Source organism: Eptesicus fuscus, chromosome 3 (genome assembly GCF_027574615.1).
Source record: "Eptesicus fuscus isolate TK198812 chromosome 3, DD_ASM_mEF_20220401, whole genome shotgun sequence".
Classification (NCBI taxonomy): Eukaryota; Metazoa; Chordata; class Mammalia; order Chiroptera; family Vespertilionidae; genus Eptesicus; species Eptesicus fuscus.
The window spans coordinates 107,929,880-107,990,827 of record NC_072475.1 but is presented as its reverse complement, the minus strand read 5'-3'; the positions used below and the strand labels follow the sequence as shown (position 1 = coordinate 107,990,827).

At 40.4% G+C, this 60,948-nt stretch overlaps 1 long non-coding RNA gene across 1 annotated transcript; it reads right to left on the bottom strand.

The window, feature by feature from the left end:
- Window positions 1–7,513: 7,513 nt before the first annotated feature.
- LOC129148072 (uncharacterized) lies at window positions 7,514–52,504 on the bottom strand. Its single transcript, XR_008555254.1, has 3 exons — window positions 52,355–52,504; window positions 50,500–50,652; window positions 7,514–7,599 (listed from the first exon to the last, which is right to left on the bottom strand). It is a non-coding gene; the product is annotated as an uncharacterized LOC129148072 (long non-coding RNA).
- Window positions 52,505–60,948: the final 8,444 nt, after the last annotated feature.

Here is a 60,948-nt window from a genome sequence, read left to right as displayed (position 1 = left end):
GATGTCTTTGGTAACCCAGTCATTGTTTAATAGCATGCTGTTTAGTCTCCATGTGTTTGATTTCTTTGGATTGTTTTTATTGTAGTTGATTTCCAGTTTTATGCTGCTGTGATCTGAGAAGATTCTTGATATGATTTCTATCTTCTTAAATTTGGAGAGACTTTGCCTATGTCCTAACATATGGTCTATCTTTGAAAATGACCCATGTGCACTTGAGAAGAATGTATATTCTGTGGCTTTGGGGTGAAATGTTCTGAAGATGTCGATTAATTCCATCTGGTCTAGTGAGTCACTTAGGATTGATGTTTCTTTGCTGATTTTTTGTTTAGAGGATTTGTCCAATGGTGATAGTGGGGTATTAAAGTCTCATACTCTGATTGTATTGCTGTCAATCTCTCCTTTGATATCTTCCAGGAGTTTTTTTTTTATGTATTTGGGTGCTCCTGTATTGGGTGCGTATATGTTTACAAGAGTTATTACTTCTTGTTGGATTGCTCCCTTTAGTATTATGAAGTGGCCTTCCCTATCTCTTGTTATGTCCTTCACTTTGAGATCTAATTTGTCAGATATAAGTATTGCTACCCCAGCTTTTTTTTCATTTCCATTTGCCTGGAAAACCTTTTTCCATCCCTTCATTCTCAGTATGTAGGTGTCTTTTTTTCTGAGGTGTGTTTCCTGTAGACAGCAGATATATGGGTTTTGTTTTCTTATCCAATCAGTTACCCTGTGTCTTTTGATTAGGGCATTCAATCCATTTACCTTTAAAGTTATTATTGATAGGTACTTATTTGTCACCATTTTTATTCTTTACCCCTGTGTTCCTTCTTTGCTTCCTATTTCTTTTTTTTTTTTTTTTTTTACAGCAGATCCTTTAGCATTTCTTGCATTGCTGGTTTGGTGGTGATAAACTCCCTTAGTCCTTTTTTGTTTGTGAAGCTCCTGATTTCACCTTCAATTTTGATTGATAGCCTTGCTGGGTACAGTATTCTTGGATTCAGAATTCCTTTGCATGACTTTGTATATTTCATTCCATTCCCTTCTGGCCTGATGAGTTTCTGTTGAGAAATCAGTTGCTAGTCTGATGGGGGTTCCTTTGTATGTAACTTTCTGTCTCTCTCTGGCCGCTTTTAAGATTCTTATTTTGTCGTTGGTGTTTGCCAATTTAATTATAATGTGCCTTGGTGTCGGTCTTTTGGGGTTCATTTTGCTTGGGACTTCTTGGATTTGTGTGGATATTTTCTTCCCTATATCAGGGAAGTTTTCTGTTATTATTTCTTCAAACAGGTTTTCTATTCCTTACTCAGTTTCCATTCCTTCTGGTACCCCTATTATTCAGATGTTGTTTTGTTTCATGTTGTCCCGAAGTTCCCTTAGGCTCTCCTCATGCTTTCTAATTTTTTTTTCTAGAAGCTGTTCTTTTTGGGTATTTTTTTCCATCTTGTCTTCTAGCTCACTTATGCGGTCCTCTGCTTCTTCTAGTCTACTCTTGATGCTTTCTATTGAGTTCTTTACAGCAGTGATGTCATTTCTCATTTCTTCTTGGTTCTTCTTTATTTCCTTTTGGTTCTTACTCATATTGTCGAATTTGTCTTCCATTCTTTTCAGCCACCTTATGACCATTTCTCTGAATTCTTTCTCTGATAAGTTGCTTGCCTCGAATTCGTTTTCTTCCTTTTCTGGTGATGCCTGCTTTTTTTTTCCTATGGGGGCTGTTTCTTTGACTCCCCATGGTCTCTCTTCTCCGGATGTCTGGTTATATAGTTCTCTCTCTCCTGCGTTGATTTAAAGGTACAAAATACAACACAACCAGGTACAACACACAAGGCACTGAACAGAATTGCATTCACGATATTAATAACCTGCAATAAAGCTGTCCCCCAGAGAAAGACAAACTAGGGGATAGGAAAGGAATAGGAAGAGTAAAAAGAAAGAACAAAAAAAGGAGTGTGAAAATGAACTTGGGAAAAGAGAAGAAAAAAAGAAAAGAAAAAAAAAAGCAAGAGAGACAAGAATGATACTAAAGAGAAAAGGGGAACAAACTATAAATATGGGGAGTAAACTCCAATAGAACAACCACTAATCCTAGCAAATGCCAGCTACACGAACCTGGAGATTAGTACAAACTACAACACCAACTAATATCAAGTGAGGCAAGGGAAAACAGAAGTAAAAAACAAACAAAAACAAAGCAAGCAAAAGAACCAAACAAACAAACAAACAAAAAAAAGAATAAGCAAAAAAATCTCATAAAAAAGCATACAAATTCAATCTAATCAACATTTAAGCAAACAACAACAAAAGGCCAGAGAGAAAAACAATTTTTTTATTTTTTTTTTTAGTTAAGGTAGCATAGAGAGAGGTGTGTATGGACTTGGAGCAGGGGGTTGGAAATTAGATATATAAGTAGGGTGAAATTTTAGCAGAGGGTAAACTGAAAGAGTAGGGAAAATCTAAAGCCAGAAAGGGTTAAGATAAACAGGAGACCAAAAGGGAAAAGGTTAGGAAGAGAGTGATGGCATAAAGTTAGCGTTGAGATAGGGCAAAACGATGTTAAAGGAAAGATGCAAATAGAATGTAGGACACTAATCCCAAAATAAAACAAAGAGAAAATTAAATGACACTTAAAAAAAAAAGTAAAATAATAGTAGTATAATGCTGATTGAAAATAAAAATGTAATAATTAAAAAGGTGAAAATTGAGTGAGGAAAAAAATTTAGTTTCTTAAGTAAAAGATGCAAAAAATGAAAATAAAAAATAAAACATTAAAATATAAAAAAATTAAAATAAAAAATTAAAATTAAATTAAAATAAAAAATAAGAAGAATAAAATGTGCAATAGTGGTGGTCATTCACTTCCTCTATTGTTCTGTTTGGTACGCCTGTTTCCCAGTCTGGGCTGTATTGCAGTTCCCTTCGTTCCACTGCTCCTCAGTGTTGTAAGCCAGTCCTTCTCTTGTTGCAGTGAAGAGTTCCTTTGAATCCACGTGTTTGCGTAGATTGAGGGCTGGTGTTCTGGTGCTCACAGCTCTTCAGTGTTCACCGTTGTTGCGGAAAGTCAGGCCTCCAATAACACCCTCCTTTCCTTGCAAGATGGTGAGTTTTCCTCCTCTTAGCCCGCAGCTCCAGGAGGGGACCCAGCCGCTGTGGGTGCTGCATGGTCAGGGGAACCCTGCCTAGCACTCCTCCACCTTCTCCTGGAGTTTTGCTGTCCCTTAGCTTGCCAACAGACACTCCCCGTGCGAATCTCAGCTGTTCTTACTCTCCGCCCTAGGACCAGGCTTAGAACACGTCTCTATCCAGCCGCCATTTTCTCAGTCCTCTCTCATGTTAATTGTTCTATACAGTTTCATTTAAAAATCTTTGTCACATGAAACAATTTTTTTTAAGATTATGGTGACCACTAGTATGGATTAGATTTAATATTTTAATAACAATCCTCAGTTTATCCTGGAATACCAGTGAAAGAGATTTCAAATTTTTCAAATTTCTCCTTTTTATTAAGCAAGAAATTTATTTTTTAAGAGTATTCCCATTAGCTAATTTGCACATACAGAGGGATCATGGGAAGCCTTCAGTAACTTTCTTAGAGGACTTATTTAAATTGCTTACAAAGACATTGGCTTATTTAAAGGAAGGGGGTTGGCCTTTGTTATTTCAAGATGGCGGACAGTAAGCCACGTGGCCATCATGGCAGCTACTCAATCTGTTCTTTCAAAACAAAGTAAAAAATCACATTACAGACAATCACTAGCTGTTTCTTTATTAGAATTACTAGAGGCCCGGTGCACGAAATTCGTGCACGGAGGGGGGGTTGTCCCTCAGCCCAGCCTGTACCCTCGCCAATATGGGACCCCTCAAGGGATGTCCGACTGCCCGTTTAGCTCGTTTGTGAGGGACATCCCCCTCACAATCCAGGACTGCTGGCTCCCAACTAAACGGGCAGTCGGACATCCCCCTCACAATCCAGGACTGCTGGCTCCCAACTACTTGCCTGCCTGCCTTTCTGATTGCCCCTAACCGCTTCTGCCTGCCAGCCTGATCACCCCCTAACCACTCCGCTGCCAGCCTGTTTGCCCCCAACTTCCCTCCTCTGTCGGCCTGGTCACCCCTAACTGCCCTCTCCAGCAGGGTTGATCACCTCCAACTGCCCTCCCTTGCAGGCTTGGTCCCTCTCAACTGCCCTCCCTTGCAGGCTGGGTGCCTCCCAACTGCCCTCCCCTGCTGGCCATCTTGTGGTGGCCATCTTGTGTCCACATGGGGGCAGGATCTTTGACCACATGGGGGCAGTGATATTGTGTGTTGCAGTGATGATCAATCTGCATAGTACTCTTTTATTAGATAGGATAGAGGCCTGGTACAGGGGTGGGGCCAGCAGGTTTGCCCTGAAGGGCGTCCCGGATCAAGTGGGGGTTCCCTTGGGGTGTGGGGAGGCCTGAGCGAGGGGCCTGTGATGGTTTGCAGGCCGGCCACGCCCCCTGGCAACGCAAGCAGAGGCCCTGGTATCTGGAATTTATTTTCCTTCTACAACTGAAACTTTGTAGCCTGGAGCGGAGCCAAGCCTGGGGCTCCCTCCGAGGCCTGGCAGCCATTTGTGTTGGGGTTATAATTGAAACTTTGTTGCCTTAAGCGGGTGGGCCCGGCCAGGGTGTTCGGAAAGCTTTGCTTCCCCTGTTGCCGGCAGCAACCCTGGCCTGCTTTCTCAAGCTCCGTTCTGCTGCCATTTGTTTGAATTTGTTTACCTTCTATAATTGAAACTTTGTAGCTTGAGTGGAGGCTTAGGCCTGGCCAGGGCAGGGGGAAAGCTTGGCTTCCTCTGTTACCTAGGAAACCTTGCTCTCTGTGGCTGTAGCCATCTTGGTTTGGGTTAATTTGCATGCTCACTCTGATTGGATGGTGGGCGTGTCTTGTGGGTGTGTTGGAGGTATGGTCAATTTGCATATTTGTCTATTATTAGATAGGATTTATAAAATATTGGCTTTTCATTTAGCTGAAAACCTTGATTATAATTTAATAAGTTAATTTTTGTAAGTAATTAAAGTAGGTATCTTTATTTAAAAAATAAAGCAAATTTACATCTGAATTCACAAGCCGAATATGTTGCCCCGCCTCTAGTTTAATTAAAAATGCAGGGGGCTACATAAAGTTAGGATTCAATTACTTATAAAAACATTGCCTTCTCATGTAACTTAATTTATATGAGACCTTGATTATATTTTAAAAAGTCTAATTTATAAAGTAACTTCAGTAGGTATCTTTAATTAAAAAAAGCAAACAAGCTTATTCAGTAAACTTATTTGATACTTTATTGGTCTGATCTAAAAGCATACTTTTGTCTTTCTTGAAATTCTACAGCTGTTGGAAATTTTGGCTATGTTTAAGAAATATTGTTTTTTCCCTTATTTTTACAGGTGAAAACTTTCAAAACATTTAAGTAAAAGATGCAAATATATAAATATTTATATATTTAATAAAATATATAAAATTTAATACATATATATGTAAAATATATTAATTAATTTTTATTTGATAAAGCTTTCCATGCGATTTTAAGTATCAATTGGTTTAATTAAAAAAAATATTTCTTTTAAGAGAGAACAGACTTTTGTAACATTTCGGGGCCCATGAAATGTCTTCAAAGCTATTCTCAAAACCTTGAAATACCTTGGAAAGATCAAACATATAATATATATATTTATATATATGGTTTAAAGATTATATACTTAAATTATCTTAAAGAATATCAATTACATTTAAACTGGATCATAGAATTAATCCTTTTTAAATCAGACCAACAAGTAACTTTTTTTTTGAATTCTTAATTATTTAAGAGAAAACACATTTTATTTTCTCAAAAACACATTTTACTATACTCTAGGCATTTAGTTACCACAATTATGTAAGTTCTCCCAATTCAATCTGAACCTTAAACTTTCAGAGTTTGTAAGTCAAATATTTAGCAATTCTTTATTAATAACCCTTTATATTTTTAAGAATAAATTTTAAAATCTAATAATTAACTTTAAACCATGTTTTTTTCTGCCTGGGAAACTGGGAAGCAAACTTGTAGGTCCTTAAAAAATGGCTACTGGTGGAAATTGGATTACCTGTTCTTCTGGGGGAGGGGCGTAGTATACCCCTTCCGCCATTAACAAAGGGTGTAGCTTTAACAACTTTTTCATGGCAAGGAAAGAGACCTTAAACTTTCAGAGCTTTAAATTTTAGGTAGAAAAATTAAATACTTAGCATTTCTCAAATCAATAATACTTTTACATTTTTAAGGATACATTTCAAATAAAATATAAGGCATATTCAATTAATAGATTAACTTATATCATCTAGACTTCATACTAGGCATACTTAGATCAACTTTTCAGAATTATCAATTTCAATACATTTAGATAATTTAAACTTATAATTTGATTTAGCAAACTTCCAAGTTCTTTTAAGTTTCCAGCCCATAGGCCTGGTGCAGCCTCTAAATTTCAAAATGGTCACAATTTTCCTGCTGGGGAAGTCAAGAGGTAAACTCTCAGCCATTCATATGTAAACTTCAATACAGTTGATCTAAAAGCATACTTTTGTCTTTGGGAAAGACATACTTTCCTTGGGAAACTAGCCTGTATTTCTTTCTCTGATTCATCTCCGCCATTTTTAAGGTCAAAACAGTCTCGGGTTTTTATTCTGTACACAGCAAAAGGTCAAGTTCAGCTCAAAACTATGCACACTCATTTTTAAACTGGCCCTTTCCCCTTACATGTGCACAGAAATCCCAGATGCATTTATGAATTTGTAAAAGCTTTAAGTCATTAGCTGGAAAATAAATAAAGATGGCGAAGATGAGGCGAAGAAGTGGCTTTCTTGGGGAGTGGCGTCCATATTGGATCACCACGTGTCTCTCCCTTCCCCCACATCCTACTTACTTCAGGGGAAGTTTCAGCAACAGATCTGGCCGAATTTCTTTTCATGCTTAAAAGACAGACAGATCTTAAATTTTTTCTTTATTTTTCGCTTTCCAAAATAATAACTAACACCCAATTTGGCCAAGATTTGAACTTCTCTTCGAATTCTTTTATAATTTTTAAACAAAGCATTGAGTAATCTCATTGCGGGAGAGCAGATAGCCTTGCCCTCTCCTGCCACCTTTGAATTCCTCCACACCAGAGGTGGCTTCAGCAGTGGAGTTTCATTTCTTATTACAGGTTTTAAATTCCAAATACAAACCAAGATTTTAATTTGAACAAGAAACCACATTCTTTAAGCATACAAACCAAAATTCTATAATAAAGTTTTCTTTATGTTTATAACCTAATTCTTCCCCATTAGCCTGGTTGAAAAAGACATTCCCACCCTACTTACAGATCGCGACTCTGCAGCTGGCCGTGGGCTTTTGAGTGCGGTGAACTTCCCTCACCTTTTTCCAGTGAATTTCCACACCTTTTCTCGGTGTATTTTTCCTCCTTCGCTCTAGGAGAAAAAAAATCATTTCCTCCAGAAGCACTGCGGGGGTGCCAGATGTGGAATCCCTTGTCACGTCCCGCGTGTTTCAGAATTCCCGTTCAGGTCCAGTTTCTGGAGAAGGCCGCAATCAAAATGAAGAGACTGGAAAAGAGTTAATTTGGAAAAATGGGGGGCCAGGAGGGAGTCCACCTCTAGGGGGAGGACTGCTCCCTGCTCTGGCCTTTTCCATCCCTTTTATTGGGGTTCTGAGATACACCCATATCCTTTAGGCAGGAAATTCCAATAATAGACTATCAGCAAAAATTTACATATAATTAACAGGTGAGAGTTGCTTTAATTACCAATGTCTCAACTAAACAATGAGTGAATGGCTCTGACCATTCAGAGCGATTAAGGTTGACCAGCATTCCAGATTCCCTTTTCACATTTAACTTCCAATGTCTCAATGTTCGGTTTCCAGCATCATATATGAAGTTGATTTTTTACTTAAAACTTTTTGTTCTTATATTTAGCTATGATTGCAGAATACCACATGAGTAGTAGAAATTAAATAAAGAATAATATTTTTCATTTCCAGAGTTAGTACAGAAAAAAGTTATCTAATAAGTTTATGGAATCCACTCTTTAATTGAAATCCTAAAATTATGAATTATCTATCTGGGATGAGGAGACAACAGTATCAACAGTATAGCTTTTTAAAGCCTCTTGTTAACCAAGACTAAACACTTCAGTATTAATTTCTAAACTCTGATTCTAGTTCTTATAATTTAAGTTTTTCACAGTATCAGGATCTATATGCTTATATGTTTGTGAAAATAATTATTTGCATGCACATACACATATGCACACAAATCTAAATAGCCACAAGTCAAAATTTGACACACATAAATCAACAAAAATCCAATTCCATTTTGATTATCTATGCTGACTAAAAGGAAACATGATAAAAATATGAACTAATACATGAAAAAGTCAATATGCTAATTCTGATTTCTCTCATTTTCAAATAAAAATTTGATGACAAATGGAATTAAGGCACTATCATTGTCATTGGAGACACACTACCAAGGACTTTGTATTGTTGTTGATGATATTCATATACTAGTGACCCAGGAGGCCAACAATGTAAACACCTACACCACTGCTATATATGCCAAAGACATATTCTATTTTGCATCCTTCTTCTAGGCACATCATTGCCCTCTCACTAAGATTTTCAGAGAATCCATATGTGCCATTCATTAGGAGTTAGTATATATAATAGTGATTCTAGCTTTCTCTAAAGTTTTTTCTCTCTTGTCATTCCTTAATGATAATTTTCTGTAGCCAGGCATATACAAATGTTAAATGAGAGAGGCCAAGAGAGTAGCTGTTTTTCGTATATCTATACTTTGCAAATATAATTACATATACCTGCATTTGAGAGACAAATAAAAGCCATTTTATTTGCTGATATTTAATGACAAAAGCCATAGTTTACCATCATATAGCCTCTTGCTAGGGCAGGCTGGGATGCCATCAGGCATCTTTCCAAGATACATCCCCTAAAAATGCTAGGATATGAGTTATTCTTGTAGAAAAAGAATAATTGTTACACCTAAAGCAAAATAGATCTTTTTGGAATGGATCAGGTTCAAGGACATTCCATAAAAAAGATTTTCCCATATAAATGGAAATAAAAACATTCCTTAAGCTATATTGCACCAGTATATGAGAGAATTTCAAGATTGTTTGTTTTACTTCTGAGGCATATTCTGGACCACCTGGGAAAATTAAACAATTCTAAAATTCTATTAGGCCATTAATCTAATCCTTCTCATAGGTAGGAGAAAGATACAACAAGCAGGACAAAAAAATTGATATGTTCTTTACCATCAGTCACAAAAGACAAGTAAGGAGAGTAAAGCAACACTCATTCATTGAGAATCTTAAGTAAACCCTTTGATCAGTGCACAATGCAAGTAGATGTGACTTCAGTGGGCAATTGATAGCATAGTCCCATTGACTACTAGACATTGGTCTTGTTTCTCACAATGAGCCACCTAGTACTAGTAGGTGCACTCCCTCTCTATTGCATTGTCTTGGATTGCAAATTATCTTGGCCTTGCTGGACATGTATTTTCCTGCAGATTAATATCAACATAGAACATGGTAGATCAAAGTTAACCTTAGACTTTAGTGTTGAAAGACTTTACTGATGATTAAAAACTCCAAGAGTACACAGGGAAACAATGAAAGGGGCCTCTCATCAAACATAAAAGATTGCAAGACCAAGTTGATTAGTCCTGTTCTCTCTAAAATTATTTCCACCAATTGGCTTGTGTAGATGAATACAGGGTTGAAAAAAAAGTATAATAAAAGACTGTGTAATTGTGTGTTAGGAAAAGGTGTTTCTTGTGAGACTCTCAGAAAGATCCAATATTAAGATTGACTTGAGGTGCTAAACTGCTCATCTCTCTTTGGCTCCTATTCTGCACAAAGATAGAAACAGTCAAATGATTATTTGCCTGACTAGTCTTTGTCTTGTTTCAATATACCCCTGTAGTTGTCACCTCAAAGGTCCACAACTCTAAAAAATGAGAGATAGATAGATGCTGGGTAATAAAATAGATAACCTGAAAGCTAGTTTTATCACCTATAAAATGGGGGCATTAATAAAAACTACATCATAAGGTTGTGACAAATAAATGAACTACTACAATGTAGAAAGTTTAGTACAGAGCCCAGGGAAAGCTCAATACATTTTAACATAATTATTTTAAGAATTGCAAGGTATGCTGCTTTGCACATACTTTAAGTGCCTCTTTTACTTTAAGTGCCATTTTCCTAATGCATTGATAAGAGTGTTATACTGTGTTAGAAAGAGCTCTTTCTAAAGATGCTTATGCATTGATAAAAGTATTATACTGTGTTAGAAAGAGCTCTAGACTAAAGGTATATAAAAGTTTATTGTGGTTCTGCCTTTCCAGGGACGGATTTTTATAGACCTGATACAAGTCACTTCATCAATACAGAATTCAGTTTCCTTGTCTGCATTATATAGCATAGGGCTCAACAGTTCTAAATTGCCTTCTTGACCTCTCACTTCATTTAATTCCTATGATCAAAATATACTATGTTGTTCATGCAGTCATAACACAAACTGAATAAATATATTCATCCATCTAGCTTTATAGATGAGAAAATTTGAACAAATATAGTTTCATGTTTTCTACACCTATCTACAATTTTTAAATGCTTAGTTATCATGTCTTTATACAAATGCTAAAGTTGCTAGCAATAGTACCCTCACCAGTATCACCCTTTTATACAATTAAATGCATATCTTTAATATATAGAAGTTGAATGCCACTTCACTTTGGATGTATGAATTGCAATTCTATTTTTTCATTATTCAGTCACTTCCCTTAACTAGTACTTTGTTATATTATCTATCTGACCAGAATAGATTGAGTATACCCTCAATTTTTTACTTTACAAATCTTAAATAATCTGAGTATACTAGTATGCTGTTGGTTGCCCGAAAGCCATCCGCCTTTTCTTCTTTGCTAAAAAAAAATAAATTAAAAAAATTCTGTTCTATTCTGGTCATGTGTTTCAGAGAAGACTTACATTTGCAAGAGCTGCATAGTGATTAGTCTGCACCATTATCCTTTCAAGTGATTGGTTTAGAAAAAGGCATATAACCCAATTCTGGGAAATGAGACATAGGAGAAGGTCTATGGGGTGGCTTCTGGGAAAGGTTTCTTTACTCTTTAAAAAAAGACAAGAGGAGAAATGTCATTTTACTGCCTTTGCCATTTTCATCTCTGTGTGATGTATGGAGCTGCAAGAGGTGTTTTGTGATCAAGAGATAAACCTACTTAAGAAGCTGTAGAGTGGAAAGATAGAAAAATGTGGACCTTTCATGATTTAACTGAGTCACTAAGTTTATCAACACTGAAATTTAACCAACTCTAGACTTCTTGTTATGTGAGATTGTAAATGCCCTTACTGCTTAAGATGTTATAAGTTGGCCTTTGTGTTACATCTGAAAGTATCCTGCCTAGTAACTAATATATTAGTGTACTAGCTGTACCCGGCCACGCGTTGCTGTGGCTCAGTCTGGTTAAATGGAAAAGAAAGAAAAGAGAAAGTGCACGTTTCTAATATGTTTAATTTCACAATGCTTGTGGGTATACAGTATTTTTTGTTGTTCCATTGTCTGTGCAGATATAGAGATTGTCTGGTTTGCCGACTCTAGAACACACAACATGTAATTGTCCATGTGAGAAGCAATCCATGTCTAGATCTAAACCGCACAATTCTAAAGATTGGCCCTGAGCTTTGTTGATGGTGATTGCAAATGCCAATTGAATTGGGAATTGCAATCTCTTAAATTGAAATGGCATATCCTTTGGAATCATAGGAATGCGAGGAATGAGGACATCTTCACCTTTGAAAGGTCCTGTCAAGATTGTTGCTTCTATGACGTTGCTCATTAATTTTTTTACTGCAAGCCACGTGCCATTGCAAAGCTTTGGCTGGTTGATAATTCACAACATGATAATTGGCACGCCGATTTTCAACTGCAGTACGTGCGGTGGCATCCCTGGCAGATAGAGTGAATTCAAAAATTCTGTTGGATAATTAACCGCTTCATCTGCTTCCACAACAGTGTTTACGGACTTGTATGTGACTGCCTCGCTTTGAATGTTAGACTGAATAATATTGTTAAGTTCATAGACGTCTTTGTTCTTGGCCGCAAGAATAGATCGTTCACTCAGCCAATCGTGATTCTTATAATTGGTTTGAATATTGGGAAATACTTTTTCAACCAATTCTTCTTTTGACGTCACTAAATTGCAAAAGTTATGAGGCAATGAAATTCGTCCTGAGGTCAGATCAACCGGCACCTTTCCGTTCCAAATTTCCAGCAATTGATGTGAGAATATCTCAGCTGATCGATCATTTTGCAGCTGGACATGCATATTTGTAGTTAATTTTAACGTCTTTATGTGTTGCCACAAAGTAGAGTATTTCAGGCAAGCATTTACTTCGTCCACTGGTGTCGATCGAGGAATTACAAGTAACGTTTGCCTGAAATCTCCTGCAAGCAATATTAATGCGTTCCCAAATGGTCTGATGTTTCCACGCAAATCTTGCAATGATCGATCAAGAGCCTCGAGCGATTTTTTGTGCGCCATTGTGCATTCATCCCAAACAATAAGTTTGCATTTCTGCAAAACTTTTGCCATGCCGGATGCTTTGGAAATGTTGCACGTGGAAGTTTCAATGAATTGCATGTTCAATGGCAATTTCAAAGCGGAATGAGCAGTTCTTCCACCTGGTAGCAATGTCGCAGCTATTCTGGACGATGCAAGAGCTAGGGCTATGTCATTTTGTGATTGAATTGCTGCCAGAATCAATCTAATTAGGAACGGTTTACCAGTTCCTCCTGGCGCATCTAAGAAGATTTCTCCAACCCCTTTATTGACAGTTTGCATTATTTGATCGTAAATGCCTTTTTGCTCAAGCGTTAGCTTAGGAATATTTGATTGCACATACGACAAAAGATCACCCGTGTTGTAATTTTGTTCTTGACACAATTCTATATCGAACAAAGCAGCAGCAGATCGATTCGGTGATGGCATTCCCAATTGATTGAGAACTTTGTTCGTGATTTCTAAGCACAAATCTTCAATCATTATCAACATTGAAATGGAATCGTAAAATTGGAAATTTGGAAATCGTAAATGGATCGTAAATCGGAAACATTGAAATAGAATCGTAAAATATTTAGTATAGCGTGTGTTGCTTTTACGTCCAACAGATGGCGCTGTTTTTCAAAAAAGCATGTTTTTACCTGTCACAGGTGTGACATCTATATAATAGTAGGTATAAGGTATATAAAAACATGCATGTATTCGAATGCAACGTTGTGTCAAAATTTCAAAGCAATTGGTGAAGAACTTTCGGAGATTTAAGATTTTGAACAAACATTTACATTTTTATTTATATAGATTTAGAGTGAACATATATGAAGTTGATTTTTTACTTAAAACTTTTTGTTCTTATATTTAGCTATGATTGCAGAATACCACATGACTGTGAGTAAAATAGCTATACTCTGTTAATCATTTACAAGCACATTTTCAATGTATTGTTTGATTTTTATAATTATTTTATTTATCCTATTTTATTTGCTTTGAGTATATTTATTAAAATATTATTTTATGTATGTTGAATCTTATCCTAATAATAAAAGGCCAAGAGGTGTCACGACCGAAACAACCAAACGACCAGTCACCATGAGGGGACCCTCACCACGATCGGGGGCGTGGCCGGCCTTCAAACCTCCACTGACCCCTAGCCCAGGCTGGCCCAGCACCCCAGAGGGAACCCCCACCAGGATCAGGGGCATGGTCAGCCTTCAAACCCCAGTGGCCCTAGCCCGGGGAGGCCTCCTAACCGCAGACACCCGAGTCTGTTCTGGATCTAGGGCCGTGCTCTACCCGTGAGCGACTTGGAAGCCGCTAGTGTCTAACTGCCAGTCTCCAGGAGGTGAGAGTGCATCAACCGTCCACCAAAAAGTAGGACCATCTAGCCATTCATAGTCTCAGTGCAGGCATGGGTCTGGCTGAGGGGGTGGAGGCCAGACCAAAACAAAACAGCAGAAACACCCTGCCCACCTCGGAGGGTGCATCTGCAGTCCACGTGGGCCTGGACAGTGTAGAAAGTGCTACCTTCTCCCAGGTCCTGTGCTGGCACCACCACCTCGCTCACCCTCAAGCCCCCTGAGTCCTGACGGTGAAGTATGTAGGGCCATGGTCGGCAAACTGCGGCTCGCGAGCCACATGCGGCTCTTTGGCCCCTTGAGTGTGGCTCTTCCACAAAATACCACGGCCTGGGAGAGTCTATTTTGAAGAAGTGGCTTTAGAAGAAGTTTAAGTTTAAAAAATTTGGCTCTCAAAAGAAATTTCAATCGTTGTACTGTTGATATTTGGCTCTGTTGACTAATGAGTTTGCCGACCACTGGTGTAGGGCATCCTGTAGGAGTTGTGCCATTCTGGGTGCTTTTGCCCAAAGACACCCTTTTGGATGAATTCAGAGCCACATCTCACTTCCCATGAGACTGGAAGAACCATGTAAAAGGAATTCGACAAAAGCTTTCTATATCTCTGTTTATTCTTTTACATCCATAAAACGACCTTAAAAACAGCATCGGGCCACCTAAAAGAGAATGCACTGTCTGGCCAGAGCATGCAGGATTCTTTTGCCCAACAGGTTAAAGGAAGCAGAGAGCTGGCACAGTGGAAATGGCCCTGGTGCCCTATGAGGAGACTGCAGTAATGGGGTTACAGAAATTCCACAAGCCTCTTGCCATCTTCTCCTTCACAAACCACACCATCCAGATCTGCCAGTACTGGAGGAAACTGGGAGTCGCAGACATAGTTTGGGATGCCGTAAACAAATCCTGGGGAGCCTCTGAAAACATCTGCAATCTTATATAATAAAGAGGTAATATGCATATTGACAGTCACGCCAACACACAAGATGGTCAGCAGGGGAGGGCAGTTGTGGGCCATCAGGCCAGCAGAGGAGTGCAGTTGGGAGGGACAATGCCTGCAAGGGAGGGCAGTTGGGGGCAACCAGGCTGGCAAGGGAGGGCAGTTAGGGATGACTGGGCCAGCAGGGGAGGGCAGTTAGGGATGATTAGGCCATCAGGGGAGGGCAGTTAGGGGTGACCGGGCCGGCAGGGAGGGCAGTTAGGGGCAACCAGGCCAGTAGGGGAGGGAAGTTGGGAGGAACCAGGCCAGCAGGGGAGGGCAATTGGGGGGGACCAGGCCTGATGGGGAGGGCGGTTGGGGGCAACCAGGTTTGCAGGGGAGGGCAGTTGTGGGGGGACCAGACCGGCAGGAGAGGGCAGTTGGGGGTGACCAGGCCAGCAGGGGAGGGCAGTTGGTGGGGACCAGGCCAGAAAGGGAGGGCAGTTGTGGGGGACCAGGCCTGCAGGGGAGGGCAGTTGGGGGTGACCAGGCTGACAAGGGAGGGCAGTTAGGGATGACTGGGCCAGCAGGGGAGGGCAGTTAGGGATGATTAGGCCATCAGGGGAGGGCAGTTAGGGGTGACCAGGCTGGCAGGGAGGGCAGTTAGGGGTGACCAGGCCAGCAGGGGAGGGAAGTTGGGAGGAACCAGGCCAGCAGGGGAGGGCAATTCGGGGGGGAACAGGCCTGAAGGGGAGGGCAGTTGGGGGCAACCAGGTGTGCAGGGGAGGGCAGTTGTGGGGGGACCAGACCGGCAGGGGAGGGCAGTTGGGGGTGACCAGGCCAACAGGGGAGGGCAGTTGGTGGGGACCAGGCCAGAAGGGGAGGGCAGTTGTGGGGGACCAGGCCAGAAGGGGAGGGCAGTTGTGGGGGACCAGGCCTTCAGGGGAGGACAGTTGGGGGTGACCAGGCTGACAAGGGAGGGCAGTTAGGGATGACTGGGCCAGCAGAGGAGGGCAGTTAGGGGCAACCAGAATAGCAGGGAAGGGTATTTAGGGGCAACCAAGCCAGCAGGGGAGGGCAGTTGGGAGCGACCAGGCCAGTGGGGGAGACAGTTAGGGGAAACTATGGGTGGGCAGTTGAAAGTGACCAGGCCTGCAAGGGATGGCAGTTAGGGGTTACCAGACTGGCAGGGGAGGGCAGTGAGGGGCAATCGGGCTGTCAGGGGAGCAGTTAGGCATTGATCAGGCTGGCAGAGGAGTGTTTAGGGGGTGATCAGGCTGGCAGATAGAAGCAGTTAGGGACAATCAGGCAGGTAGGCAGGCGAGCATTGGGAGCCAGCAGTCCTGGATTGTGAGAGGGATGTCTGACTGCCCGTTTAGGCCCACTGGGATAGGGCCTAAACGAGCAGTCGGACATCCCTTGAGGTGTTGAGGTGTCTCAGATTGGAGAGTGTGCAGGCTGGGCTGAGGGGGACACACCCCCATGCACTAATTTCGTGCACCATGCCTCTAGTAGATTATAAGACTGGTTTTTATTTTAAAAAGAAATAAAAGAACAGCTTTGTTGAGATATAGTTCATATACTGTACATGTCACCTAAATTGTACAATAAACTGTTGTTTTAAAGTAAACTCAGAGTGGTACAACAATCACCATGCTCAATTTTTAAATATTTTCATGAACCCATCTCCTCCAAAAAAAACTTCTACCCACTAGAATCACTTTCCTGATCATCTTTCCCAAAATAGATTGCATTTTAAGGGTGGGTAAAGGAAAGCTGAGGGAAGTTAAAATACTGCACAAAGGATATTGTAAAATGACAAAGCCCAAAGTGAAGATCATGTGTTTTCTTTTTTAAAAAAATAATTTTTATTGATTTTAGAAAGGAAGGGAGAGGGAGAGAGAGATAGAAACATCAATGATAAGAATCATTGATCAGCTGCCTCCTGTAGGCCCCCTACTGGGGATTGAGCCCACAACCCAGGCATGTGCTCCTGACCAGAATCGAACATGGGACCCTTCAGTCCACAGGCCGATGCTCTCTACAATTAAGCCAAACCAGCCAGGGCCATGTGTTTTCTTTAAGTTCTGTGTGGTAGTAATGGTCCCCAAATCTATACTAATAAAAGGGTAATATGCTAATTAGAGTGGATGTATTCTGGACATCCTTCCAGACAAAGCTGCAGCAGCTGTGAGGGCCAAGGCTTGGGCAGCCATGGGTGGCTTCAAAGGGCCAAGGCTCAGCTCGGCAGTGGCAGCAGTAGTGGGGTAATAGGGGCGGTGCCTTCTCCTGATCCACCAGGTCGCCTCCCACAGAGGGAGGCCAGACTGGGGGCAGAGTGAGGCAGAGGCAGTTAGGGGTAGTCAGGCCAGCAGGGGAGCAAGTTAGGGTCGATCAGGCAGGCAGGGGAGCAGTTAGGGTCAATCAGGTCAGCAGGGGGGCAAGGTAGGGGCAATCAGGCAGGCAGGCAGAGGGGTTAGGGGCAATCAGGTAGGCAGGTGAGTGGTTAGGAGCCAGTGGTCCTGGATTGCTAGAGGGATGTTCAACTGCCGTTTTAGGCCCGATCCCACCCACAGGGATCGGGCCTTAACTGGCAGTCAGACATCCCCCAAGGGGTCCCAGATTGGAGAGGGTGCAGGCCAGGCTGAGGAACCCACCCCTGTGCACAAATTTTGTGCACCGGGCCTTTAGTAATAAAATATTTGCTTTGCATTTAGTGTTTTGTTTTAAAATTTTAATTCCCAAATAATTCACATTTATTGTATTTTACTAAAGTACCAGTTGACAGAAGGTTTGCAAATAAAAACTGGTCCTTTACCCACTGATATTTTCAGATTTACTGCTCTAGAGTATTAATAAAGACTCAGAGAGGCTAAAATGTGGAGAGAATAGAGAAAGCAAGAAACAGAGCCAGGTGGAAGTGAAAAACAGGCTCAGGAAAGCATAAAGGAATGAGCAGATTTGAGAGGGAAACATGATAGTCCAAAGTGGAAGCTTGGATTTCATCATCTTCCCTTTGGTAAGTTCGAAGAGATTTCAAAGTTCAAGGTGTTGTCATACTTCAGTGAGGCTATGGGATCACGATATGGAGGCCATTGGTGAAACTAGTTTGCTTGGTGACAGCAACATCAACAGTAAAATCTCTGAGAGAAATACTCTCTATAAGCCATAAAAATCAACTGATAAAGAATATGAAGATGTGGTCCTTGAAGCAAACAGATCATATTAAGAATGGGAGAGCCCTCCCTGGTTTAGCTCAATGAATAGAGCAACAGCTTGCAGACTGAAGGGTCCCAGATTTGATTCCGGTCAAGAGCACATGTCCAGGTTGTGGGCTCTATCCCCAGTAGGGGTGCATGCAGGAGGCAGCCGATCAATGATTCTCTCTCAACATTGATGTTTCTATATATCTCTCTCCCTCTCCCTTCCTCTCTGAATCAATAAAAATCATATTTCAAAAATGGGAGAGAAAAGTAACCATGAGATGTCATCAATGTCAAGGCAGGGGGGGGACTATTCTGGTAGTGGCATCAAGTGATAAGGAGAAGCAGGAAAAGAAATTACTTCCACTATAAAGTATTCTAATGGAAATGGCACCTCCAGGAAAAAAACAAAACACCTGTGCTTTAGTTTAGGAAACTGAAGGAGCACTAGAAAAAAATAAAATGTAGGTTGAAGAAGTTTGTACAAGTATTACTAGGAAACCCCTGGCTGGGCTCGGGCTGCCTGTCGCTGTGTCCAATAACGAAGGTAGGATTGAATCATATAAAGTGCTTATTGAGAAGGCCAGCCAACCAAGAAGACAGGGTGATTACAAGCATTCAAATCCTGTCTTGACAGCAAGGTGCAAGGGACAGGTTTATAAAAGGGAATGGGCTTGGGAAAAGACGTCAGCTCTTGTCTTTAGTAATCAAGCGATGAGATGATGTGATGAGATGATGTTTTGACTTCTGGTGAGTCAGTCTGACCCTGCTTATTGGTTCTGCTTGCTGGATTCACAGCTGAGTCACCTCTTTAATTGCTTCACACAGGCCTTGAAAAGGAAACTTAAGAAAAACGTAACCCCCTATTTACATATAAGAAACTTACCTCCCTATTCACATAAGCATATGTGTTCCAAGATTTAAAATAATATGATTTTTCAGATTAATTCAGGTGCTCTACCTATCAGATTATAAATCCCCCTATCACAAGATATAATATTTCCACTTCATGGAGATAAAGAAGTAAGTCCCAAATTTAAAAAGTTGGTGTGTTAGAGGAAGTTGGACAATTTGCATCAGCATTAATTTCATGTATATTCAAGGATGGTTACATAAAGTAATGGGTGAATTATATATATAGATAAAAATGCTGAAGTTCAGAGAAAGTAAGAAATTATGGTGTTGCTGAAGATAGAGATGAATAGCAAGGATTTAATTAGAAGAAAATTTTGTGCTATTAAGAGGATTATAGTAGGCAGAATGACACACATCCATACTCCCCAAGATGACCCTATCCTAATGCCCAGGACCTACAAATATATTCTTTTAAGTGGAAAAAATGACTCTGCTATTGTGGTAGTTTAAGGATTTTGAGATGGAGATAAGAAGAGTATCCTGGATTACACAGGTAGAACCAATATAATCACAAGGGTCCTCATAAGAGGTAAGCAGGAGGAGTCAGACAAGGGGAGGTGATGATGGAAACAGGCCTGAATGATGCAATGGCTGGCTTCAAAAATGAAGGAGGGGGCCAGGAGCCATGGGATGCAAGTAGTCTCTAGGAAAGAAAAAAGGAAAGAAAAAGATTGTCCCTTAGAACCCCCAGAAGTAAGGTAATACTGCTGATACTTTGATTTTAACCCAGTAAAATCTATTTCAGACTGCTCATCTCTGCAATTGTAAGAGGTTTAATGTGCATTGTCTTAAGAAACTTTATAATAACTAGTTTCAGAAGCAAGAGCTTAATTATAAGGATAAAACCTTGGCCTCCTCTTGTACACAGGCACACACACATACACAATCACAGAAGATTTTTAAAATCCTGCATTACAGTCCAGATGTAAGCTGGTGCAAAAGTAAATAATTTTATTTACTGGTTATTTTTACATTTTTAATTTTCTATAAAGTTGATAGAATAAAAATGGTTTCAATTTAATTACTTAGAACAAAAAAGTGCAAGGTCTAGCTATAACAAAAAATGATATTGAAAGGATGAAGCAAAACAAATATAGTTAATCTCCTAATCTTAAAGAATTGCTAAAATCAAAGCATAAGTACTCAACATTGTCATTTAAGAGAAAACCTTCCAAAGGAGATAATGTCAACATGATAATATTTTTTTTAAAAATCATGAGGTCATTACTCTTAAAGGTAAAAATGGAAAAAAGGCATTGCTGAGAACTTAAAAATCCGTTGGAAATTCATTAATTTAAAAAATGAGCAGATATATCACTACTAAGAGAGAAACCCAAGAGGCTTTGAACAGGGAGGAACCAAGATGGTGGCATAGGTAAACATCTGTACTTGCTGCCTCTCACAACCACATCAAAATTACAACTAAAATATAGAACAACTATCATCCAGAACCACAGGAAAGCTGGCTGAATGGAAGGACTACAACTAGAGGTAAAGAAGAAAGCACATTGAGACTAGTAGGAGGTGCGGAGGCACATGATGGGCTGGCACCCAGGTGCACTGCTTTTTAAATCAGGAGTGAGATACAAGCTCCTGCTTGCTCTGAACTCTAGTTCTGGGCGAGATTCTGGCGGACCCAGACACATACGGGGAGAAACTGGACTGTCTGGCATCAGGACAGGAACGGGAGGCCGGCTTTCTTTCAGATGAAGGTGCTCTCAGGGGTAATTTTTCCTGCACTGGGACCTCTCCAGTGCAGGGCTGATTAGCAGCCATCGCTGTTTGCTCAACCCAGGAGATTCCCTGAGACCCCACCCCATCCAATTTACAACCCCACCCAAGCTGTGTGCAGCGGCTTTTGCATATGAATGGCCTGTCCTTTCTCAGCCTAAAATCTTATCAAACAGGCAGCAGCAGCAGCCTGCCTTACTTCACAGCTGGGCCTCATCTGGGCACTTCCAAATCTGATACAAAGAGGAGGAATCTGCAGATCCCTCTGTAGCTCCTGCTGGGTGGTCCCAGGCAGTGGCTGACTTTATACCTCTGCCAGAAGCCAGTTCCAGCATGTTATAATTGCAAGAGTTTCATCAAAAGGTTGATGGAACTTGGAGACTCAACAAGGGCTGAGTCACATATGTTATCGCCTGTTGGGAATGGCTAAAGACATTTCCCCAAACCTGAAAAGGATGATTGCTTGCTGCCAGACAGCTCAGGGCATCTTAATCTACATGTTATTGCCTCCTCCTGGCCAAACACCTGAACAGCAGGAAGTAATTCTTCCAATCTGACAGTGGATTCTGTACCTAACCCTACCCTTTGATGTATGTATCTCCACCTTGCCTTAGGACAAATTGTGTTAATAAAAAGCAAGGGGTCCTGAGACAAGGAGAACTTAGTTCCTTTAGCTAAGTCTTCTCTGACTCCCCAATATGCCTTTCAAAATTATGTTTTGTCTCTGGACTCTTGATTAATTTATGCACAGCCCTTCTCCAGATTGCTGAACCCTTCTAGATGACGGATCAAGACCCCAGCATTACACCTCCTTGGAGATCCAAGAGCCAATAATACCCAGTGGTCGATGGGAGACCATACCAGATTAAAACTCTTCACATCCATAAGTGACACACTCAAGGGGCAGACTCAATGAGCACCAAAGCCCCACTGAAGCAAGTTCTGTCCCATAATGGTGTCTCCTGCACAGCAGCTCTTCCATTGTAGACATAGGTGGTCCTCACAGCCAATTGGCCTGGGCTTAACTACAACAATACTGTGCACACAGCCCACAAAGGGGTGCACCAATAGTGTCCACCTGAGGTGATTGGTGAGGCTGAGCCACTGAGCCTTATAGTACACCTACCACACAAAGCCACTCTATCAATTCAAAGAGACTTAGCTGCTACCCAATACATAGAAACAAACACAGGGAGGCAGCCAAAATGCGGAGACAAAGAAACATGTCACAAATGAAAGAAATAGATGAAAGCAAAACACTGGATATAGAGTTCAGTTATAAGGTTACTCCAGAATCTTCTAGAGACCTCTGAGGAACTTAGTGAGACCTTCAAGAATCTTAGTGAGAATGAAAAAAAAAAAAAAGGAAAAAGACCAGTCAGAAATTAAGCATACACTGACTGAAATAAAGAATAATATACAGAGATTCAACAGTAGACTAGAGGATCCCAAGAATCAAGTCAAAGATTTGAAATATGAGGAAGCAAAAAACACACAACCAGAAGAGCAAAAAGAAAAAAAGAATCCAAAAATATGAATATAGAATAAGGAGCTTCTGGGACAACTTCAAGCATACCAACATCTGAATTTTGGGGGTGCCAGAAGAAGAGAGAGAGCAAGATATTGAAAACCTATTTGAAGAAATAATAACAGAAAACTTCCCCTACCTGGTGAAAGAAATAGACTTACAAGTCCAGGAAGCACAGAGAACCCCAAACAAAAGGAATCCAAAGAGGACCACACCAAGACACATCATAATTAAAATGCCAATGGCAAAACACAAAGAGAGAATATTAAAAGCGGCAAGAGAAAAACAATTAGTTACCTACAAGGGAGTACCCATATGACTGTCAGCTGATTTCTCAACAGAAACTATACAGGCCAGAAAGGAGTGGCAAGAAATATGCAAAGTGATGAATAGCAAGAACCTACAACCAAGATTACTCTACCCAGCAAAGCTATCATCTGGAGTTGAAGGTCAGATAAACAGCTTCACAGACAAGAAAAAGCTAAAGGAGTTCATCACCACCAAACCAGTATTATATGAAATGCTGAAGGGTATTCTTTAAGAAGAGGAAGAAGAAAAAGGTAAAGATAAAAAATTATGAACAATAAAGTGACAACAAATACATATCTATCAACAAGTGAATCTAAAAATCAAATGAATAAAAAAAAATCTGGTGAACAGAATAAACTGGTGAATGTAATAAAATAAGGGGCATGGAAAGGGAGCGGACTGAGAATTCTCAGGGGAAAGGGGTAGGGGAGTGTGGGAAGAGATTGGACAAATAGCTTACATCTATGGACGAGGACAGTGGGGGGTGGCAAGGGCCTGGGGTGGAGAGGGAACCAGGTGGAGGGGAGGTATGGGGGGAAAAAGAGGAACATCTGTAATAATCTGAACAATAAAGATTTTTTTTAAAAAAGAGGCTTTGAACAAACATCTGTTTTTACTTTTGCTTGTATAGCAGTAAACCATTGGCTATCCCAAAGCAGGGCTGGAGGAAAGGTCCACAAGCAGTTCATTCATTACATATGGACTATCTCCTCATCTCTTACTTTGACAGCAATCCAGTAAGTTCTTTTAATTTTCACACTTATTGAAGTCACACATGTAAAATGTTTCTGAATGTGTTTCTAGAACATGTTTTATTTTAGTACTTTCAAATGTTTTCAGGATAATTGATAGAGAAAAGAAAATAAAAAAATAAAATATATATATTTTACACAGAAGCTCAGTCTGAGAATGAAAATCTGTTTTGACATTTTAATGTCCAAAGACTCCAGAACTGCCAAATATTTGCTAACCAAGAAGCCAGGGGAATTCACAATCAATCCCCCAAATATAAAACAATTCTATTCACTGTAAAAATATGTTTACTGCATTTACTTACTGGCTGTTTAGCACAAATGTTTTTTTGTCCCAAAGTGGAAAAGCTGGCAATTAGTTAATTTCCAAAGTGCTCATAGAGTGCAGCTGTAGATACACAAGACTTTTGTCAATAGCCTATCAAGGTACCATTTGCTTCCCTTTTTCAGATGCCACCTTTATTGGAAGTCAACAGAGCCCTCTTCCTTCTCCCTCTGGCACCATTGTGTTCTCAGAGAAAGTGCAACCATCAGGGCATGGACTGATTTTGCTTTGAATTCATTCAGATGCAATGTTGACATTTTTTTGTAACTATAGTTTTTTCTTTTCTAATGTACCAATATTAAAAAATAGCTCAGAGCATTGAATTTGAACCTGCCAACATTAAAATATCTGTGACCCAGAGTAAAATGCCAACAATAACTACAATTTCTAACACTTCAAGTACAGACCTTGTACTTGAAGAAATTTTATTGTCCTTTTTAAAAATATATATATTTTATTTACTTCAGAGAGGAAGAGAGAGGGAGAGATGGAAACACCAATGATGACAGAGAATCATTGATCAGCTGCCTCCTGCATGCCCCCTGCTGGGGACCCTGGTATGTGTCCTTGGTCAGAATCAAACCCAGGACTCTTCAATCCATAGGCTGACACTCTATCTGATGAGCCAAACCAGCTAGGGCTATTGTCCTTTTTATTTTTTTTTATTTTATTTATTTATTTATTTATTTATTTAATTTATTTTATTTATTTTATTGTCCTTTTTAAAGAACTTTTTTTTTAGTTGGCTCATAGAATCAGTTCTGTTATTGATCCCAAATTTCCTTTGTTAAAAAATTCTTTATTGTTTAAAGTATTATATGAGTCTCCTTTTTCCCCCCATTGACCTCTCCCCCACAACTCCCTCCCTCAAGCACAAGCCCTCACCCCCCATACTGTCTGTGTCCATTGGTTATGCTAATGTGCATGCATACAGGTCCTTTGGTTGATCTCTTAGACCAGTAGTCGGCAAATTCATTAGTCAACAGAGCCAAATATCAACAGTACAATGATTGAAATTTCTTTTGAGAGCCAAATTTTTTAAACTTAAACTTCTTCTAATGTCACTTCTTCAAAATAGACTCGCCCAGGCTGTGGTATTTTGTGGAAGAGCCACACTCAAGGGGCCAAAGAGCCGCATGTGGCTCGCGAGCCACAGTTTGCCGACCATGGTCTTAGACCATCACCTCCAGCCTTCCCTCATTGGTTGTACAGTCTATGCTATGCTTCTATGACTCTGGTTTTATTTTTGTTCATCAGTTTATGTTGTTCATTACATTCCACAAATGAGTGAGATCATGTGACATTTATCTTTCTCTGACTGGCTTATTTCACTTAGCATAATGCTCTCCAGTTCCATCCATGCTGTTGCAAATGGTAAGAATTCCTTCTTTTTTACAGCAGTGTAGTATTCCATTGTGTAGATGTACCATAGTTTTCTAATCTACTCATCTGCTGATGGGCACTTAAGCTGTTTCCAAATCTTAGCTGTTGTAAATTGTGCTGCTATGAACATAGGGGTGCATATATCCTTTCTGATTGGTGTTTCTGTTTTCTTGGGATACATTCCTAGAAGTGTGATTACTGGGTCAAATGGAAGTTCCATTTTTAATTATTTGAGGAAATGCCATACTGTTCTCCACAATGTCTGATCTGCATCAGTCTGCATTCCCACCAGCAGTGCAAGAGGGTTCCTTTTTCTCCACATCCTCACCAGCACTTGTCTTTTGTTGATTTGTTGATGATAGCCATTCTGATAGATGTGAGATGGTACCTCATTGTTGTTTTGATTTGCATCTCTTGGATGATTAGTTACTTTGAGCATGTTTTCATATGTCTCCTGGCTGTCTGTATGTCCTCCTTCAGACAGTGTCTATTTAGATCCTTTGCCCGTTTTTTGATTGGATTGTTTATCTTCTTTTTGTTAAGTTGTATGAGTTCCCTGTAAATGTTGGAGATTAAACCCTTATTGGAGATAACATTGGCAAATATGTTCTCCCATGCAGTGGGCTTTCTTGTTGTTTTGTTGATGGTTTATTTTGCAGTGCAGAAGCTTTTTATTTTGATGTAGTCCCATTTGTTTATTTTCTCCTTAGTTCCCACTGCCCTTGGAGCAGTATCAGTAAAGATATTGCTATGAAATATGTATGATATTCTGTTGCCTATGGATTCTTCTAAGATTTTTATGGTTTCCCATCTTACATTTAACTCCTTTATCCATTTTGAGTTTATTTTTGTGTATGATGTAGGTTTCACTTTATGCATGTATCTGACCAAATTTCCCAACACCATTTATTGAAGAGACTTTCTTGACACCATTGTATGCTCTTGTCTCCTTTGTCAAATATTAATTGAGGATAATGGCTTTGGTCAATCTCTGGGTTCTCTGTTCTGTTCCATTGATCTATATGTCTGTTCTTGTGCCAGTACCGGGCAATTTAGAGAACAGTGGCATTGTAATATAGCTTGATATCTGGTATAGTGATCCCTCCAACATTGTTCTTCTTTCTCAATATTGCTGCAGCTAATTGGGGTCTTTTTTTATTCCAGATGAATTTTTGTAGAGTTTGTTCTAGGTCTTTGAAATATGCCATTGGTATTTTAATGGGGATTGTATTGGATCTATAGATTGCTTTTGGTAGTATGGACATTTTGATGATGTTGATTCTACCAATCCATGAACATGGTATATTCTTCCATTGGTTTATAGATTCCTCTATCTCTTTTTTCAGCATCCCGTAACTTTCTGAGTACAGGTCCTTTAAATTTATTCCTAGGTATCTATTTTTGTTGTTGCAGTGGTAAATGGCATTGTTTTTGTTTGTTTTTTTTCATTTCTCTTTCTGTGAGTTCATTAGTGGTGTATAAAAAAGCCATAGATATTTGGGTGTTAAATTTGTATCCTGCTACATTGCCAAATTTATTTATTAAGTCTAGTAGTTTTTTTATGGAGTCTTTAAGGTTTTTGTTGTACAATATCATGTCATCTGCAAATGACAATTTTACTTCTTCTTTTCCAATTTGGATGCCTTTTCTTTCTTCTTCTTGCCTGTATCTCTGTGGTTAACACTTCCAGTACTAAATTGAACAGGAGTGGTAAAAGAGGGCATCCCTGTCTTGTTCCTGTTCTTAGGGGAAATGGTTTTAGTTTTTGCCCATTGAGTATGATGTTGGCTGTAGGTTTGTCATATAAGGCTTTTAATATGTTGAGGTATGATACCTCTATTCCCACTTTGCTGAGCTTTTTTATCAGAAAAGGGTATTGGATTTTGTCAAATGCCTTTTCTGCATAAATTTATATGATTATGTGATTTATGTCTTTCAATTTGTTTATGTGATGTATCATGTTTATTGATTTACAGATATTGTACCATCCTTGCATCCCCGGAATAAATCCCATTGGTCATTGTGTGTGATCTTTCTAATGTAATGCTCTATCCAATTTGCTAGAATTTTGTTGAGGATTTTAGCATCTATGTTCATCAGGGATATGGCCTGTAATTCTCTTTCTTTGTAATGTCTTGATCTGGTTTTAGGATTAGGGTAGTGCTGGCTTCATTGAAAAATCTTGGAAGTGTCCCATACTCTTGAATTTTTTGGAATAGTCTGGGAAGGATTGGTTTTAGTTCTTCTTGAATGTTTGGTAAAATTTCCCTGTGAAGACATCCAGTCCAGGACTTTTGTTTGCTGGAAGCTTTTTGATTACTGTTTCAATACATCAATTGTTATTGGCCTATTCAGGTTTTTTTATTCTTCCTGATTGAGATTTGGAAGCTTGCATTTTTCTAGGAATATGTCCATTTCATCAAGGTTGTCCAATTTGTTGGAGAAGAGTTTTTTGTAGTATTTTTTTTTACAATCATTTGTATGTCTGTGGGGTCGGTTGTTATTTTGCCTTTCATTTCTGTTTTGTTTATTTGGGTCCTCTCTCTTTGCTTCTTGTGAGCCTGGCTAGAGATTCATCAATCTTGTTTATCATTTCAAAGAACCAGCTCTTGGTTTTACTGATCTTTTGTATTGTTTTTTGGTGTCTATGTCATTTATCTCTGTTCTGATCTTTATTATTTCCTTCTTTCTGATTACTCTGGGCTTTTGTTGCTCTATTTCTAATTCTTTAAGTTGCAAGTTTAGATAATTTATTGCTATTTTATCTTGTTTTTTGAGATAGGCCTGTAGAGGTATGAACTTCCCTCTTAGGACTGCTTTCATTGTGTCACATGGATTTTGCATTGTTATGTTTTCATTGTAGTTTGTTTCCAGGATGCTTTTTATTTCTTCTTTGATCTCTTTGGTAACCAATCATTTTTTAATAGCATGCTATTTAGCCTCCAGGTGTTTGATTTTTTTCATTGTTTTTATTGTTGTTGATATCTAATTTTGTTCCATTGTGATCTGAAAAGATGATTGGTATGATTTGTATCTTCTTGAATTTGAAGAAACATTGCCTGTGTCCTAATATGTGGTCTATCTTTGAAAATGTACCATGTGCACTTGAGAAGAATGTATATTCTGTAGCTTTGGGATGAAATGTTCTGGAGACGTCAATTAAGTCCATCTGATCTAGTGAGTCATATAGGATTTCTGTTTCTTTACTAGTTTTTTGATTAGAGGATTTATCCAGTGGTGTCAGTGTTGTATTAATGTCCCCTACTATGATTGTATTGCTGTCAATCTCTCCTTTGATATCTTCTAGAAGTTTTTTGTTTGTGTTTTTTTTTTGTTTTGTTTTGTTGTGTTTTTTTTAATGTATTTGGGTGCTCCTCTATTGGATGCATCTATGTTTACCAGAGTTATGTCCTCTTGTTGAATTGTTCCCTTTAATATTATCAACTGGCCCTCCTTATATATTTTTTTAAAAATATATTTTACTGATTTTTTTTACAGAGAGGAAGGGAGAGGGACAGAGAGTTAAAAACATCAATGAGAGAGAAACTTTGACCGCAACAAAGATACATGCCCTTGACTGGAGTTGAACCTGGGACCCTCAAGTCTGCAGGCCGATACTCTATCCACTGAGCCAAACCAGTTAGGGCCCTCCTTATATCTTCTTATGGCTTTTATTTTGAGGTCTATTTTTTCAGATATAAATATTGCAACCCCAGCTTTTTTCTCATTTCCATTTGCCTAAAGAAAAATTTTCATCCCTTCACTATCATTCTGTGTAAATACTTTGTTCTTAGGTGGGTCTCTTGCAGTCAACAAGTATATGGGTCATGTTTTCTTATCCATTCAGCTACCCTATATCTTTTGATTGGAGCATTTGTTCCATTTATGTTTAACCCTTTGCACTCGCTTGTTTTTTTCTCGAGCTGCTACCGATGCTAACCATGTTGAGTCACACTGGACATCCGAGTGCAAAAGGTTAATGTTATTATCGATAAGTACTTGTTTGTCACCATTTTTATTATTTATGCTTGTGTTCCTTATTGCATTTCTATTTCTTCTTCTTACAGCAGTCCCTTTAGCATTTCTTGCATTCCTGGCTTTTTAGTAATAAACTACCTTAGCCCTTTTTTGTCTGTGAAGCTCCTGATTCCACCTTCAATTTTGAATGATAGCCTTGCTGCATATAGTATTCTTGGATTCAGACCCTTGCTCTGAATCACTTTGTATGTTTCATTCCATTCCTTTCTGGCCTGGTGTGTTTCTGTTGAGAAATCAGTTGATATTCTAATAAGAGATCCCTTGTAGGTAACTTTCTGTCTCTCTCTGGCAGCCTTTATGATTCTTACTTTGTCATTAATGTTTACCAAATTATTTATGATGTGTCTTGGTGTGGGTCTTTTTGGGTTCATTTTGTTTGGGACTCCATGTGCTTCTTGGACTTTAGTGTTTTTGTTTTTGTTTTTCTTTCCAACATCAGGGAAGTTTTCTGTCATTTTTTCTAACAGGTTTTCTATTCATTGCTTCTCTTCCTCTCCTTCTGTTACCCCTATTATGCAGATGTTGTTTTGTTTTATGTTGTCCCAAAGCTCCCTTAGGCTGTCCTCCTGCTTTTTAAGTTTTATATTCAGTTGCTGCTGTGTTTGTGAGTTTTTTTCTACCTGGTCTTCTAATTCACTAATGTGGTCCTCCTCCTCTTCTAGTCTATTGTTTAAACCTTCCATTGTTCCATTGTTCCATTGTTCTTTATTGCAGCTAGGTCATTCTTCATTTCCTCTTGGTTCCCTTTCATGTTGGTGACATTCTCATTCAGCTCCTTATAATTCTCACTGAGTTGTGTGTATTTGTCATCCAGCTATTTGAACATCCTTAGAGCCATTACTCTGAATTCTTTCTCTGCCATGTTATTTGCCTTCATTTCATTTAATTCCCTTTCTGGTGATTCCTCTTTTTCTTTCCTTTGGGGATTGTTTTTTTGTTTCTCCCCATTTTTTTTTTTTTGCTGTAATGTTTTAATTGTTTCTATGTCTTAGATCCAACTGCTTTGCCATCCAGGTCCTTTTGGGGGTGGTTCTATGTAGTTGGTGATTTTGGGGACCCAATGGTGTGGTGATCTAGTGAAGCTCACTACTTGAACTATTTGGGTTCTCTTGATGTAGTTGGGTCTTGAATGTGAGTTTCTTATTTGTGAATGAAATCTCTTCATGGATTGGCAGTGTGACCCACCCCAAACTTTGTTGTGAAAGCTCTTTTGGATGTGATCGTGGTTCCAGCTCTTGTGGAAAAGGTTGCTTGAGGTCTCACTAGTATGTTCTCACGGTGGGTTCCTCGAGTCCATGTCCTGGGAGGAAAGAGTAGCAGGTACTGTGACTTTTGAAGGTGTTTTGTGACTCTTGTTGGATTAGTGTCACTCTGCAACTCACTACGAGGGTCCTGGAGCCCGTGACAGTTGGGGGCGGGTGTCTTGTAGTTTGTGGTTGAGGCAGTGGAACTCTTGCTAAAGTGATTTCCCTCTCTGAATCACGAGGGGGTTCAGGAGCCAGGAGCTGGGGATGTGGGAATCTCAGAGTCTGTGGCTGATACAATGTGACCTTGTCCAGAGAGGTGAGTCCTCAGTAACTCACCAAGGTGTCCAGAGATGGGCAGCTGGGAGGGGGATGTCATGGATCCTGCTGAGGGAGTCGTGCACACCTGGTTGGAGCGGTACACACCCAGTGGCAGTTCACAGAGGGGCCCAGGAGCTGTCTGCCAGCGATGTGTGCTCCAAATTTCCTTTTCATAGGATCAGTGGACCAGCCCATGCCAACATAATCTCAGCCTCTCAGTGAATGCAGACTCATCAGTGGAAAAATCACCTTTAATCTTTGGGGATAATGTCTCCAAAGATTAGTCAAGTGATTCTGTGGCCTATAAAACTAAATGGAGATTATGGTGGCCTTAACTTCTATTTTGAAACAAGGAGGTTTAGTACTGAAGAGAGAGAAAAAATAGTAAGAGGAGGAAATTTTCTGGTAGTCCCAATATTCAATAAATATTATTTTTGTGTACAAGGACTTGAGAAGGAGGGAAAAGATAAGAAGGGGACTTCAGAGAGTAAGTCTATAAATGTGCTTCTGGATGGAGGGAGCAGGAGCACAGGGATCACAGGCTCTAGCCCTTACTCTGGGCTCAGGTATCCATCTAGCAGGCACTGGCTGAAGAGATGCTCACAGAGCCCTCAAGAGAGAGGACCTTTCTCAGAAAACCAACCTTTGTAGCTTTGTAACTGGAAAAACAAGGGGTCCGGGCTGCCTGTCACTACTTGTGCCAATTCAGCAGTGACAGGGTTGAATCATATATGAGCATTTATTCCACTAATGCCAGCAGTATTGGGAGAGCAGCATGTCATTGACAAAAATCTGCTCTGCACCCCACCATAAGCCAGCTGCTTATATTGGGTAGAAGGATAAAGAATACATGGGAAAGTAGGACTATAGGTATGGGAAAGTGGGCATGGGATAATCATTAGAGGTTACAAGTTATGCAGGCTGGGAGGCTGGGAGGCTGGGAGGCTGGGGGCAGGGTGGGTCATGGAGGGTAGGCACCTCTAGGCGGATATAAATCTTCCCATAATGATAGTAGTTCTCAAGACAAGAGAATGGACTGTATTCTGATGTTAGCTCCCATATCCCAAGGCATATAACTCCCAACCAAGTGAAAATGTGCTTTCTAATCAGAACAGAACCATCATGGTTAATAGAGCATGATTAATATTCCTTATAATTATAATTAGTTTCCAATATTCTATTTCTGCCTCTAACATTCACCACTGCTTATCTATGATCTCATATCTATGAGATTAGTTTTAGATGAAAAATCTCATCCTATTGGAATACATTTGCTTCTGCCTTGAAAGCAGTTCCCAGGGATGGAATAGAGTGAATGCAGGATCTTGGGAGATGGTTTCTCTTATTTGTTGAATGTTGTTTTCTATCAATTGAAAATTGTCAGAAAGTTTAAAATAGTACATTCCTTAAAATTCCTCACAATTGTGGTTATGCCACAACAACAAATCAGGTCTCCACAGGTGGAAATTGTCTTACAGTCTGGTGCCACCGCCATGAGAAGGTCCTTTTGGTTAGGACACTGTGGTGTTTCTGAGACATAAATACAGTCAGATTTCTGGTGACATACAAAGTCTGGGCACATCTCTCTCAGACATGACATGCCAGTTGAAATCTTGGTTAATATATCATTATTGGAAATTGGTCCTATTGAATTCATGTGAAGAAATGTATTGCCATGACTCATTCAGAATTGCCAAGTTCTGAAGGGATAAGGTAGGGAGAGAAACATATAATTTGCCAAATTTCTTCAAGAAAAGAAATAAGTTTCCTTATGTCTGAAAAACAAAAAAGGCTTAAGAATCAGCAGTAATTTCAACAAAAGTTACAAAAACTATATAATTATTTTTCAGTTCATTCAGTCCTACAATCAATTTTTTTCCTCCTGATTTTTTCTGCCAGTTCTTCTATAAATCCAGATACTCTATAGTGTTCTAATAATTTTCTTCCAGTTTGAATGGGATGATCTGAAAATGTCACAGTCCTTTCCATGGATCCCTCAGAAGATGTAACATTTTCCCAAACGCATTATAACAAAAGAATGACTGTCTCTAAATGACAAGAAGAAATTTAAAATGACATGGTTTTGGATTTGACTATAATGCAAATGACATGGAATTTTGCCCTTTGTGCAAAACACAATATTACAAAATAACAATTAGAGTTATAAATGAAAGTTTATCAGAGTTATTATTTCTATATTTGACAAAGCTACCCATGTACCTTAAGCAGAAATGTTTTCTTCCTTTTCTTCCTAAGGAGAGAAAACAAATCCTTGAGGCATTCCAGGGAATATTGAACTGACCTAAAGCCAATTCTTGGTCAAGAAAAGTTTCTTAAAATTCAAACCCAGGGAAAGTTGACAAACTTATTTTACCAAAAGATTATATATCATCCTTATTATTATGAAACAGTATTTGGTTATTCATTCAAAGTGACAAAAGAGGATTAAACACAAACATAGGCTAGCAAAATTTCAGTTTTCATGATTAAGAAGATGGCCTTTTTTAGTAATCAAGTATCTGATTAATATAACATCTATATATACAAAGAGCCAGAGTCTGTCACATCCAAAATGACTGGAGGGATGACCGAAACCAGGAATCTCATTCACCTGCACTGCGGACCCTGACAGGAGGGAGGAGGGAACCCCATTCCCCGCAGAATCGGCCATTGGACACCTTGCTTTCAATGGCCAGCCAGCCAGGAATCACATTCACCTGCACCCTGGACCCTGACAGGAGGGAGGAGAGAATATATCTAAAGACCAACTATTGGAACAAAGTACCTCTGCAGCTGAAAGAAGCCATTGTTGGTAATAGAATGTATCTGAAGGCCAACTATTGGCACAAGGTATCTCTGCAACCGAAAGAAAGCATCGTCAACATAATATGTCTGAAGAGCAAGTATTGGCACAACATACCTCTGAAGCCGAAAGAAAGCAGCAGAGTCAACAGAATATGTCTGAAGAGCAACTATTCGCACAACATTCCTCTGAAGCCAAAAGAAGCCAGCATCGGCAACAGAATGTATCTGAAGGCCAACGATTGGCAGAACATACTTCTGCAGCCAAAAGAAGTCAGTGTTCTCGACTGAAAATGTCTAAAGACCAACTATTATCACAACATACCTCTGAAGCCAAAAGAAGCCGGCGTCAGCCACAGAATGCATCTGAAGACCAACGATTGGCACAATGTAACTCTGCAGCTGAAAGAAGCTGGTTTCATCAACAAAAAAATGTCTGAAGAGCAATGTGCCTCTAAAGTTGAAAGAATGTGCCAACGATGACAGAATATGTCTAAAGAACAATCATCAACAAGTACTACCAATACTGGTAGAAACTGCCTTCACAGCGAAAATGAAGTAAATGAGGATGTAATTATCAAACATAGTTGTGGTGGAATGACTGTTAGATGTCAATTTTGCCTATCACTAAAGTTCTCTGATGAAAAACCATCTGATGGAAAATTTACTCGATGTTGTAGCAAAGGTAAAGTTTGTCCAAATGATATACATTTTCCAGAATACCGAGCATATTTTTTTTTAAATATATTTTATTGATTTTTTACAGAGAGGAAGAGAGAGGGATAGAGAGTTAGAAACGTCGATGAGAGAGAAACATCGATCAGCTGCCTCTTGCACACCCCCTACTGGGGATGTGCCCGCAACCAAGGTACATGCCCCTGACCGGAATCGAACCTGGGACCCTTGAGTCCGCAGGCCAACGCTCTATCCACTGAGCCAAACCGGTTTCGGCCCCAGCATATTTTTAAAAAAATAATGATAAATGAAGATTCTTACAGTAAAAATTTCATGGAAAATATTTGTTCAATAAAGAGTTCTTTTGCTTTTGCTTCAATGGGTGCAAATATTGCATCACCATCAGGATATGGGCCATACTGTTTTAGAATACACGGACAAGTTTATCACTGTACTGGAACTTTACATTCTTCAGATGGTGTTTCTCGGAAGTTTGCTCAACTCTATATTTTAGATATGGCCATAGCAACAAGTAAAACATTAACAATGCCAGAAAACCAAGGCTGCTCAGAAAGACTCATGATCAACACCAACAACCTCATGCATGAAATAAATGAATTAACAAAATCGTACAAGATGCTACATGAGGTAGAAAAGGAAGCCCAATCTGAAGCAGCAGCAAAAGGTATTGCTCCCACAGAAGTAACTATGGCAATTAAATATGATCGTAACAGTGACCCAGGTAGATATAATTCTCCCCGTGTAACCGAGGTTGCCGTCATATTCAGAAACGAAGATGGAGAACCTCCTTTTGAAAGGGACTTGCTCATTCATTGTAAACCGGATCCCAATAATCCAAGTGCCACTAAAATGAAACAAATCGGTATCCTGTTTCCTACATTAGATGCAATGACATATCCTATTCTTTTTCCACATGGTGAAAAAGGCTGGGGAACGGATATTGCATTAAAACTCAGAGACAACAGTGTAATCGACAATAATACTAGACAAAATGTAAGTACATGAGTCACACAAATGCAGTATTATGGATTTCATCTCTCTGTGCGGGACACATTCAATCCTATTTTAAATGCAGGAAAATTAACTCAACAGTTTATTGTCAATTCATATTCAAAAATGGAAGCCAATCGAATAAATTTCATTAAAGCAAACCAATTGCCGAAACCGGTTTGGCTCAGTGGATAGAGCATTGGCCTGCGGACTCAAGGGTCCCAGGTTCGATTCCGGTCAAGGGCATGTACCATGGTTGCGGGCACATCCCCAGTAGGGGGTGTGCAGGATGCAGCTGATCGATGTTTCTCTCTCATCGATGTTTCTAACTCTATCGCTCTCTCTTCCTCTCTGTAAAAAATCAATAAAATATATTATTAAAAAAAAATAAAGCAAACCAATCTAAGTTGAGAGTTGAAAAATATAGTGGTTTGATGGATTATCTCACATCTAGATCTGGAAATGAAAATATGCTGATTGGTAAAATGATAATACTTCCATCATCTTTTGAGGGTAGTCCCAGAAATATGCAGCAGCGATATCAGGATGCTATGGCAATTGTAACGAAGTTTGGCAAACCTGATTTATTCATAACCATGACGTGCAACCCCAAATGGGCAGATATTATAAACAATTTATAACACTGGCAAAAAGTTGAAAACAGACCTGACTTGGTAGCCAGAGCTTTTAATATTAAGCTGAATGTTCTTTTAAATGATATATGTAAATTCCATTTATTTAGCAAAGTAATAGCTAAAATACATGTTGTTGAATTTCAGAAATGCAAACTGCCTCATGCTCACATATTATTGATATTAGATAGTGAATCCAAATTCAAACAGAAGATGACATTGACTGTATAGTTAAGGCAGAAATTCCAGATGAAGACCAGTGTCCTCGACTTTTTCAAATTGTAAAATCAAATATGGTACATGAACCATGTGGAATACAAAATCCAAATAGTCCATGCATGGAAAATGGAAAATGTTCAAAGGGATACCCAAAAGAATTTCAAAATGCGACCATTGGAAATATTGATGGATATCCCAAATACAAATGAAGATCTGGTAGCACCATGTCTATTGGAAATAAAGTTATCGATAACACTTGGATTGTCCCTTATAACCCATATTTGTTCCTTAAATATAACTGTTATATAAACAAAGTCTGTGCATCGATTAAAAGTGTCAAATATTTATTTAAATACACCAATAAAGGGCCCGATTGTGCAAATATTCAAATTTCTGAAAAAAATATTATCAATCATGACAAAGTACAGGACTTCATTGACTCCAGGTATGTGAGTGCTCCTGAGGCTGTTTGGAGACTTTTTGCAATGCAAATGCATGACCAATCTCATGCAATCACAAGATTAGCTATTCATTTGCCAAATGAACAAAATTTGTATTTTCATACTGATGATTTTGCTAAAGTTTTAGATAGGGCTAAAAGGTATAACTCGACTTTAATGGCTTGGTTTTTATTGAATAGAGAAGATTCCGATGCACATAATTACTGTTATTGGGAGATTCCACAACATTATGTGTTTAATAATTCTTTGTGGAGAAAACACCAAAAGGATGGGAATAAAGTATTAGGTAAACTGTTCACTGTGAGCTTTAGAGAACCATAATGATATTACCTTAGACTTTTGCTTCTGCATGTAAAAGGTGCAATAAGTTTTGATGATCTGCGAACTGTAGGAGGTGTAATTTATGATACATTTCATGAAGCTGCTAAACATTGAGGATTATTAATCGACGACACTATCTGGAAAGATACGATTGACGATGTGATCATCCTTAATATGCCCAAACAACTATGGCAACTTTTTGCATATATACGTGTGTTTGGATGTCCTTCTGATGCATACAAATTATGGAATGAGAATAAATCTCATTTTATTGAAGATTTTTGTTGGAAATTATACCAAAGAGAAGGTGCCTGAGTGAATTGTGAAATGCATGCCCTTAACGAAATTCAAGAGGTATTCACATTGCTTGGAATGAAATGTTCACATTTCAAATTTCTGGACTATCCTTTATTAATGAATACAAATGCATGTGATGAATCATATGAGCGACAACAGGCAGAGGTTTTAATAAATTCTCTGAATGATGAACAGTTGGCAGCCTTTCAGACTATAACTTCAGCCATTGAAGACCAAACTGTACACCCCAAATGCTTTTCCTTGGATGGTCCAGGTGGTAGTGGAAAAACATATCTTTATAAAATTTTAATACATTATATTAGAGGTCGTGGTGGTACTGTTTTACCCACAGCATCTACAGGAATTGCTGCAAATTTACTTCTTGGTGGAAGAACCTTTTATTCCCAATATAAATTACCAATTCCATTAAATGAAACTTCAATTTCTAGACTTGATATAAAGAGTGAAGTTGCTAAAACCATTAAAAAGGCCCAACTTCTTATTATTGATGAATGCACCATGGTATCCAGTCACGCTATAAATGCCATAGACAGATTACTAAGAGAAATTATGAATTTGAATGTTGCATTTGGTGGGAAAATTCTCCTTCTCAGAGGGGATTTTTGAAAATGTCTCAGTATTGTGCTGCATGCTATGTGATCAGCCATAGTACAAATGAGTTTAAAGTACTGTTATGTTCAGAAAGTTGTCTCTTAAAACAAATATGAGATCAGAGGATCCTGCATATAGTGAATGGTTAGTAAAATTTGGAGATGGAAAACTGGATAGCAGTTTTCATTTAAGAATGGATATTATTGAAATCCCCTGTGAAATGATTTGTAATGGATCTATTATTGAAGCTACCTTTGGAAACACTATATATATAGATAATATTAAAAATATATCTAAACATGCAATTCTTTATCCAAAAACTGAGCACGTTCAAAAAGTAAATGAAGAAATTTTGGATATACTTGATGGAGATTTTCACAAATATTTGAGTGATGATTCCATTGATTCAATGGATGATGCTGAAAAAGAAAAATTTCCCATCAAATCTCTTAATAGTATTACTCCTTCGGGAATGCTGTTTCATAAATTAAAATTGAAAGTGGGTGCCATCATCATGCTACTGAGAAATTTTAGTAGTACTGATACTAGATTTATTATCAAAAGATTGCAACCTAATATTATCAAAGCTGAAGTATTAACAGGATCTGCAGAAGGAGAGGTTGTTCTGATTCCAATAATTGATTTGTCCCCATCTGACACTGGCCTCCCATTGAAATTAATTCAAAGACAGTTTCCCGTGATGCCAGCATTTGCGATGACTATTAATAAATCATAAGGACAAACTCTAGACAGAGTAGGAATATTCCTACCTGAACCTGTTTTTGGACATGGTCAGTTATATGTTGCTTTCTCTCGAGTTTGAAGAGCATGTGATGTTAAAGTTGTAAATACTTCATCACAAGGGAAATTAATCAAGCACTCTGATAGTGTTTTCACTCTTAATGTAGTATACAGGGAGATATTAGAATAAGTTTAATCACTTTATCAGTCATTGTTTGTATCAGTGTTGTTTTTACATCATGTCTTTGTTGTTGTTATATCATGTGATTATTTATTAATAAATTTATATATTATTTTCAGATACATTTTACTAATTTTCTTTCATCTCTGACACTTCTATTATAGAGAAAGGGCAAATAGCAATATTAAAATATTTCCTTTAATTAATTCCCTTTTAATGTGCACAAATTTTGTGCACCAGGCCACTAGTCTATAATAATAAAAGTGTAATATGCTAATTAATCAGATGTCCTTCCAGATATCCTTTCAGATGAAGTTGGGGCTGTGAGGTAAACCCAGGTCCCGGGTGCCAGAGGGAAGCTGGTGCCAGCAGCCAGGGGAAGGAAGGCCTAGTCTTGCATGAATTTCATGCATTGGACCTCTAGTCATATATAAGCATTTCAATAATTTATAGAACTTCTTCTTCCTGGGCAAAAAAGGAAAGACTTTTTTCCCTTTTAACAGACTAGAAAAGACTAAACAAATTCTGCATTAGTTTACTTTAGGTTCATTTATCTAAATAAATTTATTATCCAAATTACCTATACTTTCCTTTTAAGATTTATTTTCACAACCCTTCTGTAACTTTCAGACTTCAGCTTTAGAATGCAGTTTCTTTTTCCTTCAAAATGCATCACATGCCTCATGCCTTCTATTGCCAAAATATATAATTTCTTTCCAATTGGTTAGAATTCTTAACTCTATAAACCTTAATTTTTAGGTGACCACTAAAAGTAAGCAGTTAATGTTCTTTAGATTGGCAAATACATTTACATTTTGAGAGACATATCCTATATAATCCTATATAATAAAGAGGTAATATGCAAATTGACCATCTCTCCAACACACAAGATGGCTGCTCCCATGTGGTCAAAGATGGCCACCCCTATGTGGACACAAATGGCTGCCACAAGATGGCCAGCAGGCGAGTGCAGTTGTGGGCAATCAGGCCAGCAGGACCAGGCATGAAAAGGAGGGAAGTTGGGGGCGATAAGGCCTGCAGGGGAGGGCAGTTTGGGGGGACCAGGCCTGCAGGGGAAAGCAGTTGGGAGGGACCAGGCCTACAGGGGAAGGCAGTTGGGAGGAACCAGGCCTGCAGGGGAGGGCAGTTGGGGGTGACAAGGCCAGCAGGGGAGGGCAGTTAGGGGCAATCAGGCTGGCAAGGAAGGGCAGTTAGAGGTGACCAGGCTGGAAGGGAATGGCAGTTAGGGAAATTGGGCCAGCAGGGGGGCAGTTAGGCATCAATCAGGCTGGCAGGGGAGTGGTTAGGGGGTGATCAGGCTGGCAGACAGAAGTGGTTAGGGGCAATCAGGAAGGCAGGCAGGCGAGCAGTTGGGAGCCAACAGTCCTGGATTGTGAGAGGGATGTCCAACTGCCCGTTTAGGCCCGATTAAGGGGTCCCAGATTGGAGAGGGTGCAGGCTGGGCTGAGGGATACACCCCTCCCCCATTCATGAATTTCATGCACCGGGCCTCTAGTTTCTATTATAAAACATTCACTAACAATTTCAAGTGTATTTTCTAGCTTTTCTGTAATAAAAGGTCAAAAGCCGGCAAACTCAGATTAATTAATATTTCATTATCCATTTATTTCAGAATACCTAGATATTTAATAATTTCTATTATTTAAAACAGCAGAACTCCAAAGTTTTAAGTTACCAAAGACTGTACTTTTTAAAAATATATATATTTTATTGATTTTTTACAGAGAGGAAGGGAGAGGGACAGAGAGTCAGAAACATCAATAAGAGAGAAAAATTGATCAGCCGCCTCCTGCACGCACCCACCTGGGGATGTGCCAGCAACCAAGGTACATGCCCTTGACTGGAATTGAACCTGGGACCCTTGAGTCCTCAGGCCAAGCTCTATCCACTGAGCCAAACTGGTTAGGGCTTACTTTTTTTTTTTCTTTACAAAGTGGGAGTGGCCCCTGCTTGAGGGCAATTCTGCAGCTCAGGCCCTCCAAGGAGAAAAACTTGGGGGGCTTAGAAGGTTTATTTCCTACAATTTTATTTCTGAGTAGACTGTAACAACATGAAATCTTATCCTATTCAAAACAGAAACAAAAACAACTCCTAAAGTAAATAAATGAGTACTCCCAAAAGGAGGGACTGGGACATTAGAATCTTATTTTACATTAATCCAGAACAGCAAATGACCTTTGGTTCCGAGTGGCACAAACCCCAAATAGCAGAGACAGAGGATTCCCTGTGTTCATAAGACAGTGAATAGTAAACTAAGTCCCTAAAAGATAAGAATGAAAGCAAAGAACACCCTTAACCAATATTACATTACATACAGACAAAATTCTCACTAGCATTTTGGGCAGCTGATGCCTTTAGAGGGATAGCAGGAAGGGTCTACAAGATTAAGAACTCACGGCAGCTGCCAGGAAGTTCCTGGAATCCTTGCTACAGGTTCAGCCTGCCACAAGCTGCTGGGGCCCCCCAGCAAATTAGAATGTGCCTCATCTTTAAACAAATTAAATCAAACAACAAAGAGACACAAAACAACAATCAACAGAGACACTCTATGTACAATATTTACAGGTGTGTACAACCCACAGACAAGAGCTTTACATCATGCTCCACAGCCACAGAAACTTCAGAATGCCCTGCATAAAACAAAACAAAACAAAACAAAACAAAACAAAAAACAACAACAACACTGAAGCAGAGAGTAATGTGTCTCATCCCAGAGTGGATCAGACTAAGGGCTCAGAGACCAGGCAAAGACCACTGCAGGTCCCTTACCACCAGGACCTGATCAGGATCATCCAGTAAATGCATGCCTTAAGCCCAGAAGAGAGATAGCAAATGCTTCTCATGCCATACAAACATGATTGATTTCTCATCCTGTCATACAGAAATGATTGATTCAACTTACATCATAGGTGAAATACCAGGGATTTCTAAGGCTATGGCTGGGACTCAAAACAGGAAAATTCCTGGCAGCAGTGCAAATAAATGAGTTCAGGACTCAACCCCAAGATTGTCTCATCCATGAGGTTATAAATATTTCCATAATGATAGGCAGTTCTTGGGACAGGAGGATGGACTGCATTTCAATGTTAGCTCCCATGTCCCAGGGCATACAACTCCCACCCAAGTGAAAATGTGCATTCTAATCAAAACAGAACCATCATGGTTAAGAGAGCATGATTAATATTTCTTATAATTATAATTAGTTTCCAATAATCTATTTCTGTCCCTAACAGCTTCTACTAATTAGGCATGCTTTTCACTCACATTTTGATACCACCTCTTCTTAAAAGGCTTCAAAGAAACTGCCATAATAACCACTGCAGAGGTCTTATTGTTTCCTATGGTGAATAGCAGGCTCACCCAAAAGAGTTTGTGTATCTAATTAGCAAGATTCCTCTGAGTAAAATAGGAAGTTCAGAAACATGTTTGATGGAACAGGTATTTGGGTACTTATTTCTAAGACACTTTAAACTTCATGAGAGAAGCCAGGGGAGGGTGGGAGGGGGGATGGTAAGAGATCAACCAAAGGATTTGTATGCATGCATATAAACATAGCCAATGGACACAGACAGTAGAGGGTGAGGGCATGTGCTGGGAGGTAGGAGTGGGAGTCGGCGGGTAGAGGTCAATAAGGGGAAAAGGAGACACATATAATACTTTAAACAATAAAAGAAAAAAAAAACTAAACTAAATTCCAGTTATAAGTGATATACATTCTGCAGATGTAATACACAGCATGGTGCTTATCCTATATAAATATGCAAATTAACCCTCATGCCACCACAATATGGCTGTGCCCACAGCAGAGGCAGGGTTCCCATAATGTGAGATCAGCAGGGACCTGAGGCTGTGTGGCGCCAGGCTGGGGCAGGGGACCTGAGGCTGTGCCCCCCTGTCCAGTGGGGCTTGATGGTTGACCTCAGGCCGCACCCTCCCGCCCCCGCCCAGCAGGGCTTGATGGGGGACCTCAGGCCACACCCCCTGCCAGGTGGGGCTTGATGGAGGACCTCAGGCCACACCCCCTGTCTGGTGGGGCTTGATGCAGGACCTCAAGGTACACCCCCCCATCCTAGCCCTGGCCGGGGTACCTCAGGCCGCGCCCCCCTGCGCCGGGCCAGGGGACCTGAGGGTGCGTCGGGAGACCTTAGGCTGCGCTCCCTACCAGGCATCACCAGGGGACCTGAGGCTGCACCCCCTGCCCAGCAGGGCTTGACGGGGGACCTGAGGCTGTGCCTCCCACTCAGCGGGGCTTGATGGAGGTGGGGCTGGCCGGGTCTGGGTCTCGTGAGATTTCGAGGTGCATGCAGGTGGGCGGGGACTTGACTCTGGGTCCCACGGTGTGGCCCAGACTCTTACAGGAGGAAGATTTTAATATACATTTTACTAATTTTCTTTCATTTCTGACACTTCTATTATAGAGAAAGGGCAAATAGCAATATTAAAATATTTCCTCTAATTAATTCCTTTTTAATGTGCACGAATTTCATTCACCGGGCCTCTAGTCTATATATATATAAGCCTAAGTGACCAAATGACCAAACGACTGAACGACTGGTCAACTGGTCACCATGACGCACACTGACCACCAGATGCTCAACATAGGAGCTTCCCCCTGGTGGTCAGTGTGCTCCCACAGCCAACCTCCCTCTGCCAGCCAACCTCTTGCGTTCCATCCCCCCAGCTGCCTGGCCCTGATCAGCCCCAATAGGGTGGGCTGCCCAATCTCCCCAGTCCCTCCCAGCTGCCCAACCTCCCCCGGTTCCTCTCTCCAGCTGGCCTATCTCCCACAGTCCCTCATCACAGCTGGCCGGCCCCAGTGGCCCTGATCAGGGTGGCCAGCCAACCTCCTATGGCCCCTTTGGGCCCTGATCACCAGCCAGGCCAAGGGACCCCACCTGTGTCCGAATTTGTGCACCAGGCCTCTAGTAATTACTGATGTTGTATTATGTACTTGAAAGTTGCTAAGAGAATAGATTTTAATGTTTACACCACAAAAATAAAATGGCAACTATTTGAGATGGTGAAAGTTTTAACTAACACCATGGCTGTGATCATTCTTCAACATATGAGTTTATCAAATCAACACATGTGCACTTTACACAATGTTGTATATCAATTCTAACTCAATAAAGTGAGGGGGGAACCTAAATGGACTGTATGTTAACATGTTCTGAGAAATATGCACCATGCAGAAATACTATTTTCAACATTGTCTTAACCATCTGCCTAATTTCTCCCCCTAATTTTCTTTTAAAATTATCAACAAAAAATCTTTGAAAAATCAGTGGCTTATTGAAGAACAAAATTTCAGCACTATTTTTATTAATACAAGTCTCTCAAAAAGTCCATTGTTATCTTTCAAAAGAGAAATATTTACTTAAGTTCTTTATATATTTATCTGATCATAAGAATCACCTAGAGTGATTGTCTCTAGAAAAACTCTCTAAGAAGAAACTCTTAGAGCTTCTGAATGGATAGTTTTGGAATAAGCCATAGGAATCTGAATTATCAAAAAGGACTTGGTGATTAAAATCAGACAAGTTTGGAAAAATGCTGGAATGTACCTTTGGATTCTTAAATTAAAATTTATTTAATGCTATTTGCATATGTAGAAAATATCTTTATTTTCCCCACATACTAAAAGATAGAGACAACTACCAAACTTAATTAAAATATACCCTGCCAGTTTAGGTGATAAAAACAAACTTGAAAATTTTCAGCAAATTATAATAAAAATGTTAGTAATGTCAGGCAGTACAATTTTTGTCAGTCAAATGTTCTTCAGGTTTTAACTTAGCTGAGAATGTAAACATGCTTTCTTTTCAACAAAAGGAAAAATTTTCAACAGAAAACACATTCTAAGAGAAATACTATTAACTTAGATATTCACATTTTGCCTTCAAAGCAAGTTTTTCTCTAGATTTTCCCTAATATGTATAGAAGTGTCAGGCTTCAAAATAATTATAAATATCTGTTGAATCAGTATCCCTGATTAATTAGGGGAGATCTTCCAGGAAAGGGCTAGACTGTACACTGCTTAATTCTATACAGGGTTATTGTGCACCAGATTTTATTCCAAGTAAAAAAGCAGATAAGCTCACTATTATTATTATCATCATTATAATCCCCATTTTACAGTTAAAGAGATGAAAATAGAGTAAAAATAAATTTTCCAAGATTACGCATTTATTAAGTTATTAACTGGCAAATCTGGGACTTGAACCTATAAAGTCTGACTTTTTAAAAAATGTATCTTTACCTCTATACTTTATTGCTTCTTCATTTTGATCTGTCTTCTAAATCTATATTATAAAAGGCCTGTGGCCTTAACACCGTAATGGCATAATGACCAAAGACCGGACAGGGAATCATGGGGCACCTGGTGGGTGCCTAGCAGTGGCCAGAGCAAAGCAGCCCAGGTCCTGGGTGGCCTGGCAGCAGCCAGAGCGAAACAGCCCGCATGCCTGGCACAGCTGTGCAATTTTGCCTGCTGGGCTTTTAGTGTATTAATTAAATGCAACCAACATTAAATTGGTGTCCTTCATAAGCCAATAGCCATTTTTCACCCAATCCTATCTAATAAAAGAGTAATATGCAAATTAACCATCATTCCACTACACCCACAAGCCACGCCCACCAGCCAATCAGGAGCGAGTATGAAAATTAACCCCAACCAAGATAGCTTCAGCCTCAGAGCAAGCAGGAGGCTAGGGTTTCCCCGGCAATGGAGGAAGCCAAGCTTTCAGCACACACTGGCGGGCCCAGGCCTCCACTCAAGGCTACAAAGTTTCAATTACAGAAGACAAATAATCCCAACAAAAATGGCTGTGGCCATGGAGTGAGCAGGAGGCTTGGCTCCGCTCCAAGCTACAAAGTTTCAATTATAGAAGATAAATAAATCCCAGATACCAGGGCCTCCGCTTGGGTCGCCAGGGGTCATGGCCGGCCTGCAAACCACCACAGACCCCTCGCCCAGGCCACCCCACGCCCCAAGGGAACCCTCACCCTGATCTGGGACACCCTTCAGGGCAAACCAGTCAGCCCCCACCCATGCACCAGGCCTCTATCCTACATAATAAAAAGGTAATATGTAAATTACCATCACTCTGCTACGCCCACGATTGGGCCAGCAGGAGGCGCAGAGGGCAGGACTCGGGGTGGCCGGGGTGGTGATTGGGCCGGCAGGATGCTGAGCTCGCGTCGCCAGCGGCAGCGCGAGCTCAGCGTCTGCGCCTTGGTTGTGCTGCAGCACAGAAGGGGCCTCTGGGGCAGTGAGCCGGGCGTTTAGAGGCCCCGGCTGATGAGGCGGTGCGGTGGGCGGGTGGGCGGCGCAGCTCCCGGGGGAGGAGTCTTGCGGCAGTTGGGCTGCAGGAGCGCGGCGGTGTCCACAGAGGACACGGGTTTCCACGCGGGCTGGCCGAGGGAGCCAGAAGGCAGAGGAGGCGGCGGCGGCCCCAGCCTTCCTGGGCGGGAGGTGAAGGCAAGACCCTGGCCTGGGCTCCGGCCGCTGGAGGACCACGCCCCCGCCCCGCCTCACCCTAGGGGCCCAGGGACTTCGGAGCTGCCGGCTACACCGGGTCCCGACCAGTGGATAGACAGCCTACACGTGCATGATTAAATCATGCACTGGGCCTCTAGTCCTATCTAATAAAAGTAATATGCAGATTGTCCATCACTCCAACACACAAGATGGCTGCCCCTATATGGTCAAAGATCCTGTCCCCCTGTGGACACAAGATGGCCGCCACAAGATGGCCAGCAAGGGAGGGCAGTTGGGAGGGACCAGGCCTGCAAGGGAGGGCATTTGGGGGTGATCAAGTCTGCAGGGGAGTGCAGTTAGGGGTGACCAGGCCAGCAGAGGAGGGAAGTTGGGGGTGACCGGGCCTGCAAGGAAGGGCAGTTGGGGGGGACCCAGGCCTGCAGTGGAGGGCAGTTAGGGGCAAACAGGCTGGCAGGGGAGCAGTTAGGCATCAATCAGGCTACCAGGGGAGTGGTTAGGGGGTGATCAGGCTGGCAGGCAGAAGTGGTTAGGGGCAATCAGGAAGGCAGGCAGGCAAGCAGTTGGGAGCCAGCAGTCCTGGATTGTGAGAGGGATGTCCGACTGCCAGTTTAGGCCTGATCCCAGTAGGATCGGGCCTAAACGGGCAGTCGGACAGCCCTCAATGGGTCCCAGATTGGAAAGGGTGCAGGCTGGGCTGAGGAACACCCCCCACCCATGCATGAATTTTGTGCAACAAGCCTCTAGTTCTACAATAAAAATCTGGAAAAATTGACAGCTCTCTGTTTGACAGGCTGTGGAGCCCTGATGTATCAGAGTGTGTCCAGGACATTCAACAAGCTGTTGTTGCTACTGCAGCTGTGGTTTTAAACCTGGAAGGTAAGGACAGATGGTGTATCATTAAATAGAACTCACTTTCAGAACTAAAGGTTTAAGAAGATATTCTCAAAAAGAGAATCTGGAATCTGACCTGGTTACTCTTTAGAGATCTCTTAACTAAGTTGAGGAAGCAGGGACTTGCTTGGTGGTGCTCTCCACACTTGAGAAGGATCCCTTCCCATTCCACACTCATTTCCTCTTTCCCATCCCTGTGCTTCAACTTTTAGTTTTAACAAGGAAGTGGCTTCTCATTCTTTTACCTAACTTTTAAAGGGGAAAAAATTTTTTTTTAATTAACATCATTCTGTTTCTAAGACCTGTGTTGTTTTATTTCAACAAAGTAAGCTTAGCCCTACTTTTAGAATAAGATCTACTTTTAGAATAAGAAAATTGTTCTTTATTAGTGTTGCACATTCTGATTTTTTTTTTTTTTTAAGAAAACTGACTCTGCTCCAGGTCATGAAGCTCTTATGCTCTTGGAATGATGACTTATAAGCTTGAAGTCAATATACTGTGTCTCTTTATGCCTTGGTTTATAATGCAGTTATGCAGGCCTCTTAAACTATTAAGACATTATCATTGATGTTGCAATTTGTGTATATGTTTTATACCTCATTAAATTCTTATCTTGCCACAGCAATAGGCTTCTGGCCTAGGCTACAGCAAAATCTAATAACATAATGAAAAAATGTAAAATCATCACATAGAAAGTTGATGGTTGAAATCTGTACTCCCAATCAATTGATTTATTGGTGGTAATTGCTTTATAGTCTAATAGAAATTTGTCCATGGCACAATTCAGGTAACTTCTAAAAGCAGAAATGTAGCATCCTGTCAGTAAATCTCTCTGTTTAAAAATAGAGCTGCCTAAATAGCATCTATAATAATAAAAGGTTAATATGCTGATTAGACCAGACATCTTCCAGATGTCATTCTAGATGTCCTTCCTGATGAAGCCGGGGCCAGAGGGAAGCCAGCCCAAGTCCCAGGTGCCTGCGGACGGCCAGAGGAGGGAAGCCTGGGTCCCAGGTGCCGGAGGGAAGCCGGTGCTGGCAGCCAGGGGAAAGAAGGCCTACTCTTGCATGAATTTTCATGCATCGGGCCTCTAGTATAGAATAATAGTATAGAGTGTTTCTCTACAAAAATAACACAAGTTCCCTAACAAATGGATAAATTTGTAATTGATACTACTTCCCACTTCTGTAATTTACAGTTCAGCAAGGCAATTATTCCCTCTCAATATCAGAATGCTATCACAAAGAGATGCCTCCTGTGATTCCCAACACTAATGATTGTTTGGAACTTCCCCTGACCAGGTGATGGATTCAGCCCTGATTCATTGTCTCAGACAAGTGGGAGCCAAAAAAGATGTGTTGGCAGAAAATAGCCAATTCATTTACCTGAATTAATTGTTACCTAAATAAAAACTTACTACCCAAAGTCCACAGAGGAAAGAACAGTTAAGAAATTAAAAGTTTATCTAGTTATCCTTGAATATTTCTATTTAAAAAGCTATTATCTCTTTGCTTAAGCATATATGTGTGTGTTTATTTCAAGGAAGGTAAGCTTACAACACATCTGTGGAGCTTGCATTCTTTATATGAAGCAAAAATTAAGTTTTCATTATTTAAAATTTAAGTAGACCTTTTTCACACTTAAAATATTAGTATTGATAGTGGACATATAGAGAACTCCATTACAATCCTATCTAAATAAGAGTAATATGCAAATTAACCATCACTCCGCTACACCCACAAGCCATGCCCACCAGCCAATCAGGAGCAAATATGCAAATAAACCCAACCAAGATGGCTGCAAACACAGAGCAGGAGGGAGGCTTGAGTTTCCCCGGCAATGGAGGAAGCCAAGCTTTCCTCCTGCCCTTGCTGGCCTAGGCCTCCACTCAAGGCTACAAAGTTTCAATGATAAAAGATACATAAATCCAAACAGAAATGGCGGCTGCCACAGAGCTGGAAAGAGCAGGAGGCTAGGGTTGTTCCCAGCAATGGAGGAAGCCAAGCTTTCCACACACCCTGGCCACCCAGGCCTCCGCTTAAGGCTACAAAGTTTCAATTATAGAAGATACATAAATCCCAACAGAAATGGCTGCTGCCAAGGAGCAAGCAGAAGGCTTGGCTCCGCTCCAGGCTACAAAGTTTCAATTGTAGGAGATAAATAAACCCCAGATACCAGGGCCTCCGCTTGGGTCGCCAGGGGGCGTGGCCGGCCTGCAAACCACCACCAGCCCCTCACCCAGGCCACCCCATGCCCCAAGGGAACCCCCACCTTGATCCAGGACATCCTTCATGGCAAAACAGCTGGCCCCCACCCATGCACCAGGCCTCTATCCTATCTAATAAAAGAGTAATATGCAGATTGACCATCATTCCAACACACAAGATGGCTGCCCCCATGTGGACACAAGATGGCCACCACAAGATAGCCAGCAGGGGAGGGCAGTTGGGAGGGACCAGGCCTGCAAGGGAGGGCAGTTAGTGGTGACCAAGCCGGCAGAGGAGGGAAGTTAGGGACAAACAGGCTGGTAGGGGAGCAGTTAGGCATCAATCAGGCTGTCAGGGGAGTGGTTAGGGGGTGATCAGGCTGGCAGGCAGAAGTAGTTAGGGGCAATCAGGAAGGCAGGCAGGCGAACAGTTGGGAGCCAGCAGTCCTGGATTGTGAGAGGGATGTCCGACTGCCCGTTTAAGCCAGATCCTACTGGGATTGGGCCTAATCAGACAGTAGGACATCCCTCGAGGGGTCCCAGATTGGAGAGGGTGCAGGCTTGGCTGAGGGACACCCCCCCCACCCGTGCACAAATTTCGTGTACCGGGCCTCTAGTTTCTTATAATAGAATATTTGTCCAATCTGTCCATCAAGTGACAAATGTTTGTTCCAAGATTTTGACTTTCTAGTTTCTTCTTCCAACTACAACATTTTTGAAATGTTCTGACTATGAAGATTTTGTAAGATAATGGCTACAGTTTATGTATAAATTATTATATATTTCAATCTTAATAATCTTGCTGGCCCTCAGAACTGGGTTTTCCTAACCCTTCCCTGCCTCATCATATTGACCAATCTTAAGGTTATGGGCAGAGGATATAAATAAAGGATATTTTTCTGAGAAGGTATATAGAAATCCATGCTCTGAAGAACTCAAACTCAAATCCATCTTCTTCAATGCATACATAGATTACAGTAACTATAATATTTCTTAAACAAGTAATGGAACATGACAACAAAATAATAACATTTGGCAAAGAATAAGCCAATGAAAACAAATAAACATTTGACAAAGAATGTTACACAGGAATAATTACATAGATAACATCATTGTGAATTGAATAACTTTAGGGAAAAAATTAGGTGTCATGCGACTGAAAGGCCAATATTTATAATTCTACTGGTTATATTTTTCATCTAGAAACCTATGCAAATGAAGTTTGGGTTACAAGCAAGATAAATGCAAATACCTCATGTTCTGGATAGAGGATAACAAGTCTTCTGAAACTGACTTTGATAATAATAAATAAATAAATAAACTGAGGAATTCTGCAGTCAGTATCTGGCAAAAGTGACGAGGTAGAAGGAAACCAAAGGGATCTGTTGTACTTCTGAGCAGATTTCTGAAAAAGAGGGTGAGGAGCATGTGGTCATATTTCTCAAGAGCAGGGTATGTTTTTGATTGAAAATGAAGACGAATGGCAGGTTAGCATCAGACCAGCAAGCCCCAGTCTGGTTAGATGGTCTGTAGTTCAGAACTGCTGAGATTCTACCCAATAGCCAGTTTCCACGAGTGCGTGTAGCAAAGCAATTTCAGTGTCCACAAGGGAGTGTGTTATAAGCAGTTTAACAGATATGAGCAGAGCAAGGGTGATGGGTCAGGTGTAGAAACTGACCATGGCAGAAAGCTCTGGATGCCTAGCAAGGGGGAAAACTGGGAAAACAAAAACCTGGCCTCCAGGGTAACCTTTCCTCTCCTAGCATATCCGTAGTCATGTGGTTTGAACCCGTGATCTTTCAGATCTCTGGTCATGTGGTTTAGACCCCTGACCTTTTCCTCCATAAAAATAACATCTAGGCCTCCAGTTGTATTTCAGCTCCAAGCCCAGAAAAGCAGCAAAACCAGACAAGTGACTCCATGAGCACACCTGGAAAGCTGATGAATATTCTGTTGAGACTCTCTCTTGAGCGCCCCCCTCCCCACTAAAATTTCCACCTGCAAGTGAGAGATAATATGCTCAACACAAAGAACCCAGAGTGCAGTCTCCTCCAGGGGAGCACACTCACGCTATTTCCTTCCCCGCTTCTTCCCTTTAAGGGACCCCAGGAGATCTGCCTGGGCTAAACCCCTGAATCTGTCTGCAAAGGCCCCTTTCCTCTGACTTCCCAGTGAGCCAAAGCAGCCCAGCCTAGGCTCTCCTGTTGCTTCCTCAATTCCCTTCCTTGTTTCACTGTCCTAAGTGTGTTTTTGCTGTGGTCAATAAATTCTTGCTTGCTTTTCTATACTTTGTCTCTCTTGATTGAAATCTTTCCTTCAAGAAGACAAGAACTGAGGTCTCCTCATCTCCTTAGTAATAAATGCAGTATAGTGATCTCAATTTCCACAAGTGAGTATAATATAGTGATCATGGTGTCCATGAGGGAGTATAGTATGTGATCGCATTTTCCATGAGGGAGGCCAGTATATAGTGATCTCAGTTTTCATGAGTGAGTACAGTATAGTGATCTTATAACAAGGCCGGCACTGCATTTTTTGGAACTAAAACAAAAGGTCACTGTACAACCAGAGAAAGATGGATTCAATGGCAAATCTCCCTGAGAACTCAGTGTCAGAAACAGCTGGGGCACTGCATGAACACTGCTGCTCTGAGTTGCTCTGAGTCCATATAGTCTTCTGAATTCTGCTTGACTATGCAGGGCAGGTTCCTTTTCAAACCCTGCCCATTGCACTAACTGTTGGGCCTGAGCCCCTCTGCCTAGGGCCTGGACCTTCTTGAATGATGGAGAAACCACAAGAAGTTGTGGGTATATAAGATTGAGTCTTTATTGTAGGCACCAGTGGCCATAAGCCATTAGATAAAATAGTTATTTACAACAGAGTTCCATATAGGCAGCCATACACTGGCTGGTAAATACATATCTTTCCCACACAGTAGTAGAAGTCTCTGTACCCACAGTTATTATCTGAGCAGCCACAGGCTGCCCCCTAGACTCACCACCTCACATAGTAGCCGGCACCTGAGCTTTTTGCCTCAGCAGCTTCTCCAACCTCTCCAGCCTTTCCTGCACACATAGTTTCATATGGTAGCTATCCTCTGTGCCTACCTCAGCTTCTCTCCAGCTTCTCCACACACTCCTCTGCCCAGCACACTCCTCTGCCCAGCACACTCCTCTGCCCAGCACACTGGCGGGCATCTGTAGCCTCACATAGTAACTACCTCTGAGCTTCTCTCTCAGCAGCAGCTCTCAGCTCCATCTGAGTTCTCTAACCTTAGTAATATTCTTTTAATACTAGTTGCCAACAGTGACATCAATCATTTGGGTTACAGAAGGGCACATTGTACTGTGACATCACTGAGGCCTTACAGCTGTGTCTTGAAAATTCTGATTAACCCTTTGAACTCGCTTGCTTTTTTCTCCATTCCTTTATTCTACTCGGGATTTAATTTTTTAAATACCCCAGATTTTACAAAGCGCAGCAGTAGAATAAAAAACTGGAGTTTCTTTTCATAAAAACTTATTTATTTGGATTTTTTTATATTTCAAATTATTGATACATTCAAAGAGTAATTTGCACTCAACATCCGAGTGCAAAAGGTTAAGAGTCCCAGGCTCAGAGTGGCCTTGACCATCTGGTGCACTCTAAACAGGGTCCCCACACTCAGTTACAAATATTTAAACTCTCCTACAATGAAGTTAAAATTGGTCCAAGATTCTCAAGCAGAACTGACCTCATAGATGGGATGGGTGTGAGGAAAAGGGCACTTGGAAGAGAAGGGAGTCCAGGTCAGAAGTCCACGATAAAGTTTACCCTCAACTTCTTTCTTTTCTTCCACTTTGAAGTTTAGACCATTTTCTAGCATTTCATTTAGAATATGTCTTACTACAAAAGTTAATGGCACTTTTTAAATGCCCAAGGGCAACTTGGTATAAAGGGTATGCCCAGCCCCCTTAAAAGGAAAACTTTATCCACATATCCTAATTTTAGGGAGAAAAAGACTTGATAGATTACTAAAGAAATGCTAATTTGGGATGCTATTACTTCTGAGTGAATTTTCAGACTTCTAGTATCCTTAGAAAGTGAAAAATTTTTAAATGGATTTTTCAGTAACTATTTCTTGAGAGTGTAGCATTGTGCTGGGCACAGAAATAAAGTGGTGAGCTCAACAGTCATGTTTCCTGACCTTAGGAAGCTTACAATCAGCAGGAAAGGTAAACAGTCAGTTGCAACTATTATGAGAGTGGAAACACACAGACAAGAACTTTGTCTGCAGAATGAGTCCTGGTAGCCAGAGAGATGGCAGAGAGGGCACCCAAGAGAATTTCAGGCAGAAGGGGAAATATGTGTGGAAGTCTAGAAGCAGGAGAGTGAATGATATCTGGGGAAAATGGAAAATTCAATCTTCCTGGAACTCAGAGCACCAAACAGATTGGGGAGTATTATAGGTAAGGCTTCAGAATCAGGTGGAACCAAGTGAGATTCTAATTTAAGAGCTGTAATTAATTAATAACCTAGTTATTAATTAACAGGAAAGGAGCCAAGGAAAGGCCAGATAATATAGGCATGCCATTTGTGCAGCTTTGCCAGGAAGCTGCAATTTAACACTCTTCAAGTCTGTTCCCTGCTGATCGCTGAGGGTAGGGACTGGACAATAGATGCATTCCCTGTGAGGTCTGGGGGACTTGGGAAGGTGCTTGACTGTCAGTCATACTTGGGAACAGGGCATTGGCCAACGTAGGCCTGTAGGTTTGGCCACTTCAAGTGCAGGAAGATTAGATATTTAAACTCCTGAACAAAGGGAATTTCCTTCCTTTTCTCTTGGCTCTCTGGCTCTCCTGTTGGAGAGGTGCACTCCCCTGCTTTCGCTCATAACCTTATGGGACTCACACAATGGACTCATGGACTGGGACTAGCCTGATGCGTGCCAGACTTAACTTCACCATTGAACAGAAACTCTGGAGACTGGCCCTGCTTCTAGCTCTGCTGAAGCCCCAGCTGTACATTTTCCAAGACTGGTTTAAGGAATATGGGAGTTTGCAACCTGAGGGATATTATTTTACACAAATAAACTTTCTACCACACTTCATTCTTACATAGGAGTCATAAAAAACTATTTTGTCAAGATATCACAAGAACCCAACCCCCAGCTCCTAGTGGGGAAACGGGTACCCCACTCCCACTAGCATCAGAGAGATCTCACCCATGCAATTCTCTAATAACAGCAAAGGGACCTTAGCATATGTATTTTCTAAACCGGATTCCAACAGTTAGAAAGTTAAAAGTCATCCTGGCCTGTTTGGGTTCCAGGTTTGATCCATATCAATGGCATGTACCTTGGTTGCTGGCTTGATTGCCAGTCCTGGTCAGGGTGCATGCAGGAGGCAACCAATCAATGTTTCTCTCTCTTTGTCTCTCCCCCTCCCTCCTCTCTCTCTAAAATTCAATGGAAAAATATCCTCTGGTAAGAATTAACAACAACAAAAAAAGTTGAAAGTCAATTCTTTTTTTTTTTTTATTGAGGTATTATATGTGTACATATCTTACCATTACCCCCCCACACACACCACACCCATTCATGCTCTCACTCCCCAGAGTTTTGCGTCCATTGTTTATGCTTATATGCATGCATACAAGTCCTTCGTTTGATTTCATAACTCCCCCACCTCTCCCTAACTTTCCCCCTATAATTTGAAAGTCTGTTTGATGCTTTACTGTCTCTGTATCTATCTTTTTGTTCATCACTTTATAATGTTCTTTACTATTCATAAATGAGTGAGATCATGTGGTATTTTTCTTTCATTGACTGGCTTATTTCACTTAGCATTATGTTCTCCAATTCCATCCAGGTTGCTGCAAATGATGAGAATTCCTTCTTTTTTATGGCAGCATAGTATTCCATTGTGTAGATGTACCACAGTTTTCTGATCCACTCATCTGCTGATGGGCACCTAGGCTGTTTCCAAATCTTAGCTATTGTAAATTGTGCTGCTATGAACATAGTGTTGCATATATCCTTTCTGATTGGTGTTTCTAGTTTATTCGGATATATTCCCAGGAGTGGGATTACCGGGTCAAATGGGAGTTCCATTTTCAGTTTTTTGAGGAAACTCCATACTGTTCTCCACAGTGGCTGCACCAGTCTGCATTCCCACCAGCAGTGCACAAGGGTTCCTTTTTCTCCGCATCCTCACCAACACTTGTCGTTTGTTGATTTGTTGATGATAGCCATTCTGACAGGTGTGAGATGGTACCTCATTTTTGTTTTGATTTGCATCTCTCGGATAATAAGTGACTTTGAACATGTTTTCATGTGTCTCTTGGCCTTCCTTCTGTCTTCTTTTGAAAATATTCTGTTTAGGTCTGTTGCCCATTTTTTTATTGGATCATTTATCTTCCTTTTATTAAGTTGCATAAGCTGCCTGTAGATGTTGGAGATTAAACCTTTATCAGTGATAGCATTAATATTTGACAAAGGAGGCATGAACATACAATGGAGTCAAGACAGTCTCTTCAATAAATGGTGTTGGGAAAATTGGACAGATACATGCAAAAAAATGAAACTAGATCACCAACTTACACCATACACAAAAATAAACTCAAAATGGACACAGGACTTAAACATAAGATGGGAAACCATAAAAATACTAGAGGAATCCACAGGCAAAAAAATCTCAGACATATGCCAAAAGAACTTCTTCACTGACACTGCCCCTAGGGCAATGGAAGCTAAAGAGAAAATTAACAAATGGGACTACATCAAAATAAAAAGCTTTTTTACAGCAAAAGAAACAATCAACAAAACAACAAGAAAGCCCACTGCATGGGAGAAAGTCAATTCTTAACAAGCTCCTTTTGTGCCATGAAATTCTTTCTTTAAAGTTTTAAATTCATCACTCAGTGACATCTTATGTTTAGCTGAAGTTACCCTCACTACATAGCTGTCTGGGCATTGGTGAGCAGACCCAAGGAGCTGGTGGGAATGAGATTCTAGCTGGTATTTCAACTACTGTGGTCTCTAAAGTTCTTATGGCAAAACACTTTGAGCCATTTATTCCCAAGTTCCACCCACCTCATTTTAAAAAGCATCCCCAGCTATGATGATGTTGTTACTACTAGAAGACCTCTTTGCAAAGCACTGAGATACATTTGAAATAAGTAACATTTGAAAGGTATGTGTATTTTTTAAGGAAACCTTTATTTTTTTTTATCCATATACTTTATTTAGAATTAAAAAATGCTGATTGAAAAAGCAAAAGCAAATATTGGGTTTTGAAATGTTAAGATTTTCTTTCTATCTACAAAAGAATAGAAATTGACTTTTGAGGGGCTTTCAATTTAAAAGATTTCTTTAGAAATATCATTAAAATATTTTGCAAACTATTCAGTAATACATTTTTAAAATATCTGTTTTCATTCTTCAAAAAAATGTTTTTGATGATAATGAAAATTCTTAATCCACTCAAGAGATTACTTTGATGTAAAGTTTTATGTCTTAAGACTGAACTCATTTTTTCACTGGCATTGAACACAACAACATCTGCTAGCCATTAAAAGGAAATTTCTTTGGAAAGCACTATATTTTGACTCTTCTACATGATTTTCACTTGGAATAAAGTCATTTATACTTTCCATGATGTTTTAGAAGCAGCTATGATTTAAATGAATAAGAATAAATTTTATTTTAGTCAATGTACTATAAATCAAGTTTCACAATCTATTTTTCTAATACTTTGTATGTTTTTAAAATGTTTTAGATGTTAATTTTTATATTAAAGTGATCATATTATTGTGTCATTAAAATTATCCTTGTTTTGTAAAGACACTTTTAAATAGTAAAGAAAATCTTTGAAAAGAATTACTTCTCCTGTCACCAGTTCAAAAGTAATTCTGGATAATAACATCCAATCATTTTTCACAATAAAATACATTTTATATAGCTATTAGGGCCTTAAAAAGGAGCACATACAACAAATCCAGTTTCCCCACATATTTCCAAACAAATTTCAGAGCTGAATTAAGTCACTTATGTGAAAGTCCAATGTTGATGTAGCCTGTGTACAATTAATATTCCTTAAAAATAGGAATCTAAATTTTAAAAATGTGTTCAACTTTTTTTTTTTCAGTCTTCTGGCTATTTTATATAGGAAATTATATATATTATTGACAGTATTACAGATATACTCCATTTCTCCCTCTTAGCTCCCCTCCACCCAGCCCCTGCCCCACCCCAGGCCTTCAACACACTATTATCTGTATACATGGGGGGTATGCATATCCTATCTAATAAAAGAGTAATATACAAATTGACCGTCACTCAAACACACAAGATGGCCACCCCCATGTGGTTAAAGATAGCTGCCCCATGTGGAGACAAGATGGCCACCATAAGATGGCTTGCAGGGGAGGGCAGTTGTGGGCAGTTAGGAGTGACCAGGCCTGCAGGGGAGGGCATTTGCGGGTGACTAGGCCTGCAGGGGAGGGCAGTTGGGGGTGACCAGGCCTGCAGGGGAGGGCAGTTTGGGGGGATCAAGCCTGCTGGGGAGGGCAGTTGTGGGCAATCAGGCAAGCAGGAAAAGCAGTTAGGGGTGACTGGGCCAGCAGAGGAGGGCAGTTGGGAGAGACTAGGTCAGCAGGGGAGGGCAGTTGGGGGGGATCAGACTGTCAGGGGAGGGCAGTTAGGGGGTGATCAGGCTGGCAGGCAGAAGTGGTTAGGGGCAATCAGGCAGAGGCAGGTGAGCGGTTGGGAGCCAGCAGTTCTGGATTGTGAGAGGGATGTCCAACCACCCGTTTAGGCCCGATCCCACCAGGATCAGGCCTAAACGGGTGGTCAGACATCCCTCAAGGGGTCCCAGATTGGATAGGGTGCAGGCTGGGCTGAGGGACAGCCCCCATCCCCATCCCCAGTGCACAAATTTCGTGCACCGGGCCTCCAGTCCTATATAATAAAAGGCTAATATGCAAATGTCCCCTCGGGAGTTTGACTCCACCAGGAGTTCGACCATTCACTATGATGTGCACTGACCACCAGGGGCGGCATGGAATGCAGGAAGGCCACAGCCTGCAGCTGGCAGCCAGGTGATAGAAGGCCCCTATCAGCCCTGATCTCAGCCAGGCCTAGGGACCCTACCCGTACATGATGACCCTCTCCGCACCAGGTCAACTACTTCGAATCTTCTTTTCTTAACAAAAAATAGTTTCAAAATGAATTAAATGAACTCCTTTTCTATTCCTATAATACTGCTTATTTATGAATTTGTGTTCCTCTGTAATTGTATACTAACTGGTAACAAGCATAAAAATAATAAAATATTTAACTAGCATAAAAATAATAAATTATCCTATTTACTTACAACAGCAGAAATATGTATATCACTTTAAAAAATCAATTAAATAGTTCTACAAGAAACTACTTAACATAGAAAGCATCAATAAACGTTCTAAACCAAAAAGTTTCTTGCTAGCATGGTACTCATATATTTTGAACTTTTAAAAAATGCTCTGCATTGTTGATGTGTGCCCATTTCACTGCCCAGTCTGGTGTACTACACATTTTAATTTAGGATGAGGAAATAAGCAGCTGGATTAAGGTAAGGAAGACAATGTCCCCATATCCTCTGCCACAATTTCATCTCAAGACAATATAGGCAATCATTGATACCACTCCCAGAAACATACATTAATTTATTTAAAAATAAAGAATTCTAAGTCCTTTTTAACTGTTGACAGTTGTAAAAACCCTATAACATAGCCGTTCTACCATGGACCAACATGGAGCAATATTTTTAAAATGAGTGTTTTAATTCTTAACTAAAGAAATCCCCTTTCTTCTTCATTTTTCCAATAAGAAAGGAGCAAAACAGTTTTTATAATAAGTGAGAAGTGTTTTATTTTACCTAAGGGATTCCCACTTTTCATAACAACACTACCATCTGCTGGGATTTAAGAATATTATTGCTAAAAGCTTTGGAAGTCCTGGGTTGCATTTTTACAACTATTGTATATTTTTAAACAGCACTGACTATTTTCAAGGTGTAGTTTACTTGCAATTGCAATCCCCTCACACCCAAATAATACAAAGTGAGGAGAAAATAATAAAAGAATATCTTTAACATTTCCTCTCTCAATTAATTTTCTGGATCCCCCTATCCCATTTATAAATATACAGAATAATCCATTCATTCAAAAAATAGCCATTGATCATTGATTACATGCTAAGAAATATGCTACACATTAAGGACTGTATGTCCTTAGTCTATAGGGGACCCAGAACTATAAATACACAATGGCCATACAATATGGCCTTGTCCCTCTGCCAGACTGGGAACACCTGGATGCAAATATTGGGGGAAGGGAGTTTTCCTGAGGAGAAGATGCATATCTTTTTTAAAAATATATTTTTGTTGATTTTATAGAGGAAGGGAGAGGGAGAGAGAGATAGAAACATGAATGATGAGAGAGAACCATTGATCGGCTGCCTCCTGCATGCCTCCTACTGGGGATCAAGCCCGCAACCCGGGCATGTGCCCTTGACCGGAATCGAACCTGGGACCCTTCAGTCCAGAGGCCGATGCTCTATCCACTAAGCCATACCAGCTAGGGCAGAAGATGCATATCTTAATCTTAAAATTTGAGCTGGAATTAGACAAGACAGGGACAAGTAAGTTTAGAGAGTTTGACAAGTGATACTTGGGAGCAAATCTTTCACACTATGGTCATCTGTGTATATTCACACCTTTACCTACTTGTTCTTCCCTTCATTCAACTGATGATTTTGAACATCATCAGAGATGAAACTAGGAAACAAAATGTAAAATAGGCAAAACATGATAAGGGTGATAAAATGTGTACAGTGAGGACATTCATTCCTTTATTCAGCTATGACTTAGGCAATGTGTAGGCACTAGAGATAAGATGTCATCCATACCTTCAAGGAATGGGAAAAATATTTCTAAATAGTCACATAAAGGATGTGATAATTTTATCAAACTCTACACAGGGGTGGGGAAATGGAATGCCAGTAATGTTGGGAGATGCTTTATGGAGGCATAGTCAGCCATAAAGAATTTGAAAAATAAGTTTGCATTTACTAGTTTGATAAGCTTGAGATCTGCAGACAAGTGGACAAAGGGACTGAGTTCATTTCCACTATAATTGTATGACCATAGGAAAAGTCATGAATTTTTCATAGCCTTAGTTTCCTATATTGTAAAATGGGCATAATAATAACCCCTGCCTTATAGGTTAATTGTGAGGCTAAATGAACTAATGAGTGTCAAGTCCTCAGCACAGTGCCTATCTTAGCTGTCACTTGATATTGGTTATTTATCCTTCCTCTCCTCCTCTTCTTCTAACTCTATTAGTGAATGAGAGCACTGACCAATCACAAAAAATGCACAAGCAAAAGCACAGTCATATGAATACAGCAAGCTAGCCTGAAGAGGGACTGCAAGTGGTCAGATATCCATTCAGATGGTCCACATCTGTCAGTCAGCCAACAGAAACTGATTGCCTATTTTGTCTGGAGAACAACCTTAGGTATTATAAAGCATTCTAGGTTCTGTGATTAAAAACTGCAGGGTACAGAGAAAACCAAATAAATGAGTGTCTAATTTTGCCTGGTTAAACGTTTGCTGAGAAAGGCTTCATAGAAAAGCTCACATTTGAGCCCCCTTAATAGAGGAATGAGAGCTCAGCCTGT